The sequence below is a fragment of the Hibiscus syriacus genome, unplaced genomic scaffold, assembly GCF_006381635.1.
Source record: "Hibiscus syriacus cultivar Baekdansim isolate YM2019G1 unplaced genomic scaffold, ASM638163v2 tig00110020_pilon, whole genome shotgun sequence".
Lineage (NCBI taxonomy): Eukaryota > Viridiplantae > Streptophyta > Magnoliopsida > Malvales > Malvaceae > Hibiscus > Hibiscus syriacus.
The window spans coordinates 82,261-153,385 of record NW_024062568.1 but is presented as its reverse complement, the minus strand read 5'-3'; the positions used below and the strand labels follow the sequence as shown (position 1 = coordinate 153,385).

General features: G+C 34.2%; 7 protein-coding genes and 1 pseudogene across 8 annotated transcripts; 4 read left to right on the top strand and 4 right to left on the bottom strand.

Annotated features, from left to right (window-relative positions):
• Window positions 1-6,221: 6,221 nt before the first annotated feature.
• LOC120213070 (protein FAR1-RELATED SEQUENCE 11-like) lies at window positions 6,222-9,712 on the bottom strand. The gene is made up of 5 exons (XM_039211206.1): window positions 9,560-9,712; window positions 9,430-9,482; window positions 8,091-9,060; window positions 7,246-7,689; window positions 6,222-7,146 (listed from the first exon to the last, which is right to left on the bottom strand). Exons 3-5 carry the CDS (start codon window positions 9,057-9,059, stop codon window positions 6,289-6,291), a joined length of 2,271 nt encoding a protein of 756 aa, XP_039067137.1. The 5' UTR covers window position 9,060; window positions 9,430-9,482; window positions 9,560-9,712; the 3' UTR covers window positions 6,222-6,288.
• A 4,511-nt stretch (window positions 9,713-14,223) lies between these two features.
• Window positions 14,224-14,757, top strand: LOC120213361. The gene has a single exon (XM_039211539.1). It carries the CDS (start codon window positions 14,224-14,226, stop codon window positions 14,755-14,757), a length of 534 nt encoding a protein of 177 aa, XP_039067470.1.
• A 1,785-nt stretch (window positions 14,758-16,542) lies between these two features.
• Window positions 16,543-20,981, top strand: LOC120213069. The gene is made up of 6 exons (XM_039211205.1): window positions 16,543-16,733; window positions 17,493-17,699; window positions 17,837-17,895; window positions 18,013-19,794; window positions 20,000-20,129; window positions 20,228-20,981. Exons 2-6 carry the CDS (start codon window positions 17,579-17,581, stop codon window positions 20,893-20,895), a joined length of 2,760 nt encoding a protein of 919 aa, XP_039067136.1. The 5' UTR covers window positions 16,543-16,733; window positions 17,493-17,578; the 3' UTR covers window positions 20,896-20,981.
• Window positions 20,982-36,534: 15,553 nt separating this feature from the next.
• Window positions 36,535-38,414, bottom strand: LOC120213037 (transcription factor MYB111-like). The gene is made up of 3 exons (XM_039211186.1): window positions 38,219-38,414; window positions 37,998-38,127; window positions 36,535-37,270 (listed from the first exon to the last, which is right to left on the bottom strand). The coding sequence occupies exons 1-3, from the start codon at window positions 38,349-38,351 to the stop codon at window positions 36,544-36,546; spliced, it is 990 nt and encodes a 329-aa protein (XP_039067117.1). The 5' UTR covers window positions 38,352-38,414; the 3' UTR covers window positions 36,535-36,543.
• Window positions 38,415-43,352: 4,938 nt separating this feature from the next.
• Window positions 43,353-48,362, bottom strand: LOC120213068 (annotated as a pseudogene).
• A 1,200-nt stretch (window positions 48,363-49,562) lies between these two features.
• LOC120213360 (protein trichome birefringence-like 4) lies at window positions 49,563-51,399 on the bottom strand. Its single transcript, XM_039211538.1, has 5 exons — window positions 50,921-51,399; window positions 50,638-50,830; window positions 50,233-50,420; window positions 49,976-50,134; window positions 49,563-49,887 (listed from the first exon to the last, which is right to left on the bottom strand). Exons 1-5 carry the CDS (start codon window positions 51,397-51,399, stop codon window positions 49,563-49,565), a joined length of 1,344 nt encoding a protein of 447 aa, XP_039067469.1.
• A 4,252-nt stretch (window positions 51,400-55,651) lies between these two features.
• On the top strand, window positions 55,652-60,047 carry LOC120213067 (eukaryotic translation initiation factor 3 subunit J-like). 2 transcript variants are annotated; one of them, XM_039211204.1, is made up of 7 exons: window positions 55,652-55,749; window positions 55,854-55,908; window positions 56,559-56,680; window positions 58,526-58,662; window positions 58,937-59,084; window positions 59,168-59,324; window positions 59,797-60,047. In XM_039211204.1, the coding sequence occupies exons 2-7, from the start codon at window positions 55,896-55,898 to the stop codon at window positions 59,886-59,888; spliced, it is 669 nt and encodes a 222-aa protein (XP_039067135.1). In that variant the 5' UTR covers window positions 55,652-55,749; window positions 55,854-55,895; the 3' UTR covers window positions 59,889-60,047. The 2 variants fall into 2 exon arrangements, with proteins under 2 accessions (XP_039067135.1, XP_039067134.1); XM_039211203.1 differs by lacking the exon at window positions 59,797-60,047 and having other exon boundaries at window positions 59,168-59,479.
• Window positions 60,048-61,287: 1,240 nt separating this feature from the next.
• LOC120213054 (major strawberry allergen Fra a 1-2-like) lies at window positions 61,288-70,621 on the top strand. The gene is made up of 3 exons (XM_039211195.1): window positions 61,288-61,532; window positions 61,627-61,933; window positions 70,611-70,621. Exons 1-2 carry the CDS (start codon window positions 61,352-61,354, stop codon window positions 61,926-61,928), a joined length of 483 nt encoding a protein of 160 aa, XP_039067126.1. The 5' UTR covers window positions 61,288-61,351; the 3' UTR covers window positions 61,929-61,933; window positions 70,611-70,621.
• Window positions 70,622-71,125: the final 504 nt, after the last annotated feature.

The window sequence follows — 71,125 nt, the reverse complement described above, 5'->3', positions numbered from 1 at the left end:
TGTAACTAATTTATTATTTATTAACATTATATAAAAATTCAATAATTAAAATTGCACCTTAATAAATATATGGCCCCATTATTTTATTTTACAATTTTTTTAAATTTCTTATCAAAATAAAAGAAATATTATATTAATATTTTTTAATTTGTTGGCCCTGGGGGGAGACCCTTCTGCCCTGGCCCAGTGCCGGCCCTGAATTCATATAACCAGTGTTGTGTTTCGTTCTAATTACGTTCATTACTTTAAATCTGTTTTGTGTTCTACTTCTAATTTCTCTTTATCTTTGAATGAAACAACTCAACTTGCCGGGCTGCCATTTTCTCCCCCAATGCAAGGGATGTCTGCAGCCGAAAAAGAGAATACTCACACTGGAGTCAATTACGGCTCTGGTTCTAGTGTGATCCAAGCTATGCCTCCTGCTGCAGCAAAATTATTTGTGAGTTTTCTTCCGTGCTTCTTTTACCACCCTACTATGTGAGCTTGATATTAAATATTAAATCTAATGTTAGCAGGGTTTAATTGCTTTTTTACTTTCAATTCACAGGGGTATGTTATGCGCTTTGAGGAACAAATAAATTTGTTCAAGGAGACGGCCACAAGCATAAAGAGTCGATTTGCCGACCTTAAGAGCTTTTCCCTTTACGTGTCCAAGTCATCGTTCTTCATCCATATAGGGAGCAATGACTTGGGTTGGGTGCATATTGGACTTTGGACAACATAAGATGTTCAACGAGAATACAACTGAATATGCTCTGGGGTTATCAAAGAATCTGTCCCGTGGATTGGAGGTAAATTATAGTTTCATATTCTTCTATAGAGTTACAGTTGGGTATTCAGGTTTAAAAATATGTTATTATAATGCAGGAAATTTACAAACTGGGAGCAAGGAAGTTCCTGGTAAACAATGTCTCTCCATTGGGGTGAATGCCTGCCAATCTCAACCTCCACAAGAGTTACAGTTGGGTATTCAGGTTTAATAATTGGTTGCAATGCAGGGTTTTGGAATGTCAGTGGCTTTTACTGCCCTGATTCAGGTGGGGATGTCACAAGAGAATGTGCTAAAGGTGGTGTTTCCTGCATGGATAGAGAAACCATAGTCTTCTTCGACCCAATCCACCCGACTGAGAGCTTCCATTTCCAATGGGTCAAGCACTTCTTGCTGGAGGACTCTCTGCTCCCCTTACAATTTATTATAGTTAATACAACTATAGATTTTGGGTGTAATTTATTCACTCCCTTAATGTTTGCATAATCTCAGCTCCGTTTTGTTTTACTCCAGTCTTCAAGGAAAAGCATTACTTGTTATTACTCCAATCTACTTGTATTCCAATTTGTTTTTCCATACTTTAACTATCATTTCAAGATTAATTATCACGAAATTAAACTTGGTTGAATTCACATTCGTTTCCTGAAAGTTGGTCAAATCATCACGTCAAGCAGATTTTGGGTTACATTGTGACGAGCTTTGCCTTCGTATATAATCCTGGACTCGGCTTGAGGGGAGTGTTAATTTCATTTATTACGCATTGATATTTATCCTTACATTAACACTTGTGTAAAGGTTTGCCTTATAGATTGAAATAGACACATAACAATCTCATTTATTCATAACCAAATATGTATACACTGCACATGTTATTCCACCTTTTAAACATTGTTATACCATCTTCATATTTCCGTACATCAAGACTTTCCGAGGACTTCTTTGCAGATGATGCCTTCGAAGAAAATCGTTGGACATAGGGTCTCTATAGCCTTGCACCTCTCGGAAAGTTATGACCCTTTGATAGTCTTACGTGATCTGTTAAAGCAATAATCAATTGAAACTGATCATATCAATCGAGTTTATCCATCTTACTAGCTTACGAATAGTCATCATGATCCTACACTTGACACCCCAAGAGGAGAATCTAGAACTTTTTTGCTCCAATCATTACTCTTCTACCTCCTTCTGAAGACAAAGCTTAAGCACTAGCCAACCGTCGTATCACCATTGGTTGAAGTTCTCCATCTAAATTAAAATGGGTGAACCGTCAGTAGCTGACGCAACCCATTTGTTCAATCAACAATTAGTACGATGAACATGAAACATAATAAGGAACGACATCGGAGTTATGAACATTGCTCGTCGTTGAAGAATCAAACCTAGAAAGATCTAGACTCAATCAAATAATGAAGGGGAAATTGATAGAGGGGCAGTATCAATTAAGATTTTTAGGGTTTGTTGGAAATTGAATAAGAAGAATAAGATTAATACAATAAAGATAAAATAAAGATAAGGAAAAATAAGAATAATAACATGATAGGAATAACTTAGCCATGTTAGGGTTTTGGTGATGATGGGCGAGAATGGTGATTCGATGATGATTGATAGATAATTGTCCTACGAACCCTCCTAGTCACAATTGACTAGACAAACTTGATAATCGGCTCTAACTAGCCCTCCTAATCACAATGAGAAGGCAAACCAGAGTGTGAATATCTCTCTCTCATAAAGAACTTGAAAGAACTTAATGAACAGAAGCTTCAAAGGAACAAGTCAACGAACACTTGTAAAAACGAACTCTCGTTGTATTATTAATCAAAGAAATCTACCATTTCAAAGTTGAATGAAGCCTCCTTTATATAGGGTGAGGAGTACTTGTTATAACATAACTAATGAATAAAGTTAATGTTTCGATTTTATCCTAATTCCTAATAAAATAATAATAAACTAAGAATATTATTTTAACTCAATCTTAGTTCGTAATAAAATAATAAATCCAATCCTAGAAGATAATGCATCATCCTATATTAAATTATGTTATAAATGATCAATAAAAATATTAAAAATTCGTAATGTTTATAAAATCTCGTATAGAAATTTTTGCATGAACTGTCTTCAGTAAAACGAATGTATCTTGAGTTTCCGATATCGCATTGATGCGATTGAAAAACTGTTGGAAAGCTAAGAGACAATCGATCATATCTCTAGAAGAAATATTGACAGAATAAGATCAGGAACCCATTCAAAAAGCAGTAACAAGTATGCTATTCTGTTATTCTTCTTTTCCAAGGCTTGTTCGTGTGAATCAATTGGAAGTGCTAGTATATCTTTCTTTGATGTGAGTCTTGTGATGCATGTATCAAAACAACTCCTAGCTAACATAAAAGAATCAGTCAAAATGCAACTCTAAAAGTGAAATAGACTATCACTCCTCGACTTTTTCCTAATATCTCATCGATATGTTTTTTTCCACTCAGATCCCTCTTCTCACGAGCACTGAAAGGGTGTGCCATAACACCCTCCATCAAGGTCTGCTGAGTAGAAGCTCGCAGCTGGACCACCAAAGGTAGCATCAAAAGAGGATTAATAGAGTTAGAGAGAAAACTCTCCGAAGAATACAAGGATTCCCATATGAGAAAGCGACATCCAATTACTAATTGAAAAGAAAGGGCTCCAAGACGTCGCCCCTAACTACTCCTTTAACAAATAATCTTGGTAAGATACACATGTAACTTTAATAATCGCCTTATAGCTGATAGGTCCGAGAGTAGCCTCCATATTAATCTTAGAGATTAGAGACACGACTAGACAAAACTTATTAGTTAGATCTCTATCTTTATCTCAGACTAAGACTATAGTTACTTTTCAAACAGAGCTAGGAATAAAATTCCTTTTAGCATATTGTGCAGCACTTAAACATTTCTAGTACATAATAGAACCAAAGTTCTTTTTCCTCCGTTTAAGTATTAAGAATTTAAAGACATTTCTAGTATTAGGAGTGCATGAGTTATATCCTTCATCATGTTGTCATGGCGTTGAGATGCATCCATTGTGATGTCATAGTAAGGATGCCTTCTCTCTGTTTAAAAGCGTTGAGTTGTCACTCCTATATTTTGAAAGGAAGAGTATTTTAACTACATTAATCGATCAAGTGAGTTAATATGCGTACGTTTTTCGCTGATAACAAAATTCCTCCTCCCCGAAACTATTGAGATGTCTTCATTTGGAATAGAGATGTCTCCACCGAAGCTTACAACTTATGAAACTTACCCAAGGGTTAGAGAATCTCTGTTCTAATAATAGGAGTTTCTCCATTGTGCTTTTATGAGCTTCAAGATGTCTTTTCCCTAGTGAGAAAAATCACAACTCATCGCTTCTATCAAGGTGAATATGCCTCAATCACACATGTAAAATCTTTTGAACACGTGGAGTTGCCTCCTCTATACCTTTAGTGTGTTACCGCAGACTGAATAACCTCATCTTACAGGTCGAGGGCATTGAAATGCCTCCGCTCCTATATAGACTCTTCTTAATATCATCCGATAAAGTTGAGATGTCTTTGTCCTGACAATAAGAATTACTCAATTTTCACTTCACAAGGTGTAGATACTCCTCCACCCGAAAGCATTGAGATGCCTTCGCATGACTCAAACTATTATATTTGGTAGTAGTTGTCTCACACTCTAGCACTCACAACTCTACGGATCCTCCAAAGAGTGTTGGAATACTTCCACTAGGCAATAAGAATTACTCTATTACTATGATGAGTGGCGTAATGCCTTTGCCACAATAGAGGATATAGACCTCTCCATTGCTTCTACAAAGGTGAAGATGTCTCTGTCATATCGGAATCTTTCGAAGGCGTTGAGTTGTCTCCTTTTTGTCCAAAGGCACAAATATACCTCCTAATTGCCTTATCTAAAGAGATTACACTTTGATCTCTCCATCGGTCTAAGAGAGTCGAGATGTCTCAACTCTCATATGTTGACTCGAAAATTTGAGACATTAGATTCTAGCTCTAAATTTTGGGTGTGCCAACTTAACTAACGTACATAGTTTTAAATATATGATTAACCAAATTTTTTGAGGTGTCTTAGTGAAGCATATGATTAATTATAATCGTATAGGTAACTAATCACACTTGTAAAAAACAATATTAAAAACATTTATTAGTGTATAGAGATTAAACATTTAGAAAACTAAATTAGAGTGATTTAATGGTTATGGCGCAAAGTTAGAAAATTAAGTTGACTAAATTTGGTTCCATTAAAAATTATGACGCTATACAAACCTATCTCAGTTACTCTTCACCTCTATAAAAACCACTTTTTCGTTTCATCTCACAAACCATAAAACATCATCCTTCCTTCTTCGCAAAACATCACCAGATGATTTTTCTTTATTTTTTCTCATAAAAAAGACTTCATTTCGATACGGTATTCACGTCAATACATATAATCCATGTTAGTGTGCCTTTATCGAATTAACGATTCAATAATATATTTGAAACGAAAATAAAAGTTCAGACACCAGCACTACATAGGTCTCTATATAAATTTATTAATTTATTTTCACTTATCAAACGATCATAAATAGATAGCTAAAACTTATCTAACGGTCTTAGGTCAGACACCAACACTATAAGGGTCTCTGTATAAATTTACTCATCTACTTTCACTCATAAGCTAATAAGTTCAACCATCTATTTTCACTTATCTAACGGTTCTAGATTTACTGTCACACAATCATATTCATCCAACATGTCAACCAATTTTAACCCTAGGTCAAACACCTGCACTATAAGAGTCTCTATATAAACTCTCCATACCAGATCAATGGGATCTTCTTCTCTAAACTCTTTTTCCTCTCTATACTAGAGACGACCACAATTTTCAACACATTATTTTTCTTAAAACTATCAACTGTGAGTTTCCACCAAAATTAGAAAAGGTGAATCGTCTATATTCGTTATCATTAACAAACATTTAAAATAGTCAATAATAAAATCATATAATTAGTGATAAATGTTTAATTTTGTTAATTTCAAAATTAATAAACATAAGAAAAAATTAAACTAAAAAAATTGAAAGTTAAAATTTAACTTCATAAATTGTAAAATCAATTGAATGGTAAAAAATAATTATATTAAAAAATACTCTGACTAGTATCAAAATTAATAGGGATTTAAAATGTAATTAAACCATAAAAGTTAAAGAATAAGAGTAGGACTCTTCCCATCATCCTGAGAAATTATTTTAAACTTAAAATAAGATTATGATTGACAAAGTTGCAACTTCTTATTATATTCTCACCAAAGTCTAGAAATCAACTCTGTTTAAGACGAACATCTTTCAATGAAGGTATTTAGTGAATAAAAAGTTTGAATTCCGAAATTTGTAAACCTTAACACAAATATTTATATTTGGATTTATGGGATTTCTTTTTACCAGCTGAAATTTGGAAGAGTAACTAACAATAACATCAGACTTTTTTGTTTGTAAACCTTCTAATGCTTTAGCCTACATGTATCCTAATGCATCCCCATTCAAATTGTCCCCTCCCATCATTGGACAATCTGATGAGTCATGCTCGAACTGTCCACTGTAAGAACCGGAAAATTGTCTTTGTTTTCGAGTGATATCGATCCCGTCTCTTGGCCTTCTATCTTTCAGCTTTCCTGAACTGAGAGGTTCATGAGGAGTCCCCATCGTGAAGCTTTGAACAATTCCATCGGTATCTCCTACCTCTGGTAAGATCAAACCGGATTGACAATTGTATATGATATCATTCGCACTATGTGTTGACCTGGGAAGGTCCTTGATGCGGGATAGAACGATGGCAGTTTGCTCACATGCAACATCGAGACGTTCCTCTGTTTCGACTGACTCGGCTATAAGTCTTGAAGTCGTGGACTCTAACAGCTGAATCTTTTCAGAGTGCTCTCTCATTGCGTTCTTTGGTGGGTTTGTGGAAGGGGAACTATTTATGCGCCAACGGCCAGGCAGGTATTGATCTGGAATACTGAAACAGTTATTAGTTGATAGAACACGAAGAACATGCCTGCAAAGGATGCCTGAAAACTCGAAATAATGGCAACTACAACTAATCTGCTCTTCACAAAGAATCCAAATCACTTTGCAACCTCCATCCATCTGAGTATGGTGTTTGACTTCAAAGCAATCTTCATCGACGACAAACGATGCATATTGTGGAGCCAATAAAAGCTCTTCTTGGAGCTTACCGAAGGCATAAGGTGTAAGAATGGTAGCCGCATGGGATTCAATAGGTGAGCCTGTTTTAAGGCAGACTTTCTGCGGTTTCCTGGGCATCTTTTGCTTAGAACCAATCCGGTCATTGAATTCAACAATCTCAGCCACCTGCAAAAAACCGAATGTTCACTTAAAATTAGGCATAGTGAAGGGAATATACATCTATTGAATAATTCAAGAGGAGAAAAGTAATCAAAATTTGCACACTTGTTCCACAAAACGATCTAGTTGGGACTGTGCACTCAAAATCCGTTGGATGAAAGCAAGAATGGTCTCTGATTGACATAAACTCGTCAAACCTGCGAAGAAGTAAGGCCTCAAGAATGGCAAAGCCCAAAACATCCGCAATGCATATAAGCTGATAATGTGCTTATTATCATGGAGTCCATATTTATCAATCATTTCTCTCCATTCTTCTTCGAAATCTTCTAACTGTTCCAAACTATAAAGTCTATAAAAATCAGATTTCCAATCATCATATCGTGACCCAAGCATAACAGAGAACCAATCTGAGAACTTTGAGATAATGTGGCAAATGCTAAAGGCATGCTTGGTTTCAGGCATTTCAATGGCAATAGCCTCTTTTAGCCACATATTTTGGTCACTTAGTAGGGTTTGTGGAGCCTTTCCCTTCATGAAGCCTCTAAACGTCTGCATAAATGTCGGGAACACAAAGAATCAGAAAGAACATGCATTGCGAGATCAAAAGAAAAGAAGAATACAAGGAAAATGAGACTAACATAAGAACTAGATACTTAAAGAACAAAACATACATCAATTGCATTTTAAACCCTGCAGACCTTGCTGTTTTTAACTTCAAGATTAAATTATTCCAATCGCGTTTTTATATTTCATAAACCGTACTTTGACTGCATTGAAACTTCAGAATAAATTTGAAGGTGAAGTCGAAGTGTGAAAAGTTAATTATCCCAAGAAAAAGTTGCAAAGTCCAGGGCAGGGGCTCCATCACTATGATAACTTGCATATCCGTTTATTCGGTAGGTAAAATTTTACAAGTATATTTTAGTTCCACCAAAAAGGAGGTTTCTTACCTTCAACCCCCAGGAAAAAGATTGTATGTTTTCGTCTCGTAAAAGGACGCAACCGAAGAAAGAGGCCATTCCATTGTTGTCTACTCCAACCCAAACACCTAATAGCATGTCATAGGAATCCAGACGGTGCGTCGTATCAAATACCACAGCATCTCCAAATGTCTCGTATAACTGAACAGATGAAGCATAAGTCCATGCAATATGATCCAGCCTGTTATGGCCATCCAATTTGAAATCATATTGGAAGTTGGGATCTTCATCTTTCAGTTTTTTGCACATTGCAATTAAATCAATAGGATCATTATCGCGGTTGACATTTCTGAAAGATTGCAGCAGGTTTCTCACATCTATTTCCGTGAACAGTAGACATCCTAACCTAACTCCTTTCTCTAGCTCCATTAATCTTAACATCTGTCTCACCGACATTCCAGCTTTTGCAAACATGCAAATCCGTGCTTTGTCATCTGGAGTAATGGTGCAGTGGGCAGGAAGAAGACATACTTCATTTGTCTTTAAGAGTTCATGGTTGTGAATGTTACTAAAGGCAGTAACACGCCATTCAGGGACATTAAAATCTGCTCGCCTGACAATGCGCATGTATGCTTGACAACCACAACGAAATGATTTGCGATTTCTTTGCATCCTCCCATCTTCAGATAGTTTCATCTGCGGATATCCGCCTCGATGGCAAGTAAAATCCCTTCTCGTTACTCCTCGCCCAACCCCATCTTTTCCTCGAGTTCGATGGCGTCTGATTGAGAAACCACATTGTTTGGCAAAACTGCAATAAAATTCATAAGCAGCATCCTGTGATATGAACCTTTGGCCGATAAACGGAACGAGATTCACAGAAGTTTGCTGTGACAATATTGTTGACTCGGGCATTTCAACAATAGTTCCAGTATCATCTTGAGATAAATTAGTGCCGTTTTCAGAAGATTCCATCACCATACTTGTTCCTTCAGACATTCTTTCCACAAACGAAAAACAAAATCTCAGTTATACACAATATATATATATATATAAAGCAATAGTTAAACAAAATTTGAATACTCAAGTAGAGAAACTAGCTAGTCTTCTCCTTCGATACTGTTTTTCAAGGTAGCTAATTTCTTTTATCAAATACTTAATTCCTCAAAGCATCCATTGATGACTAATACCGATCACTTAAAATTAACATTAAAAAAAGTTAATTATTCCATTAACACAATGTGTAGACTAACATTTCACATGAAAGGGTACTTGGAATTCCACTATATTTGATTTTTTAAAAAGAAGGCAGATCAAAATAAGAAAATACCCAAAGATTAAAGCTTAAATTGGAGCGAAAGGAACTCACTCGAGAGCTAAATTTCTCACTGTAATCTGGATCTCGTAGCCATTGGAGACCCTCTAGAAAATAATCAAAACCCAGAAAAGGGAAATCAATACAAATTGAAGGAGATGAATTTAAAGAAAGAATAAATTACCTGGAATTTTTTTATTTCTTTCTATAACGGTCAATAACGAACTGAAACACCAAAAATCAATTAAAAGATGGAGAGAAAAAAAACAGATTAAACTGGCGGGGAGGTTAAGGAGGGGTGAGCAGAGCGCATCCTCTGGAGAACCATAACTGTTCACAGGGAAGATTGGCTAGCGTGCGCCGTCGGTGCGGTGCCCTATGTTATCATCGCGCATGTTAATTGTTAGCCGTTGGATCTATATCTAGGGGTTGTTTTAGTTTTGGTGGGGTCCGGTTCGAGGACCGTGATTTATGGGGAGATGCATGTAAAGTTCTTTCTGATCAATGGTTACGCGCGATGGAGGAGCGTGGATACAAACGGTTCTCAAGGAATTTCGTGTCACTTGTGAATTGCGTCTTATCCGTCGCCGGTCGGCGTAGGATAATAGAGTGACCCCGGATTTCAGAAAGGAGAGATGGATTTGGTTGGTCGATTTCTTTTTTAATATTTTGTATTTTTTATAATAATTTGATTTAATTTTGGATATATTAACGCTAATTTTTTACAATTTTTTTTTAAAAATTTTAATTGTGTTTTTTATTTTTAGTAAATTTTAATATATATTTTAATAATTTTAAATAATTATTGTTTTTTATTTTATTGCGTAAAAGTTAAATAAATGTTCAAACTTTATAAAAATTAATTAAGCTGTCAATTTTTTTAAAAAAATAATTTAATCTATTTATTATGTCTTTATTCGCATGTGAATTGTAATATTAATACATATGGATCACTATATCAACATCATATATCATTCCATTAGTATCGTGAACCACATTAATACTATAACAATCAATAATGATTTCCATCGATTAAATCATCATATTAATTAATTTTTTGGGGTTTTAAGAGTTTGATAAGCTGTAAAAGAAATTCATGGGCTTAATTGAATTTTTTTTAAGTACAATGGTTTTATGCGCCCTTAAGTCTTTAATTTAAGAGTGAATTAAATCAAGTGGTCTCAATGGTTAAAGATAATTTTGTTATTCGTAGAGATTTTAAGTTCAAGCAATTGTATTTACGAGTGTTATCAATAGTTAAGAAATATTATGAATATATACTACTTTATAATCACCCTAGACTATTTAAAAGAAAAAAAAATGAACTACATTAATGGTCATTAAACTTTTAAGGGTGTTTTCACTTTAGTCGTCAAACTTTTAAAACTTTCTTTATAATCATTAAATTTTTATTTCACTTTAACTACAATCACTATCATTAACTATAGTTAAAAAAGACTAATGTAACATATTAAAGCCTATATTTTTTTTAAAAAAATAAAAGGTTTTAAAACTTGTTTTGCTCTCTTCAAATTAACTATTGTCACCTCTCTTTTTATTGTCATTTCTATTTTCGTTTGGTAGCTTCTCCAATATTAAAGATCTTCAAGTTATTTTTCTTCTTTTTTTTATTTCCTGCAATTTAAACTGGACGAAAAATCTTATAACTTATTAAATCTCAATTTAAACTAAATGTTAAAACTTTTTAACTTGTCATTGTCTACGATTAGATCAACTTGAAATCGAACTAATTTCAACCAAACAAAGCCTTCCTACCATTGGATTGTCCAAGGATTACTTTGTCGAAAACTCATCAAAATGAAGATAAATATTTTTTCTTCTCTCTTTTTTATTTGTTTATATTGTTATTTATTGTCTGTGCTATCAGTAATTGTGGTTGTAAACGATGATTGAACGAATTAAATGATAATAACTTTGGTTTGTTAGGTTAATTAGTCGGCTCCAATATTAATATTCTTTTGGTTATGGCCTCTCCTTTATACATTTTTATTTGTTATTTCTTGAACCTTACTCGTTTTTCAGTCAAAGTATTAACTTAACCTTAGAGAATGTCTAGATACACAACTCAGTCCATCTTACAACTCAACTCGTCATAGAAAGACATCAACAAATCCCATTAGTTATTTCATTAATATAAATTTTATTCGTTTAACTCATATAACAATTTAAGTGTTGCCAATAAATTACTAATTCAGTGGTAATAATTTGTGCAGGTTCAAGACTTCAAGTTATGATGGAATGATATCAAGGATTCATTCCTTGTGTAATCTCTTGAATTAATGCGATCTTTAATTCCATAAAAATCAATCAATTAATCGGTCTATTAGTTTATCCATTTTTAAGTCAAATTTATATTTATTGTTGTTTTTTATTAATTATTATATGATGTAAATTTGATCATCGTAATCGTTCATCATTAGTCATAAACAAAATTTACATAACCTATAAATAAATCCTATATCTATATGATAATAATTAACATATTAAAAAGAATAGATAAAATAATAATAGATATCCTATTTTTTTAAGGTTTTTGTTGGTCAAAACTAAGGTATGTGGATAACCATGGTGTCCCTATTGAGAAAACAAAGTGCATGTAATAATCGATGCTTCAAAATTATTGGACTGCCAAAAGGCTAGACAGTGAGAAGTAGTGCCATTATTGATCTCATCTTGTTTATATATTGACCAAGCAAAAAAGGAAACTACAGTACCATATTACTTTATGTTATTTGTATGTTTATGCATGCTTAAGGTATTCTTACATAATTCATGTTGGAGGGGGTCCTCACTCTTTACACATGTTAACGTATCGTTAAAAGAGGAAACTTCTGTTTTGCATGTTTCCAAAACCCTACATACAGGAATGGACCAACCAAACGATTTAGCTCTTAAAAATTTTATATTTTTTTAACTTTTTTCCTATATTTGGTTCTCTCCTTAAAATTTTATAAGTTTGTCATACTTAAAATTTTATAAATTTACTCTTTTAATATAAAATCTTGCATTCATTCTGTCTACCTATACTATCAATGAGTTCGCTTTTGGATAATATCATATTATTATTAAAATTATATCATTCTTTAAAGGTAGGAGTGAAATAAATATAGTTTTCGATGAATTATTTTTGAATCGTTCGTTTATGTTCATTTATTAAGTTAAATAAACGAGCATGAATAGAATTTTAATGTTCATTTAATAAACGAATGAACACAAATAGAGGTGTGTTCGATTCATTCATATTCACAAACAAACTCAATTGTAATCTCGTTTGTCAACCTGTTTATATGCTCGTTTACCTGGTCTTTCTTTTACTTTTTAGGTTTTAAATATTGGCGAAAGTATGAACTGAATTGAACATATGATTAACTTTGGAGTTCCAACTATGAAGCCTAAGGAATTTAAGGACTAGGGGTAAAATTTCACCATTTTAATTTTCCCTCATTCCTGAACACATAAACAAACATGTTGATGAACATATAAACGAATATGTTTGTGAACGTTAAACGAACCTAAAATTAACATATTATAAAAATAAACAAATAAAAACCAAACAAGATATTAAAAGTTTAAATGTATACGAATCGAACATAAACACTTTTAAAAATAGAAAGTATGGGACATCTTTCTTTTTTTCTATATTTTGTTCCCTTAAAATTTTATAAATTTACTCTTTTAATATAAAATATTGCATTCATTATGTCTACCTATAGAGTTCGCTTTTGGATAATATCATATTATTATTGAAATTATATCATTCTTTAAAGGTAGGAGTGTAAATAAATATAGTGTTTGATGAATTATTTTTGAATTGTTCGCTTATGTTCATTTATTAAGTTAAATAAACAAGTATGAATATAATTTTAATGTTCATTTAATAAACGAATGAACACAAATAGAAGTGTGTTCGATTCATTCATATTCACAAACAAACTCATTTCTAATCTCGTTTGTCGACCTGTTTATAAGCTCGTTTACCTGTTTTTCTTTTACTTTTTAGTTTTTAAATATTGGTGAAAGTATGGACTAAATTGAACATATGATTAACTTTGGAGTTCTAACTGTGAAGCCTAATGAATTTAAGGACTAAGGGTAAAATTTCACCATTTTAATTTTCACTTGTTCCAAAACATATAAACGAGCTACCACTAAACAAACATTTTGACGAACATATAAACAAATATGTTTGTGAACATTAAACGAATCAAAAATTAACATATTATAAAAATAAACAAACAAACAAAAAACAAACAAGATATTAAAAATTTAACGTATATGAATCAAACATAAATACTTTTAAAAATAGAAAACGAGCACTATCAATAGGTCATACGAGGATTGAAATTTTATTCATTTTCTTTATCCATTCAAAGGAGTGTTTCGAACAGAAAATTTTAATTAGTCTATCTTTTTTTTTTATGTTAACAGACACTGTAAAGTATGGGATATGTTGAAAAGAAAATATGGTGAAAGTGAAATGTCTCAACGTTTCGCACGAGTGCATGTCGTCTATCCATGAAAAAAAAAAGTTAAAATAACAGTAAACTCGAAAACTAAACCTATTGTTTCGGATATGGTTCAACCCACTTTAAAGGGTATTTGTGTCGGTCTACATAGTTAGAGATGGACCGAAGTAGGACAGGTGAGCAGTCGTCTTTGAAAATATCAAATTAATATATACTTTAGATATATTTTTGTATTTTTAATTGATAATCTATTTTTTCTCACCTAGAATTTTATAAGTTTTCCCTTAATATAAAATCATGTGTCATGTGCATGGCTATATAATTGTATGGACAATCGCAAGAATCAATTCATCAGCCATCAATGAGTGAATCAAAGAACAATGCAGTCGATCAGTCTTCTTCAACCATCAAGCTTTTCGGTTTCCCAGTTTATGTTGAAAACAAAGTGGCTGAAATTGATTACCACAAGAGGTTAAAGTGCCAATTTTGTCACCGGGGATTTCTCAATTCTCAAGCTTTGGGTGGCCATCAAAATGCTCACAAAAGAGAAAGACGAGTCCATCATCAACAAAACCAACGGCTTCTGACTTCTGGCCCTCTTATCACTGTGCATTCAGCTCGGTCAAGGCCGTCAATGCATCCGAGATCACCCGATCATGCGGTTTGGTTCCGAGGTCTCGCTGCATCATCTTTGCCGATGCTACTACTACCTCCAAGGGTCTCCGTGGGACATTTCCAAGTTCAAACTGATGTTGGCGTGGGATCAGTACTAGATTCATCTTTAGCCAGAGAAGTGAATGGAGAAGGTAAGATCGATCTCCGTTTGCGGCTAGCACCGTCCGGTACTACCTCGAGTCGATTCGTCGATCCGATGCCCGACAAGGGATTCAAGTAGCAGTCATCATAACATGGAGTTAAGGATAGTTTGTGGTTTAAACTCTTGTCGTTGTACATATTGATCGATAGTAACTGTAGTAACATTCATTATATACTATATGTAAACAAAATAAATCCTCAAAGTTACAAGATCAAATACTGAACTTTTTAATTTAAATATATAATAAGTCCATATTTTTTTAAAAGTTAAATAAATTAAATCTTTTTTCATGTTTAATCTTAATTTCATCACAAATACATTTTGGGCATTAATAATCATGCGTAAATAACGTCATTTTATACACATTATCACAATGATGAAAAGATCCATCAATGTTATCGTATTGTTAAAATTTTAATGATCCAATGATATAATTTAAGTCAAATCAAGGTTCAATACTAGAAATAGAGCAATTTAAAGTTTAGTGATATAAATTATATATCACCTAAAGTCGAATGATATCTAGTGTAATTTGCACTTTACAAATAAGTCGTAATCTTGTAATTTTGATTTAATTGCATCACAAGCCATTAAATTATGACCCTCATTTTAAACTGATCCCTATACATATAATCATTCCAATTTCATCCTTAAATTAAGACTGTTATTCTAAATTAGTCCTCAAACTTTTGAACATTTCAATTTCATTTCCATACTATGATTTCATTCTAAATTGGTCCTCAAACTTTTTGGCCATTTCAATTTCATTACAAACTATATGTATATACTAATCACATCTCTTGTTAATAAAATTGTTAGGTCAAGATATATTATTATATGTTAGGAAAAAAATAAAATTTAGGTTAAATAATGGTTGAAACTAATTACATATTTGGATGAATTTGGGGATGAAATTAGAGGATTCAAAAGTTTGGGACCAATTTAGGATGATAATCATAGTTTGGGGATGAAATTAGAATGTTCAAAAGCTCAAGGATTTATTTACAATGATAGTCATAGTTTAAGGATGAAAATGAAATATTCAAAAGTTTAAGAACTAATTTAAAAATAAAAATCATTGTTTAAGGACATATAATACAATTAACTCTGTAAATTTTCAAATGAAATGATATGTTTTGTAAATAAATATAATCTTATAATTTCACAATTGAATTAGTAATTGATCAACGGAAGAAATCAAACTCAATAAGGGAAATAAAAATACGTTAAAAAGAAAAAAATATTTTGTATAAAAAAATATTTATTAAAATTAAATTACCAAATGATATTAGATGAAGTGATAAAAGCTTTATGTATAAATTTTTTTGATTACATATTTGACTTTCAAATAATAAATTTTAGTAATTTTATTAAAATAATTATAAAATTGTTAGAAGATAATAATATCCTTGCGATAATATTTACTGTATTTTATAAATAATAATAGTTTTATATTTTTCAACTGAATTAGTGACTAATTAATTGACAACATCAAACTCAATCAATAAATTAATTAATAGAATAGATTAGTTCGATGTTTTAATTAAGCATTGAATTACCATGTTGACCTCAAATTTAAAGAAGAGAGATTTTTTAACACGTGTTCTCCCATCGACAAGGTAGCACACAAACTAAATGGAACCTGCTGGTAGCTTGATCAGAATTCCCATTAACAGTCAAAAGTCTGTTTGGAATTTGAAATATCGACCCTCTTAAAAGAGACGTTGTAGGTTTTTTTTTCTTCTTTTTTATAATTCAACTCCATTTTAATAATATGATTAAATTGTTTTTTAAATTTAAACAGAAAACATTATCATTATTATTTGGAAAAAAAATAGAAACAATTCTCATCCTATTTACTCTGTCTCCATTTATTGCTTTGAACCGCAACACATTCTCTCTCTCTCTCCCTGTCAGTTTCTCACGCTCAAAGGAGGAACCTTTCATTTATGTTTCTCCCAAAAATCTCAATTTTAAGCTTAACCCCATAAATTTTAGCTGAACCCAGAAAAATTTAGCTTCATTTAAGCTGATCTCATCCATTGGTTTTTAGTGTAAGTCTTCTTTATTCAATTTAAAGTTTTGGGCTTTTTTTTGGGGTTTGGCTATTGGTTTTCTTTACAAGTTGATGTTTATTGATGATTGTGTTGTTAATGTGTTGGTTAGCATAGAACTGATTTACGGGTGCTTTTTTTCCCTTCAGGAATGTGCCTTAAAATTTTTAAATGTGCTTGATGTAATGAAATTGGATTGCTTGGTATATTATAGGGGTCCCATTCAATTAGATTCTACATGTTTTTTTTCTCAAATCCCCTCAGTACCTTGTAAACTTGACACTTCAGCTGTTGAAGCTAAGGTCAAATGGTATGATATTGTAGGGGATATTTATATAGAAGGGCTTTGAGCCTTTGACATTGTGACATTGTGAGAATAAAAAAGCTAAATCTCCTAAGATCGAGTGCATTGTGATATAGATCTAAGATGGATTATGGTAGTAGGAGAATGTTGCCTTTTGTTTTCATTTCGTGTTTTTCAGCTGTTTAAAGTTCTGCAAGGTCATTTGCAAGAAAAGTTTGTGCAATGCTTAGTTAAATGGGATGAGAAATGAAGATAGAGATGGTACATTCGGGTTTGCCTGTTTTGAGATCTCAGAATAGAAAGAAGCTGATTCATTTCCATTAACATGCTTCTAATTCCCTTTTTAGGGAATCCAGATAGCCATCAGCTCTTCCAATATGCTCTTTAGAAAATGATTGTAAGAAATTCAATTTATTCCGTACTGAACTGTTTGTTGTGTCTAATAATGTCTGCAGATGGGTTTTGTTGGTGGAATGGAGTTTGTTTCTCTTGTATCATTGCCTTTTTTAAGTTGAGCAGTCCTGAATCCAGTTTTTGTACAATGGGGGTTGACAAAGAAAGTTCGAGAAATGGAGGGGGTTATGTAGGTGGATTTTTTCAGCTGTTTGACTGGACTGCGAAATCTCGGAAGAAATTGTTCTCAAGCAAGTCAGATTTTCCAGGTTATAACTGTCTTCCCTTTGCAGATGAGCATGCGGCATGTTTCTCGGCATGCATATGCAACTGCAAAATATATTCTTGTTCAGTAATAGTTCGTATATTGTTATGGTTGCTAATGGGTTCTATTATCAAATTTTAGAACAATCGAAACAGGGAAAAAGAAGTGATGGGAACTTGCCGATGACCCGACTCCGTCTGGTGAGAACTGGCAAATCCCAGATGACTTTAGAGTTAAATCTTTATTTTGTTGTTGAACACTCTTGGCTACCAATTTTATCTGAGATTTCTTTACAAATGTTGCTGTGATTATTGCAGACCGATGAGGACAAAATTAGAGCCGGGACAAGCATCAAAGGAAGTAGTGATAATAGTTGCGCTTCCTCAGTCACAGATGATGATATTTATGGGACTAGGCCGCCTAATGTGGTTGCCAGGCTTATGGGATTGGATTCCTTACCCACATATACTGAGCCATACTCCTCCCCTTTGTTTGACGATGCACATTTCCGAAACAGAAACCTTAGTTATCATCATGACCAACAGGTAGTTTATCCCGGAGATCTGTTCAATAAGATTGAGGGCCCTGCAAGGAACTTTGTGGAGTCAAAGCCTCAGAAGACAGTCAGCAAGCCTATAGAGAAATTCCAAATCGAAAGTTTGCCCCCGAAGGCAGCTAAAACAATTCCCATCACCCACCACAAACTTTTATCTCCTATCAAGAGTCCTGGTTTTATTCCGACTAAGAATGCGGCTTACGTAATGGAAACGGCTGCAAGAATCATTCAGCCTAGCCCACATTCTATAAGTAAATCCAAAATGCCTCTTGTTGGTTCATCCTCCGTGCCAGTGAAAGTTCGTGATTTCAAAGAAAGAATGGAGGCTGTGCAGAAAATGCCTCCGGTTGGATCTTCTTCCGTGTCCTTGAAAGCTCGAGATTTAAAAGAGAAAGCAGAAGCTACTCATAAAACATCGAGACTCAGTGAAAGGACTAGAAGTCCAGTTGAATCAAATGCAGCCAAGTATCTTAAAGGACAATCGATGAACAAGAGCTGGAATGGATCAACAGAGACATCACCCCGAACTTCTGATACTGAAGAAATTTCTTCTGTTTTCAAGAGTAAAGGGAAGCCAATTTCACTTGCAATCCAAGCTAAGGTCAATGTGCAGAAAAGAGAAGGATTGGCTTCAAGCAGCAACCAAAGTTTGTTAGGGCCGAAAGAACAGAGTGAGGTCAAGTGTAGTCAACCCTTCAAGAGCCAACCGAGTACTCAAATGAGTTTACATAAGAAACCTTTAATGCATAATTGTTCTGGTGTACTCATGCAGAACAACCAGAAGCAAAACTCAATAGCCAATAAGGACAAGTTACCTTCAAAGCACGGTGGTTCCAACTCGCAAAGTAGAAAAGTTTTCTCTGGTGGTTCTGCTTTCGAGCAACACAGAATGTCAGGAAAAACTGTTGGGAACTCCGAAACTGGCTCGAGGAAGTTGGCATTAGGTACAGTGGATGGGGGGAAAGGAGGTCCATCTTCTGATATGAAGAATCCAAGGAAGAAAACATCAAAAGATAGGAATATCCATTTTGAGAAAAATCAGGTTGTTGATAGTGTGTTGATTGAAAAAAAACAGAAGGAAGATCGTCCTGTTACTGAAAGAAACTTCAGCTGGGTTGAAGATAGCAAGAAGAAAGGCATGGATGTTGTCTCATTCACATTCACATCGCCACTTACCTGTTCAATGGAAACATCTGCTCAGGTTGCTCAGAAAAATAGCAGCTTTTGCATGGATAATCATGGTAAGAGATTGTTACTCGACACCAACAGTATGAAGTCATCTTCATCAAGATATAATGTAATAGGGGGAGATGCTTTAAGTATGCTTCTGGAACAAAAACTAAGAGAATTAACTAATGCAGTCGAATCATCCAACCAAAAATCTCTCAATTCAGTATCGGCTTCTAATTCTATGTCGTTTTCTCAAGAGTTGGGGAACAGCACTAGTAGCTTGCCCAGGTTACATGATAAACTGGGTAGTTGTTACGGTTCCAACCTTTCATCTGCTGATCTTCAACTGCTTCGATTGAAACAAAAGCTTCAGGTAAAGGAGTTAGCATTTCAATTTTCTAAGAATTTTTTTTTACTGTGCTTCTAGGTATAATAGCAAGTAAATCTACAGTTTGATTTTTTCACTTTTGAGGTTTTAATGGTTAATCATTTTTCATCTCAAGCACAAGTGTTGCTATAAAGTGCATCAAAACTATTTCTTTGAAATTATATTTAACAGTAATGTGGTGTATATTCAGGGAGGAGTTGATGAATGCAGTAGCAGCCCTCGTGACGCATGGCAACCAAGTCCGGTTTCTATCCTCGAGCCTTTGTTTTCAACTGAAAGCTGCAACTCCTCAGATAGCACAGATAGTTTCAGCATTGAAGGTAAAGCTTTTGGCTCTCCCTTTATGTTCGATATCAAATCGAAACTCTTTTAGTTTTTCATTTTGGTATACTAATGTCTATCTTGCACATAATATCAGGAAGCAAGCAGTGTTCATCTGTTCAAGCTCAGGAAGTTCTCGGGCTAAGTTCTTTAAAGAAGCAACGCTCACAAGAAGCTGATACCGAGTTATCCGATTCAGCTTCTTCCATGCGTTCAAGAACAGTTGCTAAAAGTAATGAAAATTTTGTTATGTCAGAATCGATGAAGTTAGTCAACTGGGAACTTGAATATGTGAAGCAAATACTGTGTAATGTGGAGTTGATGTTCAAGGACTTCTCCTTGGGCCGTGCTTATGAAACCATAAATCCTCATCTTTTTGATCAGTTGGAAAGCCGAAGAGGTGGATTCGGATGTAACAGTGGGGAGTTGAGGCTGGACAGGAAGGCACTCTTTGATTCAGTCAGTGAATGCATAGACTCGAGATGCAGACAGTCTGTGAGCGGGGGATACAAAATGTGGACGACAGGGATGATGATCCTGAGAAGAAACGAGAGGCTAGCCGAGGAGGTGTACAAGGAGATATGCGGGTGGAGAGGCATGGGAGATTGCATGGTGGATGAGCTTGTGGACAAAGACATGAGCAGCCAGCATGGAAAATGGCTGGACTTTGAAGTGGATGCATTCGTAGTCGTCGGAGCCGACATCGAGGGTCAAATACTGAGTGCTTTGATTGATGAGGTGATTACTGAATTATTGACGTTTTAAAAGCTTTTGCCAGTGATGTCCGGTGGATGAGCTTGTGGACATGCATGCATATAGAAAACGGGTTGGCTTCTTTAATGTTGATGATGCAGCATTTGTGTTATTATCCATTCAAATGATTTTGAATCTACATTTCTTCTGTGTTCAAGTAAAACAATTTGATTGTAAATAATAATATCCCAAATAAAATATCATAAAGAGTCTTAATGAATCAAACAATTGCAGAATTAAGAAACTTTAATTACTGAAGATGAAGATATGTGTATATAGGTTATCCATTTCAGCCTGCAACCAGGGTTGAATATTTTTTGATTTGTACCATAATATCGAGTTCGATTCGGTAAAAATCGTTTGTATTTAGTTATCGGATCATAAATTAAAAATATATAATTATTTAATTTTGAACTGAATTTTATTTTTATTAATTTGTATTGGCTTTAATTAATTGATTTCAAAAAAATAGTTTTTTTTTAAAAAAACAATACATAAAAGGGATTTTTCTTTTAAAACATATAGATCGAATCAATTCGAACTAGTTTTTAATATATATTATATATCACATGACACTCTAAGCAACACATATTTAAATGTTATATAATTTTTTTTAATAAAGGGAGAACGAAGTGATATAACCTATTTTTACAAAAAAAAAATTAAAATCCAAATTGAAATAAAGCTTTTTCCAAGTGTCACGGACCAAAGCCCACCACCGAGGTTAGCCCATGAGAAATAGCCCAAATAGGGGTTTGGACCTTCTAGAAGCCACAAAGACCTAGGTGGCATTTAAATTTGTATAGATAATGCCCACTTGTTTTGGTAGGTAAAGATTAATCTCAACCGTCGATGTAATTAGATCTTAGCCGTTCATTGAGGGGAGCTTTAGCTATAAATAGAGGCCTCCCCTCCTCATTTGTACTTACTCCTTCACTTTGAGAAATCATAAGAGCATTCTTCTCTCAAAGCTTTCTTATCTTCCTTCTTGTGCTAGTTCTCTTGTCTAGCTTCCGTCGAGGTTCTAAGCATCCTTACTTAGGATATTTTCAGGCTTACTTAGCCGCAATCACTAAGAAAGCGACTAAGGCCGCACGTTCCAAGGCGTCGAAGTTCCAAGGGCGTGACAAGTGGTATCAGAGCTAGTTCTACGAGAAATGGCACAACACAACCAAGACGAGAACCCATCAAGCGAAGTGTCTCGTGTTGTCGTACCGAAGAAGCGAGCAAACTCGAAGGACATGGTGGCCTCGTTCGAGCAACGGGTCGGTAGATTGGAAGATCGATATAATGAAGTCCAAGAGACTCAAGACTCGGTTGAAGCTCGCTTGGAGAAGGTGGAATCCGTAGAGGATGTACTCCGTGAAGAAACCCAAGCACTCATCAGCGAGTTGACGGAGAACGTAGACGAGCGTACCCGAGGCCTCGAGAGCATGTAATTGGCCATGAGGGCCGAAATAATGCGGGAGGTAAATGAGCTCAAGAGCGAGCTACTCGTCTACAAGGCTGCTGTAACATCCCAAATTATGGGTTAGTGACCAATTTGTAAAGTTTCAGAATTTGATGACTAAAGTAGAAGAATGAAATGGTTCAATGATTATTGGATATATATGATGAAGGTTATTTAGTAATTATTAAAGGAAATAAAGGGTAAAATGGTCATTTGATCATTTAAGGAATTAAAAATGGAATTATATTCACGTGGAAAGGGAGAGAATTCTCCAGAGTTCTCTTCTCCTTTCTTCTTCTTCTTCACGTGGAAGCCAAGAGCCAAATGTAAGTTTCTTTGTTTATAAATGAATTGTTGATTTTAATGTTGGGTTTTGATTATTAGATGATAACTAAGCTTAAGGAAAGCTTAAATCATCTTAAAAACAGAGGATGTTGGAATTAGGAGAGATTAAAGATTTTGAGTTTTTGAATGAAATCTTGAAATAAAGTTGATAAGTTGAATTTTAAGTTGAATTTGACTTGTCAATAGTTAAATTAAGAGATTTGGAGTAATAGAATTGGATTTGAAACATATTGCAGAATTGATGTAATTATTGAATTACATATGGAAGATAGGATTTTGAGGTTTAAGATGAAATAAATGAATATAGATTGGTTTAAGTATCTGTACTAGAGTTAATAATGAAAAATGGGATGATATATGGAGTGTTTGAGAGGAAATGAAGTAATTTTCGTGCTGAAAAATGATTTCTGGGTTAGGGGGGATCGGTACCCATTCAAAGGGGTACCGATACCCTCTCAAACGACAGAATTCCAGAATGTCAAGGGGGAACCGATACCCCCACAGGAGGGAACCGATTCCCCCTAAAGGAAAATTGTAAATATTGGTTTAATAAGTTCGTTTAAGTTGCTAGTATCAAATTACAAGGTGTAGGTATCTAATAATTGTCTTAAAATGTATAATTATGTAGATTCATAGCCTAAACGAGTTCCAGAATCATTGACAAGTAATATCGATAAAAAGGTAAGATAAGAGATTGGAATGGACTAGGGAGGCCAGGTGAGTGCAATTTCATTGTACTTATGTTATCGAATAAGCATTGGCTTGCAATGAGCCAGTGACGGAGTTACTATGGTAATAAGTAACTCTTAAAATGTTATTTGATTTGTGAATTTTATGTATGCATGAGTATATGTGACATGATTTATATGATTCATATGATATGTGATACTGAACTACATGAATATATGAGAATATTATATCAGTTGTGTGATATGTTTGACATGTTATTTTATGTGATACGTGTTTACATGATCACAAGACATGAGTTATATGAAAGAGAAAGTATATGTGATATGTGAAAGTGAATCCTATGTTTATATGAATATGAACTCGTATGAGAATGGATATGAACTACGTGATTACATGTATATGTGAAAGAAACCATGAGCTTATATGAATATATGATATGGTTACATGAATATGTAAAAGGATATAAAAGATAATGTCCATGTTATGTGTCATGAGAGCTAGGGGTATAGCTGGCATGCCAAGAGTCGAGGGTCTATGTGGTTCTTCGGGACATATATGTATTCTTTGGAACATGTGTGAAGTTTGGTGAGACACATACTTGATCCTTGGCATATGTATATGATTCTTAAGGAATGATATGTGGTCTTCGGGACATATATGTATTCTTTGGAACATATGTGAAGTCTGGTGAGACACATACTTGATCCTTGGCATATGTATATGATTCTTAAGGAATGATATGTGGTCCTTCGGAACATATATGTATTCTTTGGAACATGTGTGAAGTCTGGTAAGACACATACTTGATCCCTAGTATATGTATATGATTCTTAAGGAATGATATGTGGTCATTATGGACATTATTATATGGCACTACGGTGCAATTCTAAGCGGCACTCCGGTGCAATTATTATATGGCACTACGGTGCAATTCTACGCGGCACTCCGGTGCAATTATATGTGGCAATTCGGTGCAATTATATGAGTTGTGGTGACAGCATTAGTGCACAACCTCTATGTACTCGCATATCTTTAGTTCTCACATGAGTATCATTGGCTATTAAATAAATAATATTAATAAAATGATATGATAATATGTTTATTTCCTTGTGGAATTTCATGGGTGATATTGATTGTACAAATGGTAACTTATAAGACCATATGATGAAAGGAATCAATGATAGTGATAAAATAAGAAAGAAATGAAGATGATAATATAATTGCTTGGGTGTACGTGTTTTATGATAGTATATATATATAGTGTACACGACATGATATGTATATGTGCAATTGGTTATGGTATATGTTATATGATATGGACATAAGAGATCATAGGAACATGAGATAAGAGATATGAATGATAACGACATATATGTATGCATATATTTGTTACATGTAAAAGTATGAGTGGTATGAAATGATAGTAGTAATTGTTTAGGTATGATTATTAGTTACCGTTTACCTTATATGTTTATATGCCTCACTAAGTCTTTGACTTAGCGTGTAAGTGATTTACACGTAGGTTTCGAGAAGAGTAAAGAGCAATGTGGAGCAAGATAGGTCAGTTCTTCTTACTAAAGGTCAGATCAGAAAAGATGTGAATAATAGGTATTTTAGCATATAAAGTTCTAGTTGGCATGTTTTCAAAAGAATATATTGTTTAAGCTATGAACCGTTTTATAAATGTTTCGAATAGTTATATGTAAATAATAAGTGAAAGATACATGCTCTGATTGGTTTTGTAATAATGAAAATGTCTTTTATGTAAATTAGTTATTTATATGTTATAAAAGTTTTAAATTACTCACTATTTTATACAAGTACATGTTTTTAAAAGTCAATGTGACACATCGGATTCGTATCCGGGTCGGATACGGGTTGGGGTGTTACATTTAATGGTATCAGAGCTACGGTTTAGCCGATTCTAGGCTTAAATCGAAGTCAGAAGTGTTTTAAAAAGTGTACATACCAACTCAAAGTGAAAAATTCTGATCTGATAGTGTAAGGAGTATGTTGTCTTGCTAATAAAAAAATAGATTATTATGTGATAATAGAAATATGATAATAAGAGCTTCGAAAGAAGTGAAATGTAATAAACCTGAAGGTAATAGCATTCACCTTCCCTGGACAGGCAGGGAGAAGAGCGAACACCTCAGGAAATGCCTGTATAAAATTTGGAAAATTATTCTTCATGTTGAAGAATGTTCTGATGTGTTTTCAATTTATACTTCTTTAACTCATAGAATGAATGTATCAAATTAGTTGATAAAGTTGCGAGCACCCAAGTTCAAGGGTGGATTTGAGGAAGGTTCTATTGTTATAGACCTTTGGTTGAATGATATGATAGAAGGTTTTCATTTCTTCAAAGTGGAGATGTTGAATTGAGTAGTTTTGTTACTACTTTGGTAAGTTAGAGTATGGTGGACAATTGTCACCATAAGAACGTTAAAAGATTAAATGTGATTAGAATTGTATAAGAGTTCAAGAATAAGTGCATTGATGACCAGTTTATAAGACAGATGAAACTGGAATACACGAGCTTGAAACAAGGGAATTACACCTTGTATAAGTATGATTATAAGTTTATTAAGCTAAGCAGAATTGTTGCTGAGTTAATTCCTACTGAAAATGATACATGTGATTTGTTGTTAGGACTTGCGCCTTAAATTAAAAGAGTGTTACTGGTTTTGAATTTGTTATCATTTCAAGAAATGGTTAATTGTGTTAAAGCTTTAAAGAGAAAAAGCTCAGAACGAAAAGTTTGGAGAAATAAAATCTCAGATGATTAAGAGAATTAGTGCTTCATAGAATTTTAGCACCATCAAAGAAAGGTAGAGATTCTGGTTCAACTTTAAACCAGACATGAATTAGTTGTATTCTCCGTCAGAGAATCAAATCAGATGAGAGTTCGACAAACTCCAACCGTAGGTTTGATCTTGAAAGATTAAACAAAGAGTTAATTGAGGATAAGTCAGGGTTAAAGATAACCCTTGTGAATTGGGTTAAAAGCTCTTTTAGAAGTTATGTAAATCGAAGCAGAAAAAGTATTTTAAATGGATTAGATGAGTATTGAAATCTGGTGATTTTTTTTTAAACAAGTGGAGAAAACATAAGTTAAGAATGGTAAAGAATAAGGTTTTGTGCGAGTAAAGTTGACTATCAAAGTAATGAAAATGTGATAAGGAGTGATAGTTAAGGATAAATATATGTGATATAAAAGAGCATGAGAGTATGAAGAACATGATATGGTTTAGTTATGTATAAGACAATACGGATTATAAAAGGATAAATGGATAAAGATCAAGGAATGGATTAAGTGTTTTGCTAGAAATTTAATAATGTGAAGGATAAGAAGTATTTTAAATGTATCAAGTGAGGTAGATACTGTTTTTGTATTTAAGATGGAAAGAGTTAGCGTGGGCTAACAAGATTATGGGATGGAATGTATTGAAATTACAAGATTTCAAGATATGGTAGGTTATGATAACCAAATATGAAGTGAATCTGGATACAGTTGTATACTGTGATTATAGTAAAGTGATAGAGTGAAGGAAGTGAGGATTCGAATGTTTGAGTAAAACTAAGGATTGATAAGAAGAGTTTAAGTATGGGTACATCAATGATCAGTTTATAAATAAAGGAAGTTAGAATGTTAAGCTTGAATAATGAAAGTGACATGGTGTATGAGATTGAATGTTTATTTGATTAGTTGATTAAACTATTGTTGAAATAATTCTGACTGCAAAGAATGTATATGAATGGTTTGATGAAGGTTTATGTTTTAGACTGGAAGAATCGATGTTGACTAACAGAGTTATAAGATAGTAGTGTATTAAAGTTAAAGGATTTGAAGATGATTTCAGGGTAAGATAATTATGTATGGTGTGGATTGAGATATGGTTATGTATTTTAATCATTGAAATAAAGGTAATAAAGGAGACAAGGCATAATACTGTATATGAATGAGAGTATGGGTTCAATAAATGAATTACACTGGGTTGATTTTAACTGAAATGATGTGTATGATTAATTTGATCAGGGCTTACGCCCTAGATTGAAAAGTTGTTATTAATTAGCTATAGTGGCATGGATGTTAGAATTATCAGATTTGAAGGAAACATAAAGTAAGTTAATCAAATGATATACGAATCTGGATGTGGTTGTGTATTTTGATCATATAGATATGATATAAGCAAGGAGATAAATATTTATGTGTTTTAAAAAAAATTGATGGAAGAAAATACAAGCAAGATACGATAAGAATGAGGTTCTGTATAAGTAAAGTGATTAGTAAAGTTATAAAGATATAATAAAGATTGTTAATCAGAGATGAGTTTAAGTGATAGGAAAAGAGTATGTGAACATGAAAGAAAGATATGATTGGTGTATAAGAAGATTTTGAGTTATGAAGAAAATAAAAGGATGAAGTTTAAAGAATTAGATGTGATAAAGATTATGTTGAGATATAGGTTATAAGTTTAACCAGAAGTAAGAAATGTATGTCAGGTAATATGAGAAATTGTTTAGTTATGCAAAGTGTATGTTTAATCAGTTATGATGAAGATTTAAGGTTATGTTTCTTGGTCAAGTGAATGTAGTCAGAGAAATGAATAAAGATTTATATGTATTAAGGAAGTTTTTGAGTCAGTCAAGTAAGGATGAAATAAAAGTTTGGTGATTCTGGAAAGACAATTGAAGATTGACAAGGAAATTTGATTGATTTATGAGTTTGAGTAATAAGAATTAATGTTATTGTCTATCTGATAAGTGACATGATAGGAGATATAAAGTAAAAAGGTAGTCGAATAATTGGAAAGATAAGAACCAAGTTATTAAAGATGATACAAAAGATCAAGTTCAGAAAGCAGCATGAGAACGTTAGAAGATATGTCCTTCTCAGGATGTACAATGAAAATTCGAGGACGAATTTTTTTAAAAGGAGGGGAGATTTGTAACATCCCAAATTATGGGTTAGTGACCAATTTGTAAAGTTTCAGAATTTGATGACTAAAGTAGAAGAATGAAATGGTTCAATGATTATTGGATATATATGATGAAGGTTATTTAGTAATTATTAAATGAAATAAAGGGTAAAATGGTCATTTGATCATTTAAGGAATTAAAAATGGAATTATATTCACGTGGAAAGGGAGAGAATTCTCCAGAGTTCTCTTCTCCTTTCTTCTTCTTCTTCACGTGGAAGCCAAGAGCCAAAGGTAAGTTTCTTTGTTTATAAATGAATTGTTGATTTTAAGGTTGGGTTTTGATTATTAGATGATAACTAAGCTTAAGGAAAGCTGAAATCATCTTAAAAACAAAGGATGGTGGAATTAGGAGAGATTAAAGATTTTGAGTTTTTGAATGAAATCTTGAAATAAAGTTGATAAGTTGAATTTTAAGTTGAATTTGACTTGTCAATAGTTAAATTAAGAGATTTGGAGTAATAGAATTGGATTTGAAATATATTGCAGAATTGATGTAATTATTGAATTACATATGAAAATAGGATTTTGAGGTTTAAGATGAAATAAATGAATATATATTGGTTTAAGTATGTGTACTAGAGTTAAGAATGAAAAAGGGGATGATATATGGAGTGTTTGAGAGGAAATGAAGTAATTTTCGTGCTGAAAAATGATTTCTGGGTTAGGGAGAATCGGTACCCATTCAAAGGGGTACCGATACCCTCTCAAACGACAGAATTCCAGAATGTCAAGGGGGAACCGATGCCCCCACAGGAGGGAACCGATTCCCCCTAAAGGAAAATTGTAAATATTGGTTTAATAAGTTCGTTTAAGTTGCTAGTATCAAATTACAAGGTGTAGGTATCTAATAATTGTCTTAAAATGTATAATTATGTAGATTAAGAGCCTAAACGAGTTCCAGAATCATTGACAAGTAATATCGATAAAAAGGGAAGATAAGAGATTGGAATGGACTAGTGAGGCCAGGTGAGTGCAATTTCATTGTACTTATGTTATCGAATAAGCATTGGCTTGCAATGAGCCAGTGACGGAGTTACTATGGTAATAAGTAACTCTTAAAATGTTATTTGATTTGTGAATTTTATGTATGCATGAGTATATGTGACATGATTTATATGATTCATATGATATGTGATACTGAACTACATGAATATATGAGAATATTATATTAGTTGTGTGATATGTTTGACATGTTATTTTATGTGATACGTGTTTACATGATCACAAGACATGAGTTATATGAAAGAGAAAGTATATGTGATATGTGAAAGTGAATCCTATGTTTATATGAATATGAACTCATATGAGAATGTATATGAACTACGTGATTACATATATATGTGAAGGAAACCATGAGCTTATATGAATATATGATATGGTTACATGAATATGTAAAAGGATATAAAAGATAATGTCCATGTTATGTGTCATGAGAGCTAGGGGTATAGTTGGCATGCCAAGAGTCGAGGGTCTATGTGGTTCTTCGGGACATATATGTATTCTTTGGAACATGTGTGAAGTCTGGTGAGACACATAATTGATCCTTGGCATATGTATATGATTCTTAAGGAATGATATGTGGTCCTTCGGGACATATATGTATTCTTTGGAACATATGTGAAGTCTGGTGAGACACATACTTGATCCTTGGCATATGTATATGATTCTTAAAGAATGATATGTGGTCCTTCGGGACATATATGTATTCTTTGGAACATGTGTGAAGTCTGGTGAGACACATACTTGATCCCTAGTATATGTATATGATTCTTAAGGAATGATATGTAGTCCTTATGGACATTATTATATGGCACTACGGTGTAATTCTAAGCGGCACTCGGTGCAATTATTATATGGCACTACGGTGCAATTATACGCGGCACTCCGGTGCAATTATATGTGGCACTTCGGTGCAATTATATGAGTTGTGGTGACAACATTAGTGCACAACCTCTATGTACTCGCATATCTTTAGTTCTCACATGAGTATCATGGGCTATTAAATAAATAATATTAATAAAATGATATGATAATATGTTTATTTCCTTGTGGAATTTCATGGGTGATATTGTTTGTACAAATGGTAACTTATAAGACCATATGATGAAAGGAATCAATGATAGTGATAAAATAAGAAAGAAATGAAGATGATAATATAATTGCTTGGGTGTACGTGTTTTATGATAGTATATATATATAGTGTACACGACATGATATGTATATGTGCAATTGGTTATGATATATGTTATATGATATGGACATAAGAGATCATAGGAACATGAGATAAGAGATATGAATGATAACGACATATATGTATGCATATATTTGTTACATGTAAAAGTATGAGTGGTGTGAAATGATAGTAGTAATTGTTTAGGTATGATTATTAGTTACCGTTTACCTAATATGTTTATATACCTCACTAAGTCTTTGACTTAGCGTGTAAGTGATTTACACGTAGGTTTCGAGAAGAGTAAAGAGCAATGTGGAGCAAGACAGGTCAGTTCTTCTTACTAAAGGTCAGATCAGAAAAGATATAAATAATAGGTATTTTAGTATATAAAGTTCTAGTTGGCATGTTTTCAAAAGAATCTATTGTTTAAGCTATGAACCGTTTTATAAATGTTTCGAATAGTTATATGTAAATAATAAGTGAAAGATACATGCTCTGATTGTTTTGTAATAATGAAAATGTCTTTTATGTAAATTAGTTATTTATATGTTATAAAAGTTTTAAATTACTCACTATTTTATACAAGTACATGTTTTTAAAAGTCAATGTGACACCTCGGATTCGTATCTGGGTCGGATACGGGTTGGGGTGTTACAGCTGCCGTGTTAAATAGAGTGACTGGGGAGGCGCAAGCACCAAGACCCAATATCGACGTCCCTAAGGCGAAGGAGTTCAAGGGGAGTCAGACTGCCCAAGATGTGGAGAATTTCATCTGGGGCATGGGAGCAATTCTTCCGTGGCATGGGTATCGGGGATGATACCACCAAGGTAAATGTTGCTTCCAATTATCTTACCGATGTTGCTATGTTATGGTGGCGTCGTAGGTGTTCTGAGATTACAAAACCAATCGGGACGTGGGAGGAGTTCGTGGGAGAACTCAAGGAGCATTTCTATCCGAAGAATGCTGTGCTTGAGGCTCGAGCAAAATTGAAACAATTAAAGCATGACCGATCCATCTTGGAGTATGTCAAAAACTTCACAGAGATCAAGATGCAAATCCCGGACTTGGGCGAGTCAGAAGGTTACTTTGCATTCATGGATGGACTACAACGTTGGGCTAACATGGAGATCCAAAGGAGGGGAGTGACCGAACTCTCCAAGGCATTAGATGCAGCTGAGGCTATTGCCCCGTTTGAAGTAAAAAGGACCGACTATCTCCAATCCAGGTCGAAACCCAAAGGTAATAGTGGGGGAGAGAAGGCCAAAGGAAACTTTCACAAGCCAACGGGAAATCATGGGAAGCCGAATGATCGACCCAAAAAGCTCTTCAATCCTTGGGAGAAGAAGGGAGAATTATCATGCTTTTCTTGTGGAGGAAATCATATGAAACGAGATTGTCCTCAACTTGTGAAAGTTGCTGCCATCAAAGAGAATGATGGGGTGAAGAGTGAGACTCTCAAACTTGGCTCCATCCTTAGCACCATGGAGGTCAAGAAGGGCCGCAAGAAGAAGGGATTGATGTACGTAGACATCACCATCGCAGGCCAAAAGATGAGCGCACTGGTGGACACAAGTGCCTCAGAATTGTTCATGTCCGAACAAATTGCCAAGAGACTTGGCCTTCATGTGGAGAAGGCAACGGGATCCATCAAAATCCTGAATGCCGAGGAAGTTCCAATTACGGGGGTCGCAAAGGGAATCGAGCTAACCGTCGGAGGTTGGTCCGGAAAGGAAGCCATCAAGGTAATTCCTCTCGATGACTTCGACTTTGTTCTTGGGTTAAGTTTTTTGGACCGAATAAATGCTTTCCCAGTGCCTTTTGTCGATTGCTTGTGCATCCTGGATCCAAAGCAACAATGCATTGTTCTAGTGAGCCGAGGGCCTGGAATCGAGGCCAAGATGTTGTCCGCAATCCAATTCTCAAAGGGGGTGCGCAAGGAGGAACCCACCTTTGTGGCTTCATTGGTGGAAACTGAACCCACAATGACCGAAGAAGTCCCAAGAGAAGTGGGACAAGTATTGGTGGAATTCAGAGATGTGATGCATGCCGAGTTACCCAAGAAGTTACCTCCAAAAAGGGAGGTGGATCACAAGATTGAATTGGTGGAGAATGCAAAGTCACCCGCTCGGGCCCCTTACCGAATGGCTCCGCCCGAATTAGAGGAGATACGCAGACAATTGAAGGATCTTCTCGATGCCGGATACATCCGACCATCCAAGTCCCCCTATGGTGCACTGGTGCTATTTCAAAAGAAGCACGATGGTTCTCTACGGATGTGCATAGATTACCGAGCTTTAAATAAGCTCACAGTAAAGAACAAGTATCTCATTCCCCTCATTGCGGACTTATTCGATCAGCTTGGTGGTGCAAGGTGGTTCACCAAACTAGATTTACGATCGGGCTATTACCAAGTCAGGATAGCGGAAGGCGATGAACCGAAGACTGCTTGCGTGACACGCTATGGTTCATATGAGTTCCTTGTGATGCCCTTCGGCCTCACCAATGCTCCTACAACCTTTTGCACGTTAATGAACAAGGTACTACAACCCTTTCTTGATCGTTTTATTGTAGTTTACCTTGATGACATCGTTGTGTATAGTAAGACATTGGAAGAACACATTGAACACTTGAGGAGGGTGTTCCAAGTTTTACGAGAGAACGAGCTTTATGTCAAGGAGGAAAAATGCTCGTTTGCGCAAAAGGAAGTGTCGTTCCTAGGCCATATTATTGGAGGAGGCAAGCTCCAGATGACAAGGACAAGATTCGGGCAATTGACGAGTGGAAGCCACCCACCAAGGTAACCGAACTGAGAGCATTCTTGGGATTAGCCAACTATTACCGACGATTCGTGAGGGGCTATTCAAAGATTGCCACACCCTTGACCGAGCTACTCAAAAAGGACAAGGTGTGGGAATGGAGCACGACATGCCACAACGCTTTTGAAAAGCTCAAGGAGGCCATGGTGAGTGAGCCCGTGTTGGTGTTGCCAGACTACACCAAGCCTTTTGTAGTCTTCACTGATGCATCCAATATTGCCATTGGTGGAGTTCTCATGCAAGAAGGACATCCTGTTGCATACGAGAGCCGAAAGCTCAACGAGACCGAGAGGAGGTACTCGGTTCATGAGAAAGAGATGACAGCAGTTGTACACTGCTTGTGCACATGGCGACACTACTTGCTTGGGTCCAAGTTCGTGGTGTTCACGGACAATGTTGCCAACAGTTACTTCCTCACCCAGACGAAGCTTTCTCCCAAGCAAGCTCGTTGGCAAGAGTTTCTTGCCGAGTTCGACTTTTCCTTGGAGTACAAGCCCGGGAAGGTGAATTGTGTTGCAGATGGCTTAAGCCGGAGGTATGCCATCGAGACTGTGGAAGGTACTCTCCTCGAGAGAATCAAGGAGGATTACCCCATGATCCTGTGGCCGAACGAATCATCGAGGGAACCAAAGAGGGACGAACCCGAGATTTTTGGCTCGAAGGAGATTTGCTTTACCACCGAGGCCATCGTCTCTTTGTACCTCGGTATGGGAAGTTAAGGAAGGAGCTCATGAAGGAGTGACATGATTCCAAGTGGGCGGGACATCCGGGAGTCGATCGAACATTGGCATTACTCTCGGAGCAATACTATTGGCCGTACATGGCTGAAGATGTGCAGGCCTATGTGAAGACTTATCTTGTATGCCAACAAGACAAAATCGAGGCGAAGAAGCCGGCGGGACTGCTACAACCGTTGCCCATTCCTGAACGCCCATGGGAGAGTATTTCCATGGATTTTATTATTGATTTGCCTAAAACTGATGGACTTTCAAGTATCATGGTTGTGGTTGACAGGTTTTCGAAGTATGCGACGTTCATACCAGCGTCTAAGGTGTGTCCAGCTGTAGAGGCCGCTCGACTTTTCCTTAAGCACGTGGTGAAGTATTGGGCAATGCCAAAAACCATCATTAGTGACCAAGACACGCGGTTCACTGGGAGGTTCTGGACGGAGTTGTTCAAACTGATGGGATCAAGCTTGAACTTTTCCCCCGCAGTTCATCCACAAACCGATGGGCAAACTGAGTGAGTGAATGCTCTATTAGAGATCTATCTGAGGCACTACGTGAGTGCCAACCAACGAGACTGGCCAAAGCTGTTGGATGTGGCCCAATTTTCCTACAACTTGCAACGGAGCGAGGCGACAAACCAAAGCCCTTTCGAGATCGTGACCGGGCAACAACCGTTGACACCCAACACGGTTGTTACCAAGTATGAAGGGCCCAATCCATTAGCACACATCGTTGCCAAGGAGTGGCACGAGCAACACGACTTAGCCCGAGCTTGTTTGCACAAGGCGGGAAAGCGGACCAAGAAGTGGGCAGACCGAAAACGAAGGGACGTGAACTTTGAAGTTGGCGACCTTGTCCATGCAAAGTTGGCCAATGTTTTGCGCCATGCGGATGTGCACAAGGGACTTGTGCGAAGATACGAGGGTTCATTCTGAATCGTGAAGCGAGTAGGCACCATGGCCTACAAATTGGAGTTGCCTCCAACTATCCGAGCGTATTCCGTTATCCATGTTAGCCTGCTCAAGCCGTACCATCAGGATACCGAGGATCCAGATCGAGGCAAGTCATACCGAGCGCCAGTCGGAGTAGCGGTCTCATATGACAAAGAGATCCAAGATATACAAGCGGAGAGGGTTATTCGACGGCCAGGACACCGCCCAAGGCATGAATACTTTGTCCTGTGGAAGGGGCAACCCGAGTGCGAAGGGAGTTGGGAACATGCCGAGGGACTTTGGCAATTCAAAAATAGAATAGACCAATATCATGCCAAACGAGCAATGAGGGTGTCACCGGAACCAGTGGGGGAGAATGTCACGGACCAAAGCCCACCACCGAGGTTAGCCCATGAGAAGTAGCCCAAATGGGGGTTTGGACCTTCTAAAAGCCACAAAGACTTAGGTGGCATTTAAATTTGTATAGATAATGCCCACTTGTTTTGGTAGGTAAAGATTAATCTCAACCACAAAGATAGAGGCCTCCCCTCCTCATTTGTACTTACTCATTCACTTTGAGAAATCATAAGAACATTCTTCTCTCAAAGCTTTCTTATCTTCCTTCTTGTGCTAGTTCTCTTGTCTAGCTTCCGTCGAGGTTCTAAGCATCCTTGCTTAGGATATTTTCAGGCTTACTTAGCCGCAATCACTAAGAAAACGACTAAGGCCGCACGTTCCAAGGCGTCGAAGTTCCAAGGGCGTGACACAAGTATTAATATAATAAGAAAATACAACTTAAAAATTAAAAGTGATGTTCATGTGTCACTATAAGATAATATCGTTGAAAAAAATTAAGAAAAATGTCATTTCAATTGTTCTATTAATTTTTTAACGACGGAAACAAAAATGAATTCAAGAATAACATTAGGTATTATTTTTAATTAACTTATCATATTTTGATAACATATAAAACTCATAAAACTATACATTAATCACTTTAATTTTTGTTTGAATAATCTGAGGTGATTACAAGATGATATATGTTCAGAATTTTCTTAACCTATTGACAACGGTCACAAACTCCAAAAACATAATTATTCGATTCTAAAATCTCTAGAAAAAAAATTTTAACCATCAAAATCACCATATAAATTTAAATTACCGTTCTAATTGATACTTCATTAATATTAACTTCTTTTATGTGAATATGTGTAATAGTTGGTTATCACATGAAAGATGGAAAATTAATTGATTTTTTTATAGAAAGATATTATATTTTAAGATAAATGTAAAAGTTCAAATTCATATAAAGTGAAATAAAATGAACATCTTTTAATTACATAATTAATTAATATATCTGATTATACGACCGAATTAATAGAAAAAAATAATCCCACAAATTAAAAAAATATACTTTAAAAACTAAAGATATAAATTCATCCAAAAACACTTAATACAATAAATAAAATAATTTGGAAAAAAATGGAAATTATATAATTTAATATTAGTGCCAATTGCCGACAGCTTCATTAATGTCACACTAATTTGGTGTTTTTCCAACTTCATCGTCGTCATTGCCTTCATCCCATAACCAACAAAGCACGTTATCGGAATCATCCCATAGTAATTCCCACTGTTCATCATCATCTTCACAGCACCGTAAACCACCAGTCGAAACAAACCCTGAATTCCCTGTCGACGAAGACGAGTTACAAATCCACCGTTCATCGCCACGACGATCGGTAATCTGCGTATTATTGGACAACGAGTTCCGAACGCCATCGTTTTCAGCATCTTTTAGAACCCCACCGTTCCCACTTGGATCCACGCCTCGATCACTTCGCTGTAGAATGCTGCTGAGGCGCTTTATTTCGTTGTCGAGCCACTCGTATGGTCCCATGGCTTCCTTTTCGTTCCCACCACCTGTGGTTTCTTCGCCATTATTGCCTTCGGGCCGCCTTGCATTGTTGTGCATGCAGCAGCCATGCATTTCTAGGGTTTCTTCTCCCTGGCTGTCAGTACTTTTAGGAATACTATTGCCGAGTGGCATTAAAGCTAGCTTTTGTCTTTTCATGGCGGATCGGCTTGTACGGCCGGGTTTTCGTTTCCGATGATCGGCGGGTTTGGTTATAGCGTGGAGATCGGTGGGTTTGGTTTCGTTGATGGTCTTGCTGAAACTATAAATTTTTCGGCTTAGATGAGAGTTCCAGTAATTCTTAATCTCGTTGTCAGTTCTGCCTGGTAATTGTGCTGCAATTAAAGACCACCTAATGCAGGCCAAACACTGTTAAACATTATCATCAAACAACCTGCTTATGTTTTTTTATGACCACTCAAGGAACTAATGAATGTCGTGGAAGTCACAAATTTCAAAAAAAAAATTGTACAATTTTTTTTTCTATTTTTAATATAAAAATACTATGAAAATACCAAGGGCATCAACCTTACAAAAACTATCTTTTGCGGATAAAAAACCAAAGAGCATTTTTTTTAGAAAAAAATAAGGTTGCCCTTATAAATAAATATTAAATTGTCTAATTATAATTAAATTCTAATACATCCTCAAAATTTACCGAGAAAAACTTTAAAATCATAAGCATTGTTACATATATGTTTAGGGGCAAGGAAGAAGTAGGGATCAAATATAGAGAGGGATTGAATTATTTTATATCGAAAGAACAATGATATATTAAGTAATTAAATCTAAAAATTAAGAGAAACGTGAATTTGATTTAATTATATTTAAATTTAAAAACTTAAAATATCGTTATGTTAAAAGATTTGGTCATTGTTTAGTGGTAGAGATAAAAATTAGAGGGTCAAAATAAAGATTAAATTTAATAGGATTAAAAAAAGGGTAATTTGTCATTCAATGAAAAGACAAAAAAGACTTAAAATGGATTAAAAAAACAATGATGGTTTTAAGCAAGGGAGTAATAGTATATTATAATGTGAAAGTAGTATAATAAAGTAGAAATTAGAAGGGAGATGTACCTATTTCCCAAAGCACTATGTAACTTAACAATGGTTTCTTCCTCATGGGGAGTGATGTTCCCTCTCTTCAAATCAGCCCTCAAATAATTTATCCATCTCAACCTGCAACTCTTCCCACACCTCAACAAACCTTCCAAACCCGAACCCAAACAGATATATCAATCGAACTAAATTATCGAACAAAAACTCATCATTTGATCATTAGTATAAACCAAATGTACCTGCACGTTTGGACAATGATCTCCAGGATCCTTCACCATTAGCATTAATATAATTCGTCAATATTTCATCTTCCTCGGCCGTCCATCTCCCCTTCTTCAACCCCACTTTCTCGCAACAAGGAGATCTCCCCATCTGATCTCTCGTTGCAGCTCAGCTCCCACAAAGAGAAAGACACCGATTTTGGAGATCTCCCCTTCTTCAACCCCACTTTCTCGCAACAGATATCTCTCGTTTCAATGTGGAGACAGAGTTTTAAATAAAGGGATCGAAAGAGAAAGACGATGATGGAGACCCAAGAACAGTTTTTGGCAAAAAAAATTTCTTAAACATATAGTTTAAATATATTTTCATTGGTGGGCTATGGTTAATGTCGGGTATATATAAAGGCACCGATAGTGCGTAGAATGCCAGAAAATAGGAGTGAATTAAATAGTACTCGACTTTTTGACTCGACTAGGAAAATTTTGATTTGAATTGACTCAAACTGTAATTTCATAAATTTTACTTGATTAGAAATTTTTTTCAATTCTAGTCGAGTTATAAAATATAACTCGTATAACTCGAATATTTTAGTAATTAGTGATTTGATTTTCAGGTTTGAGTTGAGTCATTTGACTCTTAATGATATATGTATATACATATGAACAAATATATATGTATTATATTTATAGAAAATAGTTTAAATTAGAATAAATAGTACCATTCATCATAATATTATAAATATTTATAATTAAATTTAAACAGAAACTCAAATATTCGACTCAATTAAAAAAATTAAAATAAAATTTGAGTCATAAAATAAGAGTAATCAACTCGAAAATTTTCGACTCGGCTCGATTGAATGTTAACCCTATCAAAAAGTAAAAAAAGAAAGGGAAAAAGGTAATGCAGTTGACTGGTGATGAGGCTTGAATGGTGCAGGGAGTTCCACGAATCCATTTCCTTTTTAATTTCATGTGAAAAAAACACGAACTCGAGGTTTGAAGCTGATGAAAGCACCCAAAAGGAAAATGAAACCTTAATTAAGCAGTTGGTGAGGGATGAGTGAAATAGCAGCAAATTGTGGGTTTCTGGTAGAAAAAATGACATTCAAACCTAGGACCACTGCCACTCGCCGGCTGTCTTATCGTTAATTAAGCTAAAATGTTCAGTGGCCGGAGACTTGGGGTTGTCGGCTTTTTACGTCCTCCATCGGCTGACGAGGCGCTTAAATATTGGAGGAGATGACTAGGTATTAATCAAATCAATACAATTATATAGGTTAAACCATTCTATCATCCGTACTGATCTAGTCATTCGATTTGCAAATTAAAAAAAATGGGGTAAACCGATATGGTCACTCTTGTTTTATAAGTGTTTATATTCTGTCACCAAATTTAAAATGATAACGTTTGGTCATTTACCATATTAATTTATGATTTTTTTTATTATTTATGTTATTGATTTATAATATTTTGATCATTTAGACGGTAAACGCCTTTAGTTTGATGATTTGGTACACTAGTAAAATGAGTTAATTTCTAACTGGATAAACAATATTGGTGGTCTCTCATGTTTTCAATCCGCTAATTTGATTTTGTGCATTAAAAAATATTAATTTTGATCCCTTATCATTAACTCTCATTATCCCAATAACAAAAATCGACTTGACATTTAAAAAATAAAAATAAAAACCACCAAAGTAACCAGCTATAATACACATGAGCTTAAGAGAATTGTTGATCGTCATTAAGCTTTCTAAACGTCATCTATCTGCCAAATTAAGTTAATTAAATGGATTTCTCTAACTCATGTCTCTTTCCGTCGAGAAAACAGCAACCGGTTGGAATAAAGATCTTCCGCTACCTTTAGTTGTGATGCATGGAATTTTCAAATGATAGATCCATTCCAGGTGAATTGTATCGAGGGATGGACGAATAAGTTTTTAAGGAGTGAGAATATAAAAATTTAAGAGATGCGGAGTTATAGAATTTTATGAGGTGTAAAATTAAATAATTTTAAAAAAAATTAAAATATAAAAAAATTGAAAATTTTAAGAGGTGCGATCGTACCCGGCCCTCTTCGATCCATCCACGATTGTATAGCTGAACTAAAGAAATTTGAAAGCCTTTGCATTGCAGATAAGTGTGATTATTTTGCTTCAACTATGGACTGCCACTATCCTTCATGATGCTAGCTGGTTGAGTATCCGGAGACCTGGGTTTATTATTACATTTAACATGCACAAATCAATTTACTTCAATGGTTAAAGGAGTAGTTGTTGCTCCTAGATGTCACGGGTTCGAGCACCAGCAATTGTATGAGTAATTGAACATTCATTGTCAAATAATTAAGAATATTTAGAAAATATATTACTTTGTAATCACCTCTAGCTTAATCAAAAAAATATATTACAATCAACTTAAAAATAATTTATCAAGTAGTCTTAGTGGTAAAAGAGAATAATATTTTTTTAAAGTCTTGAGTTGGAATAGTTGTATTGGTTAAGAAAATTCTAAACGGATATTACTTGTAATCACCCATACTATTAAAAAAATATTTATATAAAAAAATTCAGGAACCCTAGGTTTATTGCTACAATCAGGCTCAATAACAAACATTGTTGAAATAAAGTTGCAATAAACACGAATATAACATATTTTAAGAAAAATAAATGGATTAAGAGAGCCTTATACCATTGCAAACACCTTTTCTCATCTCAATCAAAGATCAACTTATTTTTAGTTAATTCCAAGAATACTTTTATAATTTTTTATAATTCAAAATACAATTAAAAATATATTATAATTAACATTAAATTTTAAATCATACGTCCAATATTTGAATTTTAAAAATATAAATGCATTAAAAGTTGGACGACCAAGGTTTATATCCTTTTAAAAACATATATCCTCCTTTTGTAATCTAAAGATAGATTCGAATATCTAAATACGCAATTTGCCACCTTACTGCCATCTTACTCTTTAAGTAACGAGACTTCATAGCTGCTTAAAATACGTGGATTCAATGTAATGCCACCTTGAAAGGTAGAAAAAAACTTAATTATGGAGAAATAAAAAAGTATTATCGTCAACAAGATATATGCACGATTTTATGTTAGGGTGAACCTCTAAAATTTTAAGAGCTGCGAACATATAAAATTCTATGGAGGAAAGCAGATTATCAATTGAAAATATAAAGAAAATATATACTAACTTAAAATTTTTAGGCGTGACCCATCTACTCCCTTTGACCATCTCTGATCGTCAACAAATTCAATGAATAAGTGGTTTGAAATTTTAATCCAATGCATAGAAAATAATAAGAATTTTGGAATGATTCGTTAGTTAGAAATGGAATAACTTGGTGTCTACGCGTGGATGTAATTAACTGATTATTAGTAGTAAAATACTGAATTGGGTCACATGCTGGGTATGACAATTGCCTAACGCTTCAAATGGGGTTTCGGTTCTGAAATTGATGCCAATTAGGCTGGTTCTATTACTGCCATACACAAAACACTCACATTCAACATTAAATTACAACACAAGTACAAAACAGACATCAACTTAACAATAAGATAAAGTTTTGTTAAGTATAAAGTTGGGATCATTATGGCTCGGTCGGATCAGGTTTTTCATCCACTCAAATTCAACTTAAAATTTAAATTTCTCTCCTACATTTGATCCGATATGAGTTTAAGAGGACCCATGTGACCTGAAATTTGATCAAGTTTTTATGTCAAAACATGCACTCAATCCGACATATATATATATATATATATATTCTTTTTATTAGGTAAACTAAGAACTTGTTTAAAACATAATATAAAAATGTTATTATTGCAATTACCCTTAAATATATAATGAATAATTATAATATTATGTGAGGTCGGATCGAGTATCATAAACTCACACTCGATTCGTACTTAAATTTTTAAAATGAAAAACAGACTCAACCGGATCAGGTCGGACCAGAATCCATCCTGTTCGGGTGAAATGTCCCTCCCTGGTCAAAAGTAAGAGTGATGGAGGACGGCGGTTCATCTATGAGTCCTTAGAACCGATAAAAGGGGGTTTTGGTTTGTGGGAAGAGGATGGAAGTGTTAAACCCTAAAAAGTAGTTTAAGTCATGGGGCGGGCCTTCAACACGTGAACTTGAAAATATGATTGAGTGAGACGTTATCCTGCTAGCAAGCTCTTAAATGAGTTTGATGTAATCTCGCATTTGTTCACTGATAACGCATGTAGAGAACTATTGGGCAAGTGCCATTTGTTGTTCCTCTTAATGAGGTGTTCTTGGTGAGATGGCCGACTTAGACACTGTAAAGGCCTGCTTTGGAAGACATATGATATCGTTTTCTCATCATTGCCACTTGCAGAATGGCAGCAGGAAAGAACAGAAATGTTCCTTTTGTCTACTGAACAACACTAGAAAGAGAGAGAGAGAGAGATGGTGGTCCAACACACACTAGAGAGAGGGCAATTAAACCTGATCACGTAAAGTTTATAGACTGCCTGTGTTCTCTTTATTTCCTTTAAAGCCCTCTATTTATTAGCTCAACAACCAGCAATCCAGTTGCAGTGCCATGAATACCCACTTACCTTCACCTTTCACAAACTGTGATTTCAAGATAAAACACTCTTGAATGCTTCCTTCCATGAGGCCCCATACCCTTTTTCAAAGGCCTGCAAATCATATGCCCTCAAATGGTCCATCAAGAATGTCCCCCACCTTTGCTTTTATTATTATTCAATCACATAGTCAGAATCGGGTCAAAATTCATCAAATCATGTTTAGCTAACATATATTGACATACTAATCCAATGCTGAATGCAACACTTTTTTTTAAATATCCACAATACCACTGACTGTTTTTAATTAGATATGCTAATAAATTATACAAATTAAAGGGTCAAAGTAAAAATAAAATAATAAAAAATCTCAAATTTCAATGTAATAGACATGTTTAGAATAATTAATGTCCCAAGGAAAACAAGTTGGGTAGCAATGTAGTTCATCTGTTACTAAAATTCTCCTCTGCAAAACGGTTCTTACTATAGCAGTACAAAGGGGGAAAAGAATGAGGGAAGGTAATTCTTACAATATGATTGAAGAAAAAAATGAACATCCTCTACTTGCAAGATGATTCTCTTCAGTTGAATTTACAAGATAGTAATTTAGTATGCAAACCTGATTCCTTTCACAGATAAATTTACCAGCAGTACTTCATGGGGGGGGGGGTTGAGTTGACATTCCGTACCTCACCGGAGATCAACAACATCAAACTTTATCTTGGGATTCATAAAAACATGGGAGCAATGCTCATAGATTGGCGTTCCATCTGAAGGCTCCTCATGGGGATGGAATCCTCGTTGCTGACAATTACGAATAATGGTCACACCCCCCGGATCAGAAAGATGAAAGATACCATGCGGGCTGTGCAATTGAATACGAAAATTGTTAACTTGTAAAAAAAATTTGCCTATAACAGGAACTGTCTTTTTATCTAAGAGGTTCCTACAAACATTGCTGTACTTAAGTGCTACGCTTTAAGTACGTTCCTACTTATAAATCATTTCGACAAAATTTAGCTGAGAAGATAAATCAGTTGTTTAAGACATAGGAATAATCCTATTCTTTACCGATTCAGCCGCTAAACAAAATGGAAATCTACAGACAGAATTTGCTTCTGCATACACAAGATAAAAATCTCTTGCACAGAAAAATATATCTTATTTTCATTTGCATTTGTTACATGTAATCCTTTCTACCATCACTTTACTGTAAATGTTGCTTAAAAGATGACCATAAAAAAAATATGAACGCTTGAACACTAGAACCAGATTTAACTAAAAGTTAACCGGTAGTGCAAATGATAGGAAACAATTGTCTAACCATAACAGATTTACATCTAGCAATATAAAGTTAGTGATATTTCATAGCATTCAATGCCATTGTTATTGGGAGGAAAATGAGAATCTACCTGGCCGTGTCAGTTGGGGCCATAACAATTGCAATTGCTTCTGGTAGCATAATCTAAACATACCCACCAGAAAAGAAAAGACAAAAGTGTGTCAGAGGAATGGATAACGTGTAATTCATATGTTGGAGGTGGCAGTGGAAAAGAATGATACATGCTGTAAGACTGAATCATAATATACGCTGGGGTATTTAGCAAGTACTTTTTTATTTTACCTGATATGAGTAATGTGTGTGAAGATCAACTGATGACATGAAACAAGTCTGAGTTGGGTGTGTCTGAAAATCAAAGAATTGCATAGCATGTTAACTTATTTGAAGATTAAATCAGTTACCTATAGATAGCAACATGCAAGTTTCTATTTAAAAACATAGTTTGATCAAAACATGAATCCATGCTTAATGAAGGAGATCAACTCGAGCAAGGCATGTTACAGCACCACACAAGAGACTAACTAGAGGAAGAATGAAATATTAGATGAGATTGAATAGAAAGAATATAAGTGAAACAAATGACCCCAAAGAAGTGTGAACTTCACCAAACTACAAGTAAAAATCAAAATGCTACTGAAAAGATGCGACCCTACATCAGTGCCCAGCCCAATAAAAGGATAAAACAGTTTCTCTTAGATATAAATTTCCTTCTGATAGTCATTCTTTTAGATATAAATTTATAACATACTTCGAGGCAATAAACCAATTATACTCTAACCTTTCTTATACCTAGAAACATATGTTACCCATGAGCTCAAGCAACCAAGGGAAGCTTTATAAACCACACAAATTCCCACTTGAATTTAAATATAGCATGTTTACTCATTGTTTGCATGTGCATAATACACTGGTACTAGAGCAATGATAATAACATTATGAAGCAGAACACATACTAGAGATATGTGATCTTTTATCCACCTCAAACCCAAGTATTTTCACTGAAAAAAGAGCATATAGAGGAAAAGAAAAGGTAATCACGTTATACATTGGAAATTCAAGACTTGTAAACTTACATGAATCCATCCCAGAGGAAAAAGAGATAATTTTCTTGAACTTCAAAAATCTCTTCTTCGTTTAATGTTGAACACTGTATTAAAATACGAATCAGTGAGATAGAACTAAAGGACTAGGATAAAAGTATATAGCCAGAATAAACCTTGAAACTGTTAACTCTTTCTGCACAAAAGAATTAGATTAAAGGAATAGTATACCATACCGAATCTGAAGTTGACTCCTGCTTTGGAATTATAAGAGTAGTAATGTGGAAAACCCTGTTTCTCTACAGCCACAAAAGTTAAAAGTATAAAAAACCTCTTGCAGCAACTTTGAATCCCCTACTTCCTAATCATCTTAAACAAAAAACTTATCAACTTCAAAAAATATAGTTTTCTCACCAATGATCCAGCTAAAACACCACATGTTTCCAAATTCTTTTCTGTATTTGCCCGAGCCAATCGCAAGAAATCCTCCATCATTTGTACTGGCTGAATATTAAGTCAACAAAAGTGGAACATTAACCAAAATAGAAGGCCCAAATCTGATAGCTCCACCAAGAAACAGATAAGAAGAATGATTGATATAGGAGACATACAACATGTAAATGTTGATATGAGCTAGAGTTTGGCAATCCATCTTGAGAAGACTTTGCAGGACCAGGTCTTGGATCAGCAACTTTTGATGGATGAATTGGTGTAAATTGCGGCAGTACTTGAGCAAGCACAGGAGGAGGAGAAGGTTGTTTCATACCAACAAACTTGAAAGGATCCTCTGTTGCTTCAATAGTCAAAGAAGGACATGCCTCTTCTGCAGGATGTAACCATAGACCATCATCTAACGAGAGTACCGAGTCTATAGCAGAACCAACCCCTCCTGGTTCACCATCTTTTACAACCAAAGGTCCATGCTGCACAGCCTGATTCAGGCTGTATAGAATTGTAACACAAAATAGAAATATGTTAAAGCCGCAGCATTGTAGCAACACAAACTAGAACACTCAGTAGATATTTCAAATTTTTAATATTTACATAATATCTAAGGTGAACGGATATGATAAGGGTAGAAAGATATGCGTAAGCTTAAAGAAAAATGATTGAACATTTTGGAAGTCCTACCCTGAATTTTCAGCAGACGCCAAGTCCTTATGGCTTGGATATTGAACCTGAGTTATAAAGCAGAATTAAATTTTGATGCAGATTTTGCAGTTTGAATGCAAAAAGAGATTATGCACGAGTACATAAAGAAGCTTGGAGGGAGATAAAGCAGATAGAGATTAACCTTTATCTCTGCATTTGGTCCGAGCCACTGACCACGAAGGCCGTTAGGGCCTAGAAATGAGTGTCTAGACAGTGTTTCTTTATTGGGAAGAGGTATATTAAGAGACCTGAAACAACCCAGGAAGATTGATACATGCCATGTCAGCCTCAAAGAAAAAGTTTTGAACTAATTCTTATTAATACAACCTTCTAATAAGGTCCTAGATGGACAAACACAAACAAATATGACACTGAGCAAAGCAAAGGCCAAAAGAAATCAGGGTGACGCTCTTAAGCAGAAGTAACACACAAGTGAATTTTATGCATGGCCATGCTTTTAACATCAATTAATTCCATTCCTTAGAGACCAGCTAATAGTACAGAGTTGAATTTTATTGGATCCCACCAATACAACTGTGAATTTTTACTGAATTTTAATGGATCCCACCAATACAACAGCGGATTTCACTTTGGAAAGATAGGTTTCAAGACCCAAATCACAAATGTACCATTAACAATAACAAAAGAAACTAAGAAACTCACAACTTCTGGAACTGCCAGTCAATCTGATTATGATTACTGTTATACTTCCAGGAAGGTTGAACTGCCACGCTGGCAGGCTGCATCCATATAAAAGGGAAAAGTGAGATAAAATATTGGATTTTTATTAAAAAAGCAAGCAAACAATAAGAAAAAAAATGGGCAACCATAGATATAGAAACATGGAAAGGAGATATTAATAATTACATAATTCAATCACATTGCATCCACCAATTATGAATGATTCCGTACCTGCTTAATATCCAAGCTCATATTAGATCCTTTATTTACAGGGGTCCAATCCAAAGAAGACATCGTAGCTGAGCCATAGAAAGAGCCTTCCTGGTCATCAAGGTCAACCAATCTTGCCCCTGACCGAGTTTTGTTTAGTTCTTCAACTCTCCTTTGCACGTCTGGTTTCAAAGATTCAAGCTCATCAAGTACAGCTAAAAGTCTCTGCAAATGAGAAACAATAGAAGCAAAACATCATCAAATACCATATGAATGGACTCACAGAGCGCCCAGAAAACAATTAAACCTCACCTTCCTAGAAACAGCCTTTTCTTTCGGAAGCAAAACCTGGTAATCTCGATGGTATGGTATTGTTTCTGACACCAAACTGATCAAAATGTAATTTCATAAATAAGCTTACATAGATTAATTTAGCATGACGAACTCAATCTGTAGTAAGCCCCCCTCACCTTGAATATCTAAGTAGAATTATGTACAAATCCACTATATTTTTTTCCTCTCTATAAATTTCTGCCTGAAAAGTAAAATAAAAAATGCATTAAGCACCTGTAATCACACCTAAATTTCTAGCTAGCAGAAAGATTAGCGTCGTCCTTAAATCAGTAACATTTTTTAAATATGACGATAATTTAATTTAGGTTAAATGAGCTAGTTGAAGTACTAAAAACAATGAAGTCATTAGCAACTACTAGCTTAACAGAAATAGACTAAGAATTCGCAAGAAATGCTACAAACGAAGCTACTTAGAACTTAAATCACTAACATTTTCAAATAGAACGCAAATTCATTAGGATGAATAGGAAATTTAAGTATTAAAACTAGGGAACCATTAGCAATTAAAACTTAGAAAAATAAAATAAAAGAATGATTCAAACTGAGATTAAGATAAAATCAAACCTTAAACGATTCATAACATCGTCATTATTAAGAAAAGATTACGATTAGGCAAAGATTTAGCATAGAAAACCTGTTTGAGGAGACTATCGGCGATTCGGTAATAATAACGGAGAGGAATTCGAATATCAACTTCTACTCTACGAGCCATCGCATTCACGTCGATCTTCATCTTCTTCCTCGATTTACAATAATTCTTCTCCCTTCGCCGATGAATTGATTTTCTATCTCTGTCCGATCGGAGATCAAATAGTTCGAGCGTGCGAACTAAGAAATTTGGAAAAACAAAGGATACTCTGTCGTTCCCGAAGAATGGAGCTTTCTTTGATTTTATCTCGACATGGTGAGTAAAGGTAAAGCTTTTATTCTGTACGCCCGTTACTATGACTAGAGAGTTTCCTATCCAGGAAAGCCAATCAGTTGAGGGCATTCCATGCCATATTAAGCAATGCTTTAGTTTTTAAATAGTTTTGGTATAATCTTGATATTATTCCCTCTACTATGCTACAAATATGAAATAATTCCTATCCTTTAGCTTGGTATAATTAAGTCCTCTATTTTTATAAGGGTAATTATATTTTCGTAACTGAATTTTACTTCAAAGTTCAATTTGGTAGCTAAATTTTTTTTGGTCCAATTAGATATATGAATTTGACTTTTTAGTTTAAATTGGTACCTAAACTTGTATTATGATTTAAAGTGGTTGAAATAAATCAATTATAATAAGTATTAATTTTGATCAAGAAGTCAAGTTCAAGTACCTTATTATATGAAAAAAATGTAAGATACCAATTGAAATGTGAAGCCAAATTAAAGTACAAAAATATATCCTTTTTATAATGTTATTAGTAGTATAATTAATAGCATTATTAATCATTGATGATAGAATGTTATTAATTTAAATTACTAATAAAATTTAAAAAAAAATGTGAAATGTTGATCATTTCTCTCGTATCTTCGACCACCCTCCCTAGTTGTTGATCATTTCACTCATTAATATGAAATTGTCAAGTCAAAAATATGTGAATATAAACATAGATCAAGGAGAGACTCTATAATAAGTCTTTACAAAATTTGATTTCAATTAGTCAATCAATAAATTAGATACCATTAATTAATTTTAAAAAAAGAAGAGAAACACAATCAAAACTCGCCAATAATCATTTCGGTGGTTGATTATTAATTGGCATACAATATGATAGATATAATAATTTTAAAATAAAGTTTTGAATGCATCACAGTAAAGTAATGAATTAACAAAATTGATATATGAAATGCTAAAATGTTGGACTTTTGGTAATGTTTTTTTGGGACCAAAAGCATAGCATTGCTTGTATATGAGCAGACTAAAAACATACAACAATCTCTATGAATGCAATTTCATCACAGAACATGTAGTCCTATGGTTTACTCATACAAGGAAAAGCAACCACATTAGAACTTGAGCCTATCAGAATTGAGAATGAAATGACGTTAGCAGTGCAGCATAGAGAAGTTCATTCCAAAAGTCTGGAACACCAGGGAGACACCAATGACTGCAATCCTGGAACATGGTCGGAGTCCTTGGGATCTCTAGCGGCCTATAAATCGAAGGATGGCCGTCTTTTCTGTAAGCCGTCATCTTGGTGATGTTGAGATAAAATACCGGTGTTTTCATTTCCGATATTACGGATTCCAGGATGCTCATCATCCATGGATATGGTGCAAGGCTTGTCTCATTTGATATTGGCTCTGTTTCACCATGGCAGTTCCCGCCCGTATCCCACTGCCCTTTCCTGAAAATAAAAATTGACATATCCGTATCGACACTCACATGAAAGTCCAAGTTAACATAGGTTCGAACTATAGCCATATTATTTTTACCTGAAATGAGAAGAGGAGTATCCTGCAAAGAAGACCCTGGTGTGTTTTCTATCAATGTTGGTATCAACCCATTGTGCCCATGTTCTCAATGCCTTTGTAAATGCTTCTTTTACTTCCAATCTGTCATAGACATGGCTGCCCTCCTGGAAGTAATTTTTGCTGCAAATTGAAAACACCATTCGTTCATGGGAAAGTTTGTGGTAAATTTCAGAAACTGATGGGAAAACAAGTAAAAAAAATGGCAGCAGATTCTTTACCCTTTGCCAGTTTTTTGGTGAGTCCACCAATGGCCAGTGTTGAATACTATTATATCGGCATCACTGTACTTGGAACCCTGAATCATGTCAAGCCTCAGTGTTTCTCTTCTGATCTCACTGTTATCGAAGATTTTCCATTCTTGGACTAGGAATGGTGATTTGATGAAGTCTATTGTGCACTGGTAATCCTATAAATCATTTCACCAGACAACGACCTCGTTTATATCTAAACACGTTATTCGGATTCAAATATGAGTTTCGGATATCTGAGCATGTTACTCAAATTCAAGTATGACTTTCGGATATCTAAACACGTTACTCGGATTCAAGTATGAGTTTCGAATATCTAAAATGTTCATAAAACCAGGAAAAACTAACAAAAAGTTTGATGGATTTTTGACTCACTGAGAATCTGAGAGAAAAGAACCCCTGAGTCCGGAACTCGTTCCTGCTGGAAACTTCAAAGAGTCGTCTCTTATCTCTCAACGATTCTCTCAACGAGCACACCAGTGATTCCCACATGTTCCTATTCAAAGAATCTCCCACGAAAACCAGCCTCTTCCCCCTCAACATCTCCAGCATTTTCCTCCCATTGAACCTATATGCACATTTCGACAACCATGTAAAAGACAAAGTAAACCAAGTGGTGTAAAACGATTTTCAACTACTTTTTCTATAAAATCTTGACCTCGGAATCTGACAATCGAAAGGCTTCCACCGGTATCTAACGTAACTGAAATCGACCCGGCCGTTCTTGAAGCAGTTAAAGGAATCATCGACGTAAGGGCAAGACCCAGGAATATAAGCAGGGGTGGAATCGTCCAAGACCCAGTTTCCATTAAAGATGTCGCAAGAACTAAGGTCTTTGATCACGTTGTTGGTTCTTTCGACGGCGGTGACCGAGGAGAGAGTGCAGTTGGTTCTGACGTCCGAGACGATGCAGGTGTTGGAAGAGGAAATGGAGGTGAAGGATGCGAGGTAGTTAGCGGCAAATCGAAGGCGGGTAGCCAAGGCCAAAGCTAACGGGGAACGCTGGTTGAAGGAAGTTAAGAAGAAGAAGAAGAGTGACAGGAGGAGCAAGAAGATGTAGAAAATGTGGGTTCTGGATCGCCATAGAAGACATGGGGTTGTTCTCGAGAAATGCTTAAAATTGGAGATCGACGCCATTAAAGGGTGGGATTAAAGAGAAAGAGGTTTATTAATGGGAAAAAGAAAAGATCATTGGGGAGGGAATGGTGGTCTTTAAGTTGGGCTAATTACCATATTCATATATGAATTATACCCGATTATTAATTTTATACATAAAACTTAAAAATTCTTGATTAATTACATAATGTTTTCAGTCATCAATGGGTATACTCATTTCCGTCTCGGAAGATGACGTGAAACCCTCTAACCTATAACAAATTGACATGTGTCACTTAAAAAAACATGTTTTTATTTTTTAGGTAAATTATATCATTTATCATTAAACTATCTTTTCACTCTTATTTTAATCACTAAAGTTTAATTCTTTTTAATTTAATTTTTAAACTATAGAAGAACCCAATATTGATCGAAACGAGCTTATCTTGTTTGATAGCAATCACAATTCCAAAACGCATACAAATCAAACTAATCCAACACCGAACAATCCCAGAGCTAAATAACCTTTTATCCCAACCAAGCACCATCATTTTGATAACCCAGAAGTCACTGAAGCTATTGGAATCGTTATTGACATGCAAAAAAGAAAGAGTGGAGATATGACAGGATTCAGTGTTGTTAATGGGTTCAATCTCCTACATTTCCTTAATCTCTCATCCACGCATGAATCTCTCCACCTCACCAAGCAAGCACACACTCAAATCATCTTACACGTGTTCACTCAAAACCCTTTTACAACATCAAAGCTCCTCTCTTTATGCACCTATTTTTGGCACTTAACCGAATTAAAAACCGTTTTCGTTTCGATCAAGGAAAAGAATGTTTATCTTTAGAACTCGATGATTAATGGGTATCTCAAAACTTACTCATACGTTGAAGCTTTTGATTTGTTCCGTGAAATGGGTCGTTTTAGTGTGAAGTCTAATGGTTTTACATTGGCAATGGTTTCGAAAGTTGCTGGGGAAATCAGGGACTTGGTAGCGGGTAAATTGGTTCATTGCCATGGTATAAAAATTGGGTTCGTTGTGGATATTGTTGTTTCGAATTCTTTGATTTCGATGTACGAGAAATGTGGAGAGTTTGAGGCGATGAAGAAAGTGTTCGACGAAATGTGTGAGAGAAATGTGGGGTCTTAGAATGCATTGGTTTCAGGTTATTCGAATTCAGGGGATTGGAGATTGATGATCAAGTTGTTGTTGCTGATGCAGAGCAATTGCTTGTCGGTGGTTAGGCAAATGTCGACCGATTTACTCAAGGTTTTTCGGGTTAATTTGAAGCATTTTTATCGAGTTATGATACTAAGACCACCCATATTATGTCGTTTTGAAAATTTTTCCTGGGAAGAAGGAAAACCCAGGTTTGTAAATCAAAGGAAAACTTTTCATACCAAAATTTTGTGTTCATTGTTACTCTTGAAATCAATTGGTTTGAAATTATGATAAGCAGAAAATTGATTTGATGTTAAACCGGAAAAAGGACAAAGCAGTGGCTCATTTAATTTAGGGTTAGGATTTAAGGGGGTTTTTTGTAAAGAAGAAGAGTCTACAACCCATTTGGGGAATTTTCAAACTCTAGTTATATATTACAGCAAATACATTAAAATAAAAAGTTATTTAAACTTTGAGTTATTAAAATATTAATAAAATAAATTTTAGTTAATAATAGATGTCATGTCATTAAAAATTAATAAAATAAATTTGAGTTATTAAAATAAGAGTATTTTTATAGTTTAATAATTAAATTAAAAAATTAAACTTTATTGACTAAATTAAAAGTGAGAAGATAGTTGAGTGATGAAAATCCGTTAACGGCAAAAATATCATGTATAAAATCGAAAATTTTTAAACATTACGTATGAAATTGAGAATTGGGTATAGTTAATGTATGAATGGGGTAATTAACCCTTTTAATTTTGAAAAACCCTAGGCTGCATTCTTAGAATCTCAAGCACGAAATTCTTTTCATTGTTGACTTCAGAATCAGTACAGGTTTGCTTGCCACAGATTCCAGGTTTATTGTTCAAGCCAACATGCCAAGGGTAGGCCTTCTTTATTATGGTAATTCCTAACTTCATTTAAAGATCACTGTTACTGATAATAGTTTACAAGAAAAAGGATCTAACTATGATGTTAGTCCTTTTATCATGCTGAACTTTGAGTTTTGTCCATCTATTTTAAAAATAATTAATCTTGAATTTGATAAACAAATTTTAATTTGGTTTCTGATTTTTTTTTGTCTAGGTTAGTCTATCAATTTATTTTTTTTAGTTATTTTTAATCATTTTGATAATGTGACATTTAGGGACGGATCTATGATTTAATGTTAAAAGGTGAATTTTTAAAATTTTAAGAGATGATGGACTTATAAAATTATAAAAAACAAAAACAGATTGTATATAAAAATATTAAAAATATATCTTAAATATGCGTTAATTTTATTTTTTTAAAGGAATTATCCCCGTTCGGTACATCCTCTTATGACATTTTAAACATGTGTCTATAACATAATAACAAATAATAGAAATGAAAAAAGTTGTCAGATTTAATAACTAATGCGAATAAAAAAAATTAAAGATCAAATTGAAAAACTAGACAAGATCAATGACTAAAAGTTGTGTTTAGGGATAATGTAGATTATTGATATTCGGATACAAATGGGGATTAACGAGTTAAGTCGAGTTTGAGTATTGTTGAGTTCAACACGATCAAAAACTTTAAAATTGAATTTGACTCGACTCGAAATTTTTAAAATGGAGCTCAACTCAGCTAGAAAATTAGCGAACCTAAATTTTTCAAGCTCAACTCGAACTCAAAACTATGAATTGAAGCTCGAAAAAGTTCGAAATAAAAAAAAATCTTAGACTTAACTCGACTAAAGCTCAAACTCGAACTTAAACCTTAAGTACATGAAAATTTTATACTGTATTTTTTTTAAAAGAACCAACGCATAAATGTTAATATTATTAGTAACTTAATTTTTTTTAAATGAAATTTGAATATATTATTTTTTGAGTTGCTCGCGAGCTTTTCGAGTTGAGTATCAAGTAGTTCGTTTCGGCTTGTTAAAAACACGACTCAAGCTCGAGTCTGAATCGAGACAATTCGAATAGAGTATATATCGAACTTTAATCAAGTCGATCTCGAATATTTCACAATCTTTCTCATCTCATTTACAACTTTAGTTACAAAACTAGTGAAAATATAATTATTCATGTTAGAATAATAATAAATTTAAAGGTAAAACATATATAAATGATTACTAAATTATAGGGTAAAGTATACAAATGATACATCGATTATAGGACATTGTTTTATTGAGTCTCTTGATTATTAAAAGTTATAAAATAGTCCCTCATCTATAGGCTATTATTTTGTTGAGTTTCCTGACTACTAAAAGTTATAATTTGGTCACTTGACTATTCAAAAATTCAAAACTCATCATTTTCAGTTAAAAAATTCACGGTCGTCTGAGCTATATGTTAACATGTATATTGAGATATGATAAAATCATATTTTAATGATGTCTACTAGTATTGTCGTTGCTTTTAAGTATTGACTCGATAACATAATATTTCAAACATTGGCTCGACATATAATGTAAACAAAGAACTAATCTACAAAATACATATCAAATGATTCTAAGATCAAATTTTATCACATCGCAATCAACAAATTTACTTATAAATTAAATAACATTATATATATAAATCTATATAATTTATATATAGGTAAACTATGCAAATAGTCCCTTATGTTTTTGGTTTGACTGACTTCTATCACCAATTTAAAAATTAAGAGAAAATGGTACTTAACGTTACCGATCTGTTTGATTTAGTTCTTAATGTTATCGATCCGGTCGATTTTAGTTTATCACCCATTAACTCCTGTTCAATTTTAGTCCCTCAACCAAGTTAGGGACTTGAACAAAAGGGACTTGAACAAAAGGTGGTTAACAGAATATAATAGCAGAGGAATTTAAATCGAACGGGCCAATAATGTGAGAGACTATTTACCCTTAATTTTTTAAATTGGTGACCAAATTCGGTTAGACCCTAAAGAAAAGGGACTATTCTTATAGTTTACCCTTTATATATCAATCGAATTCAAATTCAACTAGTATGGTGCTTTTAACTATCGAGGGTCGAAAATTTAAATCAAACTTTGAGCTGAAAATACCGATTTAACCCGACTGGGCCAATTAGTGGACCAACGTAGAATTAAAACAAAAAATGTTATTTTAATATAAAAGCCCTAAGGATACTCATCTTCTCCAAGTCTGATATTTTGGCGTCTGAACTCCGAGTTGAACTCATAAGGGGGAAATAACAGCCAGATTAAATATACTTCTGCAACTATAATTACATCAGGCCAAGTAATTTATTGATGAGATTTTTTTATTTGAAAAAAATTATCTTATTCTTAAACTTTTATCTTTATCTAAGCTATATATTTTTTGTTTAATTTTCTGGTATTCAGGATTGTTCTTCGATTCGTGGTGCATCGATAAGTTAAGAATAAATGGAGGATTGGGGTATTTTTTCCCCCTCTATTTTGATTTCTTCTTTATTGTTCCAGCGAGGCTTTGATTGACATCCAATGTTCAGTTTCTTTTGTCTGTTTGTTTATGTAAGAACTTGCATATGGAGACTTTATATTGATTAGATTTCAAAACTAATTTGGGTTTTTATTTTTTTTGGCTTCTAAAACTAAATTGAGTTTTTTCAAAGCTGACCGCTTTGAGTATGGGTTTTTGAGGGAATCGGTTATGGTGTTGCTTTGGCGGGAAGGATTAGATTGCAGAGAAAATTGAGTTGACTTCCTTTGTTCTTTTTGAAAGAAAAAGAAGTCTTTGTAACGGAAGATTAATGAATCTGGCTGGAAAGATGGACAAGACTTCAATTTTAGGGATTCACAAGTGGTTGAATTAAGATCGAGCTATTTGCTTACGGTTGCCCCATTCTTATCTAGGAGGTGTAAACTGTAAAGGGTTCCACATTACCTTTAAACAACTTCAATTTAATGTTCTTTTAGTATGCAAGTTGTTAATTAGTAGTAGAACTATGATATATTTTAATAATTTCAGATCCTTCATTAAAGAACCTATCACTGTGCCCCCCTCCCTTTTTTATACGCTGCTTGTTCTCTTTTAATCCCCCCCACTCATGAATGCCATTGTTGCAGAGGATGAGATTCCACCTATCCCTACAAAGGCGCTGCCTAAAAGCAAATGGGATGATGAAGATGTTGATGATACTGATATCAAGGATTCATGGGAGGATGAAGAAGAACCTCCTCCGCTTCAGGTATGCCGACTTCCTTATTACTTGGTATTAGTTCAGTTCAATAGCATTTTACACCAGGGCTCTTTTCTTGATATTGTTAGTTATGTTGTCCTAAAATCTACATGATAAAATATGTGCAAAATTACTATCTGTAACAAGTTTCTACCCTAGACATTGGCTAGAAGATCTGGTTACAACTTACAAGTGTCAATTGTTTGTGTATTGGTCTGCTAGTGTAATGTTGGAAGTTATAAGCTCTTTCCGATTACAAATATATTATAAATTTGGTTTTTATGAATGGGTAAATATTAGGGTCATTTCTATAGTAGTATTTGGCCTTGAATTATCAACCCAATTTGAATATTGGATTTGGTGCAAATTTTAGTAAGATGAACATCATTTCTTGATCCCATAAGAGTTTCTTCTCATGGCTCATTATTGTCTAGCCTGCATCAGTTAAGCCTGATTGATGATTTAGAGTGATGGGACTCATCACATTGTGAACTTGGATCCTTGAATTGCTTTATGATGTTTCTGTTTCATTCCGTAGGAAGGATGTTATTCTAGCTAGATTGAAATAATTACATAAATAAAGTTTAGATCCTTCTCACCCAAGTCTTGATCAACATAAGTGAATCTTTCTGCGATAACAGTGTGTTGTGGATGTCGAACTCTTAGGAGAAGTTAGGTAGGACTCTTATGTTGAAAGAAGTTGTGTTTGATGGGACTTTATTTAATTTATGTAATCTGTATTTTAAGGGATCTAGGGAATAATAAAACCCAAGTAGAGTTTACATAAGAAACCCTAAGATATATAGGTCTCTTTCTAATGCCCTAAGGTTTCAATCTCCTTTTGGCAAGCTGAGCAATCAATCACAATAGGTTGTTCCACGAACTGAGATAAAAGGGAAGGTAATTGATTTTGATTTCCCCCTCAAGGCATCAATCACCCTTGACACTATTCATAACAGAGTGGCTGTAGTTGGAACGAGTAGCCCCTTATCCTAAACAAGAAAGCACATTACAGCCTACAGTTACAAGCTAATCTTCGTTTAATCTCTGAACTGTCAAATATGTCATCATTCAGGCAGAAAATAATTTAGTCTATCAATCTGTAGAGAAATAGTAGCTCTAGGCAGTAGGCAGTTGAATATTCAAGTATTGTGTGAGTAGTGTTTATGTTTTGTTTGGCACTGGCAATACAAGTAGTTCTGACTTCTGTTTACACGGCTCTTGGTGCACTCGATCAGTCCAGGAAGAGCATATCACTAATTAGCGAAACTAGGCCATCTGCTCAATTGACAGAGGGTGATGGTCGTCAATTTTCAATTTTATTTCTTGTCGGTTTCACCGGTAACAAATTTCTTTTATTATTCTGAATCGGTAAGAAAGGAAGGGTGTTATTTCCTGATTCACTTCAAAACAGTAAAACAAAACCGAAAAACTCGAAGGATACTGCCCACAATGCTTATGATTTGGAGCCAGCATAAAGTAGTTAGGGGTATTTCCTAGGGATATTAGTCTGATGAATATCTGTACTTTTGAGCACTTGCACATAAATTTCTGGAGACATTTTGAATGTCACATTCGACATGGTTATCACCTTTCCCACTGAATAAACTAATAGAAAAAAGTTTAAAATGCATTATCGTGAACATAGATTGTACAGTCACGTTCTCACGGAAGACTTCCGTTTTGTTTTCATTAGCAAAAATTTGTCTATGTACCAAAGTTGTTACGTAGCACTTTTCCATGTTTATTCCATGCAAAGAAAGTTATTGGTGACAAGGTATTTGTGTTATATATCTGATAATAGAGAAAAACTGTTTGCCTATGTTGATGTGTTGTTTCCTTAATTGTTATCAGCAACCTGTAGCAAAAGCTCCTGAAGAGAAAGCTCCCAAGAAACCTGCAGTGAAAGCTACTGAAAAGAAAGGGAAAGCTGTTGAAGTTGCTAAAGAAGAATCCCTTGATCCTGTTGCCGAGAAACTTCGCCAACAAAGGTAGAACCTAGTATATTAGCTTCTAGAGCAATGGCGCTGAGAATCTTCCTCGGTTATTCAAAGTGGGTGTTACTGCATTTAGGCATGCTAGATCTAAGCTCATCTAAGTTGAGAACTAATTCTTTGTAGGTCCTCTAAGCAACATTTTTTTCTTCTTGCCCATCTGCATACTTGGAATCTCAGGATTTTTTAGGCTTTCCATGCTTTTACATTCCTCCAAAATTGACCTGTTTGTAATATTTGATGATTTATTTGGGCATTTGCTCTATTATAGGCTTGTTGAAGAAGCTGATTACAAGTCAACCACTGAACTTTTTGCCAAGAAAGGTGATGACAAGACTCTTGATAATTTTATTCCCAAATCTGAAAGTGACTTTTTGGAATATGCGGAGCTTATTTCTCATAAGCTACGCCCATATGAGGTGAGTTTAATCATCTTTCTTTTGGAGTCTTGGTTCTATATTGAGAAAGTTCTTAAGTTGCCCAATTTTATACTTTGATGCAGAAAAGTTACCATTATATTGCACTACTAAAGGCGGTGATAAGACTATCAGTGACTTCCTTGAAAGCAGCTGATACTAAAGATATAGCATCTTCAATCACTGCAATTGCAAATGAAAAATTAAAAGCAGAGAAAGAAGCCACAAGTAAAAAGAAGACAGGTAAAATACATGCAGTTATTTCCTTTTTCATTCTTGTGCACCATGGTAATATTCCTCAGCCAGAAAGGAAAACAGAAATATCTACGGGATCAAATTTTCTCTTCATTGATAATTTTAAATCAATAGTGGGAAGAAAATGACATACTTTTTAATACAATTTATTATATTCTCTTCAAAGCTAATCACCTTTGGCAGGTAAAAATCTTCTAGAAATGGGTAAAGTCTTTAAAGCTGGATTCCATTGGCCTCGTGGAGGGTGGTTCCTCGTATTAACCTTGTTTTACAGTATTTTTTTTTTCTGTTTCTTTTTCTTTTGTATCTGCAATAATTGCAGGCTTTAATTAGAAGGGAGATTAATAGCATATAGCTCTCATCTTTAGTTTTTACTGCTGTTTCAGCATTTACTTACTGGTCAGCCAACCTTTCATACTCTTAACTGCAATTTTCTAACTGCTTTTCGGACATTTTCTAGGTGGCAAGAAAAAGCAGCTTCATGTTGATAAACCAGATGACGATTTGGTTGTTAACGCTTATGATGATGTAGACGACTATGACTTTATGTGATCCATTTGGAGCTTATACCACCATGTTGTAGTGTTTGCATAGGGATCTCGTGTTTACTGCAGCAGCAAATGTAGAGGATGATCCAACGGCTCTTTTCTTTTTTGGGTTTCTGATTCTTGGAGAAATTTACACGTCTTATGAACGCTTCCATAATGTGAAATATTGGAACTATTAGATTAAAACTTAAGAAGGAAAGTCTTGTCTTATGGTTTTGGTGTTCTATTACCTTAAAATTCATACGATGTTCTTGCACAAGGCTGTTGTAAGAATATACAATAATACTATTTGTTTGTGCATTATGAGAACTATGCGTTTCACATGATTCCTATAAGATTGAATAAACAATATTGAGGGTCAGCTCTCACTGCCAAATGAAAAGAGGGCATTGAGAAGGCAGATCATTGCCGTCTATTATGAAATTTAACAAGCCATTGTTGGCTTAAAAATAGTATAACAAATTATATGAAAAATGTTGAATCCAAAAGCAAAATACAGGCCATTGAATAACCAAGTTGAAAATATGAGGGAATGTTGAAATCACCAAATGAGGATGGATGAAGCAGACAAAGTATTGTCTAAATATAATAGCAAATTAATAAGGAATTCATGGTTCCTAAGCATAGGACTGGTATATACTCTTAAACATGATATATGTATAATTGTTTCGGGTCATTGATTCTACTTTTTAGCATTTTGCATTTGTAGCAAATGAGAGTATAATGAAGAAGATATCCATAATTTCGTAATTAAAAATAAGGGTTAGCTATGTATTTAATCACGTCAATTGTTTTGTTTATTTTTAGGGTGAATCTCGTATTTAGTCACCTAATTATTCCCGCGATTTCGATTTGGTCATCCAATTTTTTTTTTTTTAAATCATACCTAAAGTTACATTTTGGTGGTTTTGTTTTGGTCACATGTCATTAAAAATAATAATAATGATGCTGACATGTCGTCATTGAAAAAATTACTACGTCAACAGTTATGTTTATGTTTTAACGTCGGGTGACCAAAATGGAACAAAAACGTAACTTTAAGTATGATTTTGAAATTAGATGACTAAAACGAAACTGTGGAAATAGTTGGATAACTAAATGCATAGTTTACCCTATTTTTAATTACGGATGATCAAAACGGAACAAAAACGTAAGTTTAGGCATGATTTTGAAGAAAAATAATTGAGTAATCAAAACAGAACCACAAGAATAGTTGGATGACTAAATATGTAGTTTACCCTAAAAATAATTTCTTGATGCTTAAGTTGGTTCATAATCTCATGTCCTTGGAAACTCCACAATGAAAATGACTAAAAAAACAATTTCAAGGCTAAAGCATCATTGAACTTCAACCTATATAACCAACCCCTCCTTGAACAAGAGCTAATCACCATTACAAATTCCACTAAACTAAGCTCAAAACAGAGCCTCGGCCATCTCCGTTTTTCTGATATATATAGACATACAATGGGTGTCACCAGTTACAGTGATGAATACACTTCCACAATCCCTCCGGTCAGGCTTTTCAAAGCCTTGATTGTTGACTCGCACAATCTTATCCCGAAACTCATGCCATTGGCTATTAAAAGCATCGAAATTACCGGTGATGGGGGAGCCGGCAGCATCAGGCAGATTAACTTTGCTGAAGGTGAAATAAACTAAAGTTGCTATCAATATTCATCCGATACTTTCTGGTTTGTTTAACCAATGTCTATATACACTGATCAAGGATAATTATGCAGGTAGCCAAGTCAAGCACATCAAGAACCGGATCGACGAGCTGGACGACGAGAATTTTTCATTCAAGTATAGTTTGATTGAAGGTGATGGAATGATGGACAAGCTTGAAAAGATTACATATGAAGTTAAATTTGAGAGCACGGCAGATGGTGGGAGCAAAAACAAGATGACAAGCACGTACTACAGCAAGGGCGATTTGGAGCTAACCGAAGAGGAAGTTAAGGCTGGCAAAGAGAAGGCCTTGGCTATGTATAAAGTTGTGGAAGGCTATCTTCTTGAGAACCCTGATGCTTATGCTTCTTAATTTAAGTCTGGTTTGATGTTTCGTTGTGTTAAAAGACAGTAGCTTTAAGCATGGGTGTGGGTGTCAGTGTCATTGCCTTAATCAGGATTGCAATCCATTAGTTATGTGTTTTCTTCCTTTAATGTATTATCTGATATGGTATTCATGGAAATTATTTGCTTATGGTTTGGTATTGGAATTTGAAAAATGGCTTCTGGTGCATTTAAATATATGAAGGTTGGCTAAAAATAGATAACACTAGCAAAAATAGCAAACCATTAATGATTATGAATGTGACACAAAACCTCCCCAATTATGCTCCAATGGAGGTGGCCGATGAGATCCATCTTCCGGCCACCGGAGGAGATGGATTACTTGGAAACATGTATAAAAAAGATCAAAGCCATCATGATTACGAGAGGTAATACCAAGGACACAACAGTTCTTTCTTACCGAGACTCTCTTAAAACCATCTATCTCCGATGATTCCTTTCAAGGGTCAATAGCAGTGGAAGATGAGCCTGAATCAGGTTAGAACCAGAGCCGTAATTTACAGATTTAAAGTAATGAACATAATAGAACGAAACACAACACTGGTTATATGAATGAAACATAACACTTTGCCAGTAAAATCAGCGGCTGTTCTCCCATCGGTGGCACGGCCAGTTGGTTGACCCCCTGTAAAATCCATACCATAAGACGTGTAGTTGGCTCTGGTGGTTGTTTCGAGATAATTATTATTTCCGGCGACTAGAAAGAGTCGGCCAAAACATATACGGTAAGGAGGTTATTGCAGAAGAAAAGTTGTGTGGTTCACAATGAACAAAGGCACAGCAAAAACATTCAGCAACAACTTCACTTCCGTATAAGTTTCCGGCGACTCTTATATAGACGCCGGAAACAACAATTATCTAGAAACGTCAACCACTAGAACCAACTATGTTTTCTGAGTTCATAGAAGAGAGGAAGAAATGTTTTATTTTTTAAGAGAGAAGAAGAGTAATTGAGGTAGGTTTGTGTCCTCGTCATGGTTTTTAATGGAACTAAATTTGACCAACTTAGTTTTTTTTAATTTTATGCCATAACCATTGGATTACATTTAGCCTGAGTTATGCCAAATAACCGATAAATTTCGATTTTCATCGTGTCTAATTTTTTATTGGTTGTAAATTTTGATTATTTTAACTTTTGGTTCGAGTTATTAGCAGAGAACGATATATGATTCTATGTTAGGGAGTAAACTTCTAACATTTTAGAAAGAGACAAATTTACAAAATTTTTGGGTGAAATATATTTTCAATAAAAACTACATAAAAATCTAAAATATATGATAATTTTAAATTTTCAGAGACGATTGTTCTCATTCACTCCTCCATCCATCCTTGATTATTGATATCATTATCTACTTATGTAAATTTCAAGTGTAATTAATTTAAAGTTAACCTTGTTATAGATTGACCTCTAAATTTTCAATTATAATTAATATTATTTTGTCCAATTTTTATTGGAAAAGTCATGTATTATTCTAAGAATATATTACTTTGCACATAATGTATATTAAATTTGTTTCATATATTTTTTTTATTTTTTTAAAATTACCACACACACATATATATATATATAGGTCACATGATATATGCTTAGAGTGTCATGTGAATTTTTTGTAAAGGAATAATGTGAGTTGGGATAATGTTTATCATGGTTGTAAAGTTCAAGGGACATATTGCACAATAAAATTCTCTAGATATCAATAGGATAATATGGTACAACTTTACAAATAATAGCGGATCTTGACAAAACAATTTAAGGAGCCTATTAAAAGTATTCAAAAAATTCGAAACCTAACTTAAAATTTTCAAAAACTTTGAAGTGTCATATTTAAAATTTTCAACAAATTTGGGATTTAACTAAAATTTCCATAAATCTTAGAATTTCATGAGAACTTTTAAAAATTTTGGTAGGAAATATAATTTGAAATATTAAAACTTTTAAAATTTGAATAGAAGTTTTAAAAATTTTAAGGGGATAAATTATTTTTTTTAAATTTTTAGAAGGTTAAATATTAATTGTCCAAAATTTGGAAGTACTAAAACATTTATAATTTTTTAAATTTAATGAGTATAATTGTACAAATGTGAAGGAAAAATAATTGATCCGATATTTAACCCATACGTACATTCGCTACAACTTCCAATAAAAATGAATTCAATGTTTATATAAATAGATGATATTGACAAATACATTGCTACAACTTTGGATGGGCAAAGGCTGAGAAAGCTGTTCGAGACCATGCTGGTTTTAAGAGATGGAAATCAAACATTTTCTCATTATGAGCAAGCCATAACGTTCAAAAAGTTGTCACCGAAGTCAACCATGGAACTTTCATAACACCTGTACACAACTTATTGAAAATGAAATGAAAAGCTTCATCGAGGCTCGTTAGAGTGGGCCGTATAATTTTCCACCTAAAACAAAAGTTATATGCATGCATATATTGAATCCATAAAAAATGCATGGATTGATCTTCGAGTACTTGCATAAGGCGAGCCATGTGTCTTTGTATTTCCATGCGAAAAGATAAATTGTAGCAAGCTTGTGTGCTAGGAGGAACATTGGTGTGGTGTAAGGGTTGATATTTGTAAAATAAGAGTACAATTAAGCTTCACGGGTCACCATACCTTCTTTGGCTCTATGACTTTAGAACACACCTCTACCCTACATGTGTCCCTAAAAAAATGTAGATATTTGAAAATTATTGTGAAATAATAGCATTGGTAAATTCAGTAATGAGTTTTTAAATATGGAAGGGCTGTCTTTTAAAATTAAACCTAGAAGTATTTAACACTTGGTGAAAGCAAGTAACGTAAAGTTAATTAAAACTTGTAAAATTAAATAATAAAAAACCGAAAGAGCAAATACCATGTATAAATACTTAATCTAGATTAAGGATAACCATCATCTTTTCACTTTTTGATTTGAAGAAGACAAATATGGAAATGAAGGGTTGTTTTTTTTAATTTGTTTCTCTTCATTTTCATATTTGTTTTCTTCAAATACATATAAAGCAATTATTTATACATGATTATAACCACCTAGTTTCATCAGCTTTATATGTATTTGGAGACAGTTTTGTTGATGCCCATATCTCTTGGATTCAAAGCAATTATTCTCCGTATGGGATAGATTTTGGTGGAAATCCCACTGCTCGTTACACCAATGGCAGAACTGCAGCAGATTTCTTTGGTAAAAACCCAATTAATCCACAATTTTATTCTCATGTGAAAATGTTATTACTTTAATCTCAATAGAAATATTACTTAGACTTTACTTATTTAAGAATAATCTTTCACAATTTTACTCTCATGTGAGTAATTAATTTATGCTCCGTTCTTTATTTTACTGTGTAGCTCAATTTGTTGGTCTGCCATTTCCTTCTCCGGTGCTAAGTTTGTCTAAAGAAGATAAGAGAGTTCCTCAAACCGGTTATACCATGCTACCGTTTTACTGGCATCTATAGAATATTTGGAAAACTATCGTAAGATAAAGATATTTTTCTTAACTTATTTTCTTGGATAATGCTAATTTGTTGGGTTTTTTTTTTTGAGGCGATTGCATAATAGAACAATATTTAACAAAAACGTGCAATTCGTTAAATGTGTAAGTAATGAGGATCAAATGTTTAAATATACTAATTTTTTAACTTCCATGCCAGCTTGTTCGTTAAATGTTAACGATGGATGACTTGATTAACAACATTTAAATAGTTAAAGGGTTGAGTTGACAAATTTAAAAGATTGGTGGTCAAAATAGAATTCCCCCATAAATAAGTTGTCATGGGTGTAGTTTACCTAAACCATTCTAAGAAAAATAGAAATAAACTAATAATTCTATCTTGATTACTTTTTATTATTTAATTGAGATAGAGAGAGACAAAACTTTGAATACACTTCATAAATTTCCATCTCTTAAAACCAGTGGTCCCGAACGACATTTTCAGCCTTTGCCCATCCAAAAGTGTATTTTTTACTCTACTTTTTCCAGCTACAAATTTGTCGATGTCATCTATTTATATAAACCTTGAATTCATTTATATTGGAAGTTGTTGCAATGTACGCTTCCATTTATTTTGATACATTAATTTGTCTTGTTTTTAAAAGAAAAATATTGGTTACAATACAATCTATTAATTTATATTATAATTTATACGTACAATCACGCATAATTAATATATTTGAATAACTATAATCATAATTAAATACAAAAAGAGTTTAAATCTCTCGATACATGCTGAAGATGGTGAAAGTTCTCTAATACTAAACTTTTAAATTAACAGTTTTATTGTGACTGATTAACCTGCTGAACAAGAACTATCGATATTGTTGAATTATGAACCTACGGAGGCTCACTATTCATATCATGTACATTGAAAGCGATTTAGTTGAATTATAAACCTATAGAGGCTCACAAATAACACCATGTACATTGAAAGCTGCTGCTGTAGATACTTTAGTATCAATTGCTGAACCAATCCTAAAGTAGAATATGAACCCAATATAGTATAGTATTTGCATATTAGAAAGAAAATAAGCCCAAAATTTCTAAACAGGGGCCTACTCTAAGCTCTTCCATTAAAATTGTATTCCTAGCTTTACTTTCGTATCAGTCTATCACATTATCCTCAGCTACTTAAATTGTGGTGTGAATCATTAACTTGGAGGAAAGACTCCATTATATGGTTCGTTGTACGTTACACCCCAATTTTGGAGCTAAACTTTTATTTATTGTATTTGCAGACTAAAATCGTAACTTTCAAAAATTTAAAAAAAAATATTATGTGACTTTAGGAAAGTTATACGGGACTAAATTGATAAATATTAAAGCTTCAAATCTAAATTGAAAGGGAATTATAAAAATTATGTCAAACTGCTCTTAATTATAAAATATTCAGGAAATTTACTATTAAAATTAAGGTTAAATTTGATATTTTCCAATCTAAATTATGTTAAATTTGATATAAAATATAACTGTCGTAATTGTCCTTAATTACTCAGTTTTAAAATTGACAAGGAAAAAAGTACTTTTTGGGAATCAATTTCAATTTTAAATTTTTTTACTTTAAGCTTCTAGTTTTTTTGTTGTTGAAAATTTTAACTATTTTATCAAGATTTATCACTACTCAAATTTGTAACCTGATGCACGTTAACTCATTTTTCTATTACAAAAAGTTCATATGACACTCTAAAAATATATCATGTGACACATGAAAATACGATTAATTTTAAAAATAATTTTAAAAAAATTCTTTCAAAACCTTCGAGAAAAAATTTGAAACTTTTTTATATTTTTTATAGTTATTTATTATTTTTTAGAAAATAAATTTAATATATATTATGTAGGGTAAACTATAACCATGATCACTTAACAATGATGAGTTTCAAGTTAACCATCAATCTTTTAATTTTATCAATTAGACCACTTAACTATTTAAAGATGTCAAACAAGTCACATGTTGTTAAAATTTGACGAGAACTAATGTGACAATGAATAAAATTTGATAAAATTATAGATTTGATCCTCAATACTTACATATTCTATCAAATTGGTTATAATTTTAATTCAATAAATTTAATCCTTTGATCATATGGTATAACACGTGCCTTCAACTGATTGGACAAAAAATAAGTTACAAAGAAGAGTTTTAGGGGAGGGAATCAAACATGGTTTGTAAAGAGAGTTGAGTGCACGTTTACTATTGAACCAAACTCTACATTTGGGATGTAGATTGCGGAATTTTGTATATAGCTTAAACTGTCGTTAATGTCATAAAAATAAAGAAAGAAAATTGGCTAAGGTGAGATTGGAATCCAAGCTAATTATAAAATTTTGTTAAGAAGAGAGATGAATTGATTGATATCATTTAAATAGTTAAGTGATATGATTGATAAAATTGAAAGATTGGTGGTAAAATTCAAATCTCCCCATAATGAAGTGGTCATAGATGTAGTTTACCCTATTATATATCATGCAACATATTACTAAAATAGTACATGATTTTTTTTTCAACGAAAAAATGTAATTGAAGTTTACATTTATAGGAAATGAAGACAAAAATTTTAACGAAAAGTCAAAGTAATCAGAATTAACAACCAATATGAAATTGCCTTCTAATGTGTTGGAGTCTGGTTTTAACTAAAATAGTACATCGATGGTTTATTTATTTATTTATTTTGGAGTCTGGTTTGGTTGAAGTGTTGGCATCGTTGGAAGTTCTTTTGGAGACGAGATAGTGAGTTAGCAGTTTTCGTCATTGAATCTTTGTATTCAATTCGCGTATAGGAGACGGATCCTTTCTCTAAGCTTATGATTGTAGTGGATTCTATTTTGGTAAATGTTCCAAGTGTTTTGTTGCAAAGTTGAAATGATACAAGCATCGAGTCTTAAGGTGAGGTGATCAAATTCAAAGTATCTGAGTCGAGTGTCTTAAGGTGTCTTGTTGATTTTGGTTGTTGGTTTTGGATTGTAACTATTTGAGTTGTAGTTTTTTTTGTTGGATAAATTGCTTTTATTATCCAAGGAACCAAAGTCAATTACAAACTCAAATTAACCAATCAACCGATTACAACACTAAATATAAACAACCAACATACAAAAGAATGATCGGTTAAACTATACCCTAAACATTACAAAGATTAATATTTACACTATCTAATCGGTTAACATTTCTTCCTCTAAGTTGAATCCATATTATCTCCTTAATAGCTTTAAGGATTTCTTCGGGAGATCTTGAGCATCCTTGAAAAATTCTCTTGTTTCGTTCCTCCCATAAGGTATAGATAAAAGCACACCACAATAGCTTTAAGATGGTGGTAAGAAGGGATTTACCTCTCCATGAATGGCTAGCTTGAGTAATCATATCTTCCCAAGACAAAGAGGACTTAACCAGACCAGTAATAAGCAGAATATGATTCCAAACACAAGAAGCTAAAGAGCAATCAAAAAATAAATATTCTCTAGTTTCGGGAGCTTCATTACAGATAGGGCAATTAATATCATTGGCAATTCCCATTTTTTGCAATCGATACCGAGTAGGAAGTCTATCCAATACTGCTATCCATGCAATCACACTATGTTTAGGGATATGTAAAGGGAACCATACCAGTTTTTGCCAAGGGGACTTGTCACCTTTCTCTCTAATTTTCTCCCAAATTGCTCGAATTTCCTTTGCTCCAGTTAAGAAAATTGCAGCAACTTCTGTTCTGGCTTTGAGCATACGGTTTAAGGTCCAGCTGTGGCTAGAGTTTACATCGATTTGCCAGATGTCTCTATCTTTTAGAACATATTCCTTGATCCATGCAACCCAAATTGAACATTCACCATCAAGAACTTTCCTGATAAGGTTGATAATGCAAGCCCGGTTCCAGGATTTCAGATTTTTCAGACCAATACTGCCCTCTGACTTCGATAGGCATATCTTGGACCAGCTAACTCTTGCACCAGCAGCCGACTTATCGGATCCTTTCCAGAAAAATCTAGAACAAAGCTGTTTAATCTTGGTTATGATAGCTTGTGGCAAAACTACTTACCTATACCAATAATTTGCATTGTTAAAAAGTACATCTTTGATGAGTTCTAACCGGCCAACATAGCTTAAGTGTTTACCAGACCAGAAAAGAAGCTTAGTTTTTATTTTCTGGATCAGCTCTTCATAATCCTTGTCAGAAAGCTTTCTGGAGACTAAGGGGATTCCTAAGTATTTGACATGCAAAGAACTGTGCTTAAACCCAGTGGATTGATGGATAGAATCAATGATAATCCTTGGGATTCCTGCTGAAAAGAAATCACATTTCGTTGCATTGAGCTTAAGTCTAGAAAGATCATAAAAACAATCCAGAACAGTACAGACTCCAAGGACAGATTCCAGGTTTCCTTTGCAGAAAATTAACAAGTCATCTACAAAAGATAAATGAGTATGCTCGACTTTTTTTCATTTTGGGTGATAGCCAAATAACCCTCTAATAGCAGCCAAATTAAGTAATTTAGAAAGCACATTCATGGCAAGGACAAATAGAATGGGAGAGAGATGGTCTCCCTGTCTTATACCCCTGGCTCCCTTAAAAAAACCAATCAGACTTCTATTAAAAGAAATGGAGAATCTGGTATCCCTAAAACAAGCCTCAATCCAACCTATGAACAGCAATGGAAAGTCCAAGGCTTTAAGAACAACAGATATAAAGTCCCACTGGAGAGTGTCAAAAGCTTTTTGGATGTCAATCTTCATTGCGCATCTAGGAGACATATTTTTTCTACCATAACCCTTAACAATTTCCTGGGCTAGAATTGTGTTGTCAATAATGTTCTTAGCTTTTATGAAGGCTGTTTGGTTAAGGGTAACAATTCCTGGAATAAAACTGTTGAGTCTTTTGACAATAATTTTAGTAATGACCTTATAGATGACTGAACAACAAGAAATTGGTCTGAAGTCTTTGATCTTGCAATGATTAGGAACTTTTGGGACCAAGATAATTGTGGTTGCATTGAAAGTAGGGAGAAGATCAGATTGCTCGAAAAAGGATTTAACAGCTGCAATCACATCAGTTCTAACAATAGACCAAACAGTTTTAAAGAAGCATGGAGTGTAGCCATCGGGCCCCAGAGCTTTATCATTAGCTTGACAGAAGACTGCTTCTTTTACTTCCTCATCAGAAATGTCCTTAACCAGTCTTGAAGATGATTCCATAGGCAGAACAGTTTGAATGATGTCTTTCAAGAAGCCAGGGTCACTACCTTTGACATTAGGGTCAGAACTCCCAATTAGATTTGTGAATTATCTGATAATTTCAGCAGATATTGCATCATAATAATCCATTCTATTTCCTTCTTCATCAATAAACACTCGTATTGTGTCCTTCTTAATTTTGGAAGCAACTGCAGAATGGAAGAATTTAGAACACTTGTCTCCTTCTCTGATCCATTGAACTTTTGCCTTTTGTTTAAGGAACATAAGCTCCGCTTCTTGTAAGGTGTTAAGTTCTTTTTGAAGAGTTAGCTCATTTTCGACAGATTGAACTCCATTCAAAGAATTAACCTGTTGTTTTCGAGCTAAATTTGCTTAAGTTTGACCCTAGTAGAGATATCACTGAAGTAGGAATTGTTTAAGTTCTTTAGGACAGACTTTAGCCTCTTCAATTTGAGAAATAAAATTTGCGTATGATTTCCAC

What these genes read in the sequence shown, in the direction of transcription:
- LOC120213070 (XM_039211206.1), bottom strand. Translation starts at nt 9,059, where the DNA reads ATGTCTGAAGGAACAAGTATGGTGATGGAATCTTCTGAAAACGGCACT. An exon ending in CTTTTTCCTGGGGGTTGAAG is followed by an intron (nt 7,690 to 8,090) that starts GTAAGAAACCTC and finishes ACATTTATGCAG; the next exon opens with ACGTTTAGAGGCTTCATGAA. An exon ending in TAGATCGTTTTGTGGAACAA is followed by an intron (nt 7,147 to 7,245) that starts GTGTGCAAATTT and finishes GGTTTTTTGCAG; the next exon opens with GTGGCTGAGATTGTTGAATT.
- LOC120213361 (XM_039211539.1), top strand. Translation starts at nt 14,224, where the DNA reads ATGAGTGAATCAAAGAACAATGCAGTCGATCAGTCTTCTTCAACCATC.
- LOC120213069 (XM_039211205.1), top strand. Translation starts at nt 17,579, where the DNA reads ATGGGGGTTGACAAAGAAAGTTCGAGAAATGGAGGGGGTTATGTAGGT. An exon ending in AAGCAAGTCAGATTTTCCAG is followed by an intron (nt 17,700 to 17,836) that starts GTTATAACTGTC and finishes ATCAAATTTTAG; the next exon opens with AACAATCGAAACAGGGAAAA. An exon ending in CGATGACCCGACTCCGTCTG is followed by an intron (nt 17,896 to 18,012) that starts GTGAGAACTGGC and finishes TGATTATTGCAG; the next exon opens with ACCGATGAGGACAAAATTAG.
- LOC120213037 (XM_039211186.1), bottom strand. Translation starts at nt 38,351, where the DNA reads ATGGGGAGATCTCCTTGTTGCGAGAAAGTGGGGTTGAAGAAGGGGAGA. An exon ending in ATCATTGTCCAAACGTGCAG is followed by an intron (nt 38,128 to 38,218) that starts GTACATTTGGTT and finishes CGGGTTTGGAAG; the next exon opens with GTTTGTTGAGGTGTGGGAAG. An exon ending in CATAGTGCTTTGGGAAATAG is followed by an intron (nt 37,271 to 37,997) that starts GTACATCTCCCT and finishes GGCCTGCATTAG; the next exon opens with GTGGTCTTTAATTGCAGCAC.
- LOC120213360 (XM_039211538.1), bottom strand. Translation starts at nt 51,399, where the DNA reads ATGGCGTCGATCTCCAATTTTAAGCATTTCTCGAGAACAACCCCATGT. An exon ending in TCTTTTCTCTCAGATTCTCA is followed by an intron (nt 50,421 to 50,637) that starts GTGAGTCAAAAA and finishes AATGATTTATAG; the next exon opens with GATTACCAGTGCACAATAGA. An exon ending in TACTCCTCTTCTCATTTCAG is followed by an intron (nt 49,888 to 49,975) that starts GTAAAAATAATA and finishes TTTTATTTTCAG; the next exon opens with GAAAGGGCAGTGGGATACGG.
- LOC120213067 (XM_039211203.1), top strand. An exon ending in AAGAACCTCCTCCGCTTCAG is followed by an intron (nt 56,681 to 58,525) that starts GTATGCCGACTT and finishes AATTGTTATCAG; the next exon opens with CAACCTGTAGCAAAAGCTCC. An exon ending in GAGAAACTTCGCCAACAAAG is followed by an intron (nt 58,663 to 58,936) that starts GTAGAACCTAGT and finishes GCTCTATTATAG; the next exon opens with GCTTGTTGAAGAAGCTGATT.
- LOC120213054 (XM_039211195.1), top strand. Translation starts at nt 61,352, where the DNA reads ATGGGTGTCACCAGTTACAGTGATGAATACACTTCCACAATCCCTCCG. An exon ending in GCAGATTAACTTTGCTGAAG is followed by an intron (nt 61,533 to 61,626) that starts GTGAAATAAACT and finishes ATAATTATGCAG; the next exon opens with GTAGCCAAGTCAAGCACATC.